Genomic DNA, 68,112 nt, shown 5'->3' on the forward strand with positions numbered 1-68,112 from the left:
ATTCTAGTGGGAATTCAAACTCAATGAGTCAGCAGTGTGCTGTGGCAGCTAAAGTAATCTCAGATTGCATTAAGAGATTCATTGTTTCCAGGAAGATGAAGCTGATGGGAAATTTTCCCATCAGTCCCCTAAAACCTCTCAGGTCCTTTGCATATGAATGAGCTATGCTGGGCTTGCAGATTCGCTTTTAAGGGAGCCTGGTCGCTTTTCCTCTTTGCTAGCCCAGCCGCTAGAACCATCATTTCCTCTTCTCCACAGAACAGGGTCCCACAGCTGTCTTAGCTCAGCATCATCTGTGTCTTCTCCTACATCGCAGGCCACTCCACGGGGCCCAGTAAGTATTTGGATGGGCTCTCACTCCAGAGAGGCCGGTAGCCCAACCAGTGCCATTTCTAGGAATCACAGAAACAAAACCTGGAAATCACAGACAGAGGGGCTGACCTTAGAATCAAGAAGGCCTGAGTTCAAATGACTGGTGACCCAAAGCAAGTCCCTTTACCCCTCCCTGACTGCAGAAATCTCTCCAAAACTGTAACTTGCCAACATGCAATTAGGAATTTCCAAGCCCAGAATCCATTTTGGGCCATGGAGGGAAGGAAGCTTTCCATATTGGAATTTGGTTTCTTTGTCCAAGAGCTCTCCATGGTTCTAACAACAAAAAGGAGACCTTCCAGGAGCCCCTTCTCAGACAACAAGGAGGGACCGAAGTTTGGATGCTGGGCGGTTCTGCCCAGTGACTTGGTGGCTATCATTGGCAATTCTGTTTTGTGGAGAATGCTCCTGTCTGCTAAGATCTCCAATGTTTGCACATTTGTACTCCTCACTAGAGCAGCTAGGGGGCATAAAGAATAGAGCTCTGGGCCTGGACTCAGAAGGATCTGAATTCAAATCTAACCTCAGAAGCTTACTAGCTGTCTGACTCATGTTTGCCTCAGGTCCTTGTCCATAAAATGGGCTGGAGAAGGAAATGGCAAGAAAAACACAAATTTCCATAGAGTCAGACACAAGTGAAACAACAGAACAACTCTACAATTCCACTAGCATTTATTAAGCACCTACTTTATGCAAGGCACAATGTTGGCTGCTGGGAAATTATTAAAACAAAATTAAGGATTGGAGACTCAGTTAATTTTCAGGCAAACTAGTTCTGTTTGACTCCTGGGGAAGGCAACAATGGATGGAAATCAGAGGCAAATAAAATTAGGATCAATGTAAGGGAAAATTTCCCAATCTTTAGAACTCCCCCTGTACACAAAGAGCTTACATTCTGCCATAGGGATATGCCATAAACAAATAGAGAAATACAAAATAATTTGAAGAAGGAGGGAAGGGGGAAAAGAAAGTCAAGAGAAATTTTTGATAGAAAATGGGACTTGAATTGATCCTTGAAGAAAATTAAAGATACTAATGAGGAGTTGGAGGGGAAGAGCCATTCCAGGTTTGGGGTAAAAACTCTCTAAAACAGATACTCTTAACATATTGCATTTGTGTCATGGACCCTTTGGCAGGTTTATGAAGCCTAAGGATCCCTTCCCAGACTGCTGTTTTTAAACGCATAAAAATAAAATAGGATTGAAAATAAACCAAGAAGTAAATTGTTTCACCCAAGGACATGGATTTCCCTGAAATCTATCTACCAGTTCAGCCCCAGGTTAAGAACTCCTGCTCTACACCATCACTCCTACTGTTGGTTTGGTTTATTACCTAGAATCATTCATCCTCTTGAACTCTCCATTACCAAGGACTATCTCACAATGGTTTTCAGCCTCATGAAACAAGAAAGAGAAGCGGACTAGGAAGCCTGGATGTTTGAGGTCAAGACTCAATTGCACCGAGAGATGATGATTTGCAAGTTATTTGACATCCATGTACCTCAGTTTCCTCATCTGTCAAATAAGAGCAATGGAATAGATAATGTCATTGGAGTCAGACAATCTGGGTTCTAAACTTCCTAAGAATTAGATTTTTTTTTTTAAGGATAAACAAATCTGGTACAATAGATAGAGCACTGAACTGGGACTGAGAAAGACTCATCTCCATGAGTTCAAATCTGACTGCAGATACTTAGTAGTTGTGTAAATCTGGGCAATTCACTTCAGTTTGTTTGCTTTGGTTCCTCATTTTTAAAAAAATGAGCTAGAGAAAGAAATGACTAACACTCTATTATGTTTCCCAAGAAAACCCCAAATAGGGTCACCAAGCATCAGACATGACTGAAAAAATGACCTAACAACAAAAAATGGGATGAGTGCCATGAGAAGAGTGGATTTCCCAACATCAGAGGCCTTCAGGAAGACATTGGGTGACTATTTATTGAATATGTTAGAGTAGCTGTTCATTTCAAGGAATAAATTAAACAGGATTGTTGCTAAGGACCCTTTCAGCTCCCAAAGTCTGTGATCCTGAAAATGGTAGCTCTATCACATACTGATTGTGTGACTCTGGGCAAGTCATTTTGCCTCTTTGTAACTCAGTTTCCTTCTCTGTAAAATGAGAAGTTTGGTCTACAATGAGTGGGATCTCATATTGAGTTACAAAATAAAAATTAACATTATCTATGTTGTATTTTTTTAATCTTGTTATTTATTTCCCAATTATATTTAACCTGCTTCAGGCAGGGGCCATGACTTGTCAGCTGTCACTCTAGAAGGCGATCTTTGAGGATACACTCATCTCCAAAGCTATAATCCTGCCATTATGACCTTCTGGAAGAGTGGGAAGGGACCGTAATGGTTCTGGTTACCATAGACATTCTCCTGTTGCATCATTATTTCACCACAAGGTGACAGCATTTGCTCTTAAACACAGACTATAATGGTGGCTACAACACCCTTAAAATGTCCAGATGGAAATCTTTGTTCTGGTTGGAATTGCCTTTTAAAAGCCTTTGCGGATGCTTCCTTGCTCTTCTGAAGGGAACAATGGTTGGCAGCTAAGTGGCAGCATGGCAGCAGGAAGACCAAGGCTCAATTATCCCCTGGGATACCTGTACCAGGTGTGACCAGGACAATGTCAACTAGCTTCTCACCCTCCGCTGGCTCTTTTGTCCAGTGAGCATCTGGGACTTTGACGACCTCTAAGGTCCTTTCATCATGAAATCTATGGCCTACGATCCGTGGTCTGGAGGTGTTCACAGAATCTCAGAATCGGAAGGGACTTCAGAAACCCCTTAATCTGACCAGTACCTGAGCAGAATTTCTCTGTAACTTACCTGACAAGGACGAGGAAGCAACTCATTATTTTCCAAGCTGGCCCAGGCTATAAGGTTTTTGGTGGGCCTATCAATTTATAACTCAGTGGGAAAAAAAGGAAATATTCTCTGATATTTCATCTCTATTAATAGTTTGGGACTCATTTCTTGATCACTTGAAAATGGTTTCATGTGGTCAGCCTTGATTTGTTGGTTTTAATTTTCATTCAAATATATCAACATGGGGGTTTGTTGGAATAGGAAACTCCCAGCATGGGAACCGTCCTCCACCAAACCAGATTACAACCTATCTCACCTAAGTCATAAGACATTGTTAGTAAATAAATAACAAAGGCAGGTACAGTGAGCAAATGGCTATGGAATCAGAAAACGTGAGTTCAGACCTGTCACTGGCATTTATTGCATTGAAGATGTGGGCCAGTCGATGAAAATCTCTGCGCCTCAGTTTCCTTGATTGTCAACAAAGGACCCCTGAGATGCATTACAGGTCTAAGTTGGCGATCCTGAATTACCAAAGGCACTTTGAAACAAATAACTTGCCTTGGGTCACACAGTGTCAAGGTGGCATTTGAACTCAGATCTTCCTAATCTCAAGCTCAGAAGTACTATCCATTGTGCCACTTGGCTTCCTATACATTCAACTCTCCCAGGAGTGTCAGTTTTGAGCTAAGATGCAAGAACCCCAATAGGATGCTGGAGAAGAATCCATCTGTGATTCCTTCTGCTTCCTCTCTCTCTCTCTTTCTCTCTCTGTTTTCTACCCACTAAGGTCCTATTCCTTCAGTAGTAAGGACTGAAATCTTCCTGCAATCCTCCCGGCCAGCTGCGTTCATGGTGGATGGGACTTTCCATTGGCTCACCAATTTCATTATAGGACTGGTGTTTCCATTCATCCAGGTGAGTGAAGTCTCTCCCCAGCCTTTAATCAGTTAGTCTGGAAGCATTTATTCAACACTTACTGTATTCTAGACACTGTGCTAAGTGCTTTCCAAACATTATCTCATTTGATCCATACCACAACTCTGGGAGGCAGATGACATTATTATTATTCCCACTTTACAGTTGAGGAAACTGAGGTAGGAAGCTGTTAAATGACTTACCCAGAGTCACATAGATAATTTGTCTGAGGACAAATTTGAATTTGGATCTTCCTGAATACCAAGTTCAATGAGCTACTTGGCTACCTCTGAAGCACTAGACTTGGAGTTGGGAACCACAGAATTTGAATCTAACCTCAAACACTTACTAGCTGTATGACCCTGACTAAAGGCACTTAATCTCTGTGAGACTGAGTATACCTATCAAGTATAGACATTTAATAATAGAGATGACTAAAAATATCGTGATGATTTTGTTTTTGGTTTTTGGTTCCCTGGCATAACCAAGATAATATTTGTAAAGCACTTTGCAAACCTTAGAAATTAATATTAATGAGAGTTATTATCATCATCATCAACATTTAACTATTTGTCATGGCCAGTCAAGTAGCACAGTAGATACGGTACTACTGGGTTTGGAATCAGCAGATTCATTTTTATGAGTTAAAATCTGACCTTAGACACTTACTAGCTATATGACCCTGGGCAAGTCACTTCACTCTGTTTGCCTCAGTTTCCTCATCTATAAAAGGAAATGGTAAACCAATCCAGCATCTCTGCCAAGAAAACCCCAAATGGGGTCATGGAGAATCAGATATGATTATACAGCAACAACATATATAAATTCTCAAACTCCCCAGAGGAGTCAATTGCCCTACAGGTTGAGAGCCACTAGTCTAATGAGGCAAAAAGGCTTTAACCTCCTAGAAAGAGTTGACTGGAAATATCCTGGTGTTTTGTTTCTTGTTCCCTGGCTTAGGAGGGCATTGGTGCTTACAGCTTCCTCATCTTCGCTGCAGTCTGCCTCCTCACTGCCATCTACATCTATGTGGTTATTCCAGAGACCAAGGGCCAAACATTTGTGGAAATCAACCGGGTTTTTGCCAAAAGAAATAAGGTGGAAATCCCAGAGAAGAAAAAAGACGAAACAACAGATTTAGATTCTTGCCCATACCCAACTTCTGCCAAGGAAACAATTTTTTAATGGCTCCAACCATCTGTGCAAGTCATTGGCAACCTTTTCCTACCCTTCAGAGAAGATCATCGCAATAGTGAGCCGCTCATCTTTTCTCCTCACTGGTAGCCAAAAGGCACTTGGGTCTATGTGCCAAGCACTGTGCAAAGCACTTTTTACAAATATTATCTCATTCGATGCTCACAACTGCCATGTAAGGTGAGCTCTTATTGTCCCTATTTTTCACTTGAAGAAACTGAGGCAGGCATGAAGTGGCTTTCCCAGGGTTACATAGCTAGTAAATATCTGAAATGCTTTCTGACTTCCAGTGCTTTATCTATTGCACAACCAGGAAACTTTCTCTATTGGTAATAATCTTACCCTCTGAACCTCACTTTATTTTGTACCTCTTTAAAGCACTTATAATGTAATACCGTATATTGTCCTCTCTGTATATTAACCCCTTGCTAGACAGTAAACTCCATGTGACCATGTCTTATATAACTTAAATAATATGTCTTATAACCCACAGTCTGATTCCACACTCTGTACAAAGTAGCCATTTAATAAATATTTGAATGAAGGAATAAATATGGAAAGTTTTCACAGAGTTAACTCAAAAACAATCAATTTCCCTTACCTAGCCAATTACCAAGACTGTCAGGCAGATTAAATGAGCTGAAGATGGATGGGTATTTGCACTATTACCTATAGAAAGTAGCAGGCATATCTAGATAGATATATAGATATAGTGTATGCACGTTACGGAATATTATTGTTCCATAAGAAACGATCAGCAGGATCATTTCAGAAAGTTCTGAAGTGATGCTAAATGAAATGAGCAGAACCAGGAGATCATTGTACACAGCAACAGCAAGATTATAAGATGATCAGTTCTGATGAATACAGCTCTTTTCAAAATGAGGTGATTCAAGCCAATTCCAATGGACTTGTGATGGAGAGAGCCTCTGCACCAAGAAAGAGGACTGTGGAGAATGAGTATGGATCACAACATAATTTATGAAACATAATTTTTTCACCTTTTTGTTGTTGTTTGCTTGTTTTTTGTTATTTTTATCCTTTTTTCCCTTTTTTATGTGATTTTTCTTGTGCAGCATGATAAATGTGGAGATTTGTATAGAATTGTACACATTTAACAGATATTTGATTACTTGCTGTCTAGGAAAGGGGATAGAGGAAGAGAGAGAGAAAAATTTGGAACGCAAGATTTTGCAAGGGTGAATATTGAAAACTACCTTTGCATATATTTTGAAAATAAAAACCTATTATTTAAAAAAAATAATTTGGATGCTATGCCATTTGGTACATATATATTTAGTATTGATGTTACTTCATTGTCTATGGTACCTTTTAACAAAATGTAGTTTTTCTGCCAGGAAACTAAGAGGATTAGAACACTAAGTGGTAGCAGGAATTGAGTAAACCATACAGATTGCATCTTGTGACTCAGTTCTGGAGCTAACTCAATTGTCTTTCTATTCAACTATGGGTCTAATCCAATTTCTATCTTATGAGAAAACTTTACTCAATTGTTGGGATTGTGAAAGGACTTGATTGTATTGTTTAAACCTACCCTTGTGTGGCTGCAAAGTAGGACTACCTCCCTCTATTGCTTAGAGACTCTTAATTAAGGAACTAAATTATGCTGACCAGAAACTTTGTCAGATCTGAAGACTGGTGTTGGGACTTTTCTCACAATAACATGTTTCAAGCAACCCGTATTTATCTGAAAATTGGCCCCATATTGATAAACAACTTATTATTTCCATGTTCCTTTGATTGTATATAGAAACCTGGGTAGTAGGACACCTCTTTTTCTGATTTTAGAAAATTGCACCTTTTCATTCTTCCCCTCCCAATTTAGAAAGTGCCTAATCTTTCCTCCAATCCAACTAGAAATCAGATTACCTAATGTTGTAAACTGGTTAATTGTTTTATTTTAATTAGTGGGTCTTATTTAATTAATTGTTTTTACTGTATAAAAATCTGTGTCCCCTTATATTTATATATAAAATGGGACTATTTAAGTAATTTATTTCCTCTTCTGTTAACCTGGGCAATTTATATTTTTGTAGATATTCCTCCATTTCACTCAGATTATTAAATTTATTGGCATACAGTTGAGCAAAATAGCTCTTAAAATTATTGCTCTAATTTCCTCTTCATTGGTGGAAAGTTCACCCTTTTCCTTTTTGATACAAGCAATTGGATTTTCTTCTTATCTTTTTCTAATCAAATTAACTAAAGGTTTATCTATTTTGTTGGGTTTTTCATAAAACCAACAGGTTTCTTACTATCAGTTTTAATAATCTCTCCTTTTATTTTCAGAATTTCAAATTTGGAATTTAATTGGAGGTTTTTAATTTGTTCTTTTTCTAGTTGCATGCCCAATTCATTGATCTTCTCTTTCTCTATTTTATTCAAGTAAGCCTCTAGCGATATAAAATTTCCCCTAAGAACTATTTTGACTGCATCCCATAAATGTTGGTATGTTGTTTCATTATTGTCATTCTCTTGGATAAAATTATTGATTGTTCCTATGATTTGTTGTTTCATTCACTCATTCTTTAGGATTAGATTATTTAATTTCCAATTAATTTTTGGTCTATTTTTTCCTAGCCCTTTATTACATATAATTTTTATTGCATCATAATCTGAAAAAGATGCACTTACTATTTCCACCTTTCTAGATTTGATTTTGAGGTTTTTATGCCTTAATACATGGTCAATTTTTGTGTGGGTTCCATATATTGCTGAGAAAAAAAAAAGTATCTTCCTTTCTGTCCTCATTTAGTTTTCTCCAAAGCTCTATCATACCTAACTTTTCTAAAACTCTATTTACCTCCTTAACTTCTTTCTTATTTATTTTGTGGTTTGATTTATCTAGTTCTGATAGAGTAAGATTGAGATCTCCCACTGGTATAGTTTTGCTGTCTATTTTTTCTTACAACTCTCTTCTCTTTTAGGAACTTGAATGCTATATCACTTGGTGCATATCTGTTTAGTATTGATATTACTTCATTGTTTATGGTACCTTTATTTATTTTTTATTATTATTATTATTTTTGCAAATTGTAGTTTCCTTCCTTACCTTTCTTAATTAGATTTTTGCTTTTGATTGATCTGAAATCAGGATCATTACTTCTGCCCTTTTTTTTTTTTTTTTTTACTCAACTTAAGTACAATAGATTCTGCTTCAGCCTTTTACCTTTACTCTGTATGTATCACTCTGCTTTAAATGTGTTTCTTGTAAACAACATAGTGTAGGATTCTGGATTTTAATCCAGTGTGCTATCCACTTCCATTTTATGGGAGAGTTCATCACATTCACATTCACTATTAAAATTACTAATTCTGTATTTCCTGCCATCTTATTTTCCCTAAGTTATAATTTTCTTTTTCCTTTCCCCCTTTCCTGCCTCCCCCAGTTATGTTTCTAACCACTACCTCCCTCAATCTGCCCTCCTCTTTTACAGTCCCTTCCCCTTTCTTATTCCTGTCCCCTTCTACTTCTTTTCTCCTTTCTTTTAGCCTCCCCTTTTCTTTTCCCCTTTTTCCTCCTACTTCCCTATAGGATGAAACAAGTTTCTATATTAAACTAAATATGTCTGATATGCTCTCTTTGAGTCAAATCCAGTGAAATTAAGGTTCACTGAATACTCATCCTCTCCCTTCTTTTCCTGAATTGTAATAGGTCTTTTTTGCCTCTTCATGTAATGTAATTTACCCCATTTTACCTCCCCTTCCATCTTCTTCCAGTACAATCCCTTTTCCACCCCTACTTTCTTTTTTTATATCATCACCAGTAAACTTGAATTATACTTACACTCTCTAAGTATACCCCTAGCAAAGATACCATTCTCAGGAGTTTATAAACATTTTAACCTTTAAAAAATGTAGTTTTGTTTTTTTCCTTTTTATCTTTTTATGCTTCTCTTGGGTTCTGTATTTGAAGACCAAATTTTCTGTTCAGCTCTGGTCTTTTCATCAAAAATCAATGAAAATCCCCTATTTCATTGAATGTTCATCATTTTCCCAGAAAGATAATGATCAAGCTAGCTGGATAGTTGATTCTTGGCTGCAATCCAAGTTCCTTTGTCTTTTGGGATGTCAGATTCTAGGCCCTTCAGTCTTTTAAGGTGGAAGCTGCTAGGTCCTGGGCAATCCTTATTGTGGCTCCTCAATATGTGAATTGTTTCTTTCTTGCTGTTTATAATATTTTTTCCTTGATTTGATAATTCTGAAATTTAGTTACGCTATTCCTTGGAGTTTTCATTTTGGGATCTCTTTCTGTAGATGGTTGGTGAATTCTTTCAGTGGCTACTTTATCTTCTGGTTCTAGGATATCAGGGCAGTTTTCCTGGATGATTTCCTGAAAAATGTTATCTAGGCTCTTTTTTCAGACAGTCCAATAATTCTTAGATTGTCTCTCCTAGATGTAATTTCCAAGTCAGTTGTTTCTCTGATAAGCTACTTTATATTTTCTTCTATTTTTTCATATTTTTAGTTTGTTTGACTGATTCTTGATATATCTCATTCAGTCATTCACTTTCATTTGTTCAATTCTAATTTTTGGTGAATTCTTTTCATCAGTTATCATTTTTATCTCCCTTTGCATTGGGTTAATTGAACTTTTAAATGAATTGTTTTGTTCATTGTATTTTTTCATTTCATAAATTTTGTTTTTCCAGGAGTTCTTTTCTTTTTCCATGTCACCAAAACTAATTTTTAAGAAGTAGCTTTCTTCAGATAATTTCTGTGCTTCCTTTTCCAGAGTTCTTATTTCCTTTCCCCATTTTTCTTCTCTCTTTTAAGATCCTTTTTGAGTTCTTCCAGGAGAGTCTTGGAAACCAACTTATATCACTCCTTGAGGCTTTATCTGGAGATGTTTTGCCTTTAGTGTCCTCAGGGTTTGAGGTTTGCTCCTCCCTGTCTCCAAAATAGCTATCAATGATCAGAGCTCTTTTTGCTTTTTGCTCATTTTTAAAGGGTGAAATGTGCTCTTAGAGCAAAGGGAGATTATTCCGAGCTTCTTCTATAAGTGACAATAGCTTCACACTGCCCTGAGACGGTTACTGCTGACTTCCTCTGTGCTGGGTGGGCTTGGCTAAATCCCACTTGTTATGCTGGAGTTCAAGGGCTCACTATTTGCCTTCTGTAGTTATGTTGGGGGTCTCACAGCTAGTCTGCTGATTGACTGGCTTCTGAACCAGGAGAAAGTAGCAAAAGCTGCTGTACTTTGGCTACAAGACTCCCACTATATTCCCTCAGCCTGCAAAAGCCTCTCCGCCCTGGGTCTCTCTCTTCACTGTAGTTGTGCTGGGCTTCAATCCCACACTCCCTGACCAATTGAAACAGATCTTTCCTGAAGTTCTTCCAAAATACCTTCTGCTGGAAATTTGTTAAACTCCAAATATTTGTGGGTTCTGTCATTCTAAAACCCATTCAGAGACTTGATCTGGTAATCCTCTGAGGAAAATCAGGAAGAGTTTAGACAAAGACCTTTCTACTCTCTGCCATCTTGGCTCTGCCCCCTTATAAAAGGTTATTATTTTTAAAAAAATAAAGTTGAGCCCTGCTCCTGGGACAGAGGAGGCACTATCCAAAGCTTCTGGCTTTTTGTGCTATTTCAGGAGGTCTGGAAGGTTGGGATCTTTCCATGGTGGTACAATCTAAGGAAAGTTGTGGTCACTGCCCTTTCATCTGCACTCTGATCTATGAGTAACCATAAGCACTCTTCTCCATCCTGTAACTGTGACTGGGTATCCTTTTTATAGAAAAAAAAAAAAACTAATGTTGAGAGGGAGAAAAGATGAAAGCAAATGAAAACTATCAATATGAAAGGAAAGAGGGAATAAATGAAATAGATACAATAGAAGAAATTCAGAAAAAGAAAAAATATCTTCTGATTGAAGCCTCGAATGAACAGGAAAGGATTTGGGGATGCAGTCTGAAGAAAAAGGATCACATGTATATGGTCATAATTGAAATAGACTTTTTGTCCTTGATTAATTCAAGGAGTTATTCAGGCCTTGTTCACATTTAGCGAACAACTGATATGTTCTAACCTGATAAATGTATCAGGACTTAGCATCTTGACACTTATTTTAAATGGAACAGAAGTGATATGATTGATCTATTCAATTGACCTTCACCTCTTACAGAATTATAATAAAGAACTGAACAAAGTTATCCCCATTCCCTTTATGTTTCCTTCAGGATCCTTATCTTTTTATCCTCCCATTATAACACTCACACACACTCTAACTCGGATGCCCATCTCTAGTATCCTTATCTTTCATATCCTTTAGTCTTATTCCCACTGTCTTCTTTTTCTCCTTCCTTTCATCTCTCTGCTGTGTTGTCCCTGAGTATATCTCAAGAAGTAAGATATTTGAGAAAAAGGAAAAAATATAAAAGGACAATTTTTAAGCATCAAATTATTTTATTAATATCTCAATACATAAAAGAAGCACAGATTGGTTGAGAGTTGGTATCCATCAAAGCAGATATTAGCAAAAGAAAACTGATATTCATAAAGTGATTGATTTCAAATTAATTCATCAGTTATGTCTCTATTAAATCCCTACAGGTATAATTTAATTCTATTATCTGCTCATTTCAGCAATAGTAGTTCTACTGAGATATCTAGGAAATATGCAAAATTATCAATCCAAGAAGGAGTTTTATATAGATAAGGAAGAAACTGAGTAAAGAATCAGAGCAAGCAATGTTTTTATGGTGAAGGAAATGGTGGACTGCCATCTAAGCTGATGGCTAATGATGGTTGTCTTCAATGCTTCTTTTTACTTCTGATAAGGATTGTCTCCATTGTGCCATTTTAAAACTGTAGAGTAGTATCTTGGGTGTCTTTTTTTTTTTTCTTTTTTGGTTTTTTGTTTATTTGCTTGTTTTTGATTTGTGTTGGGGGTTCTTATTTGGAGGCTTTTTTCTTTAGAAAAAACATCATTGGTATCTTCAGAACAGTCTAGAAAAAGAGCAGTCATTTATCAGCGGACTTTCAACACACTGAGGACCTTTCTTGGAAGAGACAGAATTTCCGTCCCCCAGAAAATGATCCTAATCACGTTAAAGGTGACATAAGGCTTTAAAGACAGGTCCAGGTCAGAGGATGGAGGTGGTATGACCTCAAAGGACTTTGATAAACCAGTAAGAAGGAGTGGGAAGATGGCTGCAAACCATGATTCTCACAGCAGCAAGGTCAGTGGAAGGACATGTTTTCCTACTTCACCCCTTACTCATTAACTCCCAACACAGGTTCCAATCCTCCCTCTCCCTGAGCTATTCCTGCTCCCGTCCTTTCCCCTTCTGTCCCCCTGTCCAATTATAATTTAACTCCCACCCAGAAACATAGACTATCACTTCCACTGGCACCTTTGGGAACACCCTATCTCACAAGCCATACCCACACCTACCCTTCCCCTCAACCCTGTCACTCACCCAAAATCACCTCTAGGATCTTTGCCTTGAACTGGCTCTATGCCTTTTAAATCGCCTCCAGGACCGTGCCTCGGACCTTGAGCAGTGAACAAATTGACTTCCTTTTCAGCAGGATAAGTATGTTGAGGAAAAAGAACAGGTAGATGTAGATGTAATCTGCACCACAGATCTCATTACATGATGTCTTCCCCTTTCCACCAAATCCTCCCATCTTCTAAATTCCTCTATTATTATCCAGGGCAGCACCATTTTCTCAAGCACCCTGACTTATAACCTTGACATTATCCCCAACTCCTCATCCATCCCACAAATACACTCCAAAGCCAATATTGTCTTTTTTTTTCCCTTTCATAACCCTTATACACACTCTGTCACCATTCAGAGCTCCCACCTTACTTCCAATCTCAGCACTTCTTGCCTTGGACTACTAAAATATCCTATTTAATCTTCCTGTCTCATCTCTACTTTTTTAAATCCCTTTTCCATTCAGCTTTCAAGGTAATTTTCCATAGAGATCTGACATGTCATTATCTGACTCAATAAATAACAGTGACTTCCTAAAAGTTCCAGGACAAAAGCTTGTTTCATCTGTGTCTTTTTCTTTATAATTTCTATTTCTCTAAATTTTATTTATAATGTTTGTTAATTATTAGCATACATGTATATAACTTGCAGATAAGGATTTCCATATTGGGCATTCACTCTCAAAATTGTTTTTGATGATGGGAAGAACAACCAAAAAAGTTTAAATTCTCAGCTAAATCTGACCTTCTTCAAGAAGCATTTGCTAATCCTCTTTAATTTTCTGTCCACAAATCTCAATTTTATCTTGTCTATAGCTTTTTTGTACACAGTTCTTTGCATGTTGCCCTCCCCATTAGACTGTAAAATCCTTGAGAACAGGGACTGTCTTTACCTTTCTTTATGTCCCCATCACTTTGCACAAAGTTTGACAAATTGCAGGAACTTAATAAATATTGACTGACCACTGATATAAGGAATCAGGAAGATGAGTTCAAATATGACCAGAGATACTACTTTTTTGATCCTGGGAAACTCAACCTCAGTCTTAATTTCTTCATCTGTAAAATCAGGATAATAATAGTATCTACCTCATAGTGTTGTTGCTAGAATCAAATGAGATTATTTAAGGCATTTGGAAAATCTTGAAGTACAAGACAAATACTAGCTATGATCATAATTATTGTTACTATTAATATTGTTATTAATTATAAATTATTTTAGTGCCTCCTGCAAAATAATAATAGTATTGCTATTCTTATTTAATTTATTAATTTATATTAATTATTTTAATTTGTTATTAGGTCTTAGGAAGCCATGAAATCTTTTTTCTATATCCCCATTTCAGGATTATTTGGATGCCAGTATCCTTTCCACATTATGCTAATTTCATTAGACACCTATTCATTATGTCTGAACCTGGTGATCAAGGACAGTCAGGATCTGAAAATAAAACCTCTTGCACTGTCAGTGTGATCAGTTGTAGCCAATACTCTAATGTACCTAATGACCAATAAATTCCAAGGAAAAAAACTCCATCTCCAAAGACTGACCCAAAGGCTCCAGCCCTCACTGACCTTCAGCTTCTTCAGGTGGGAAACTGGCCTCCACTATCCTTCCGTTGAGAGGCTGAACATGCCGAAAGTTGTTTTCAAGTGAATGAGAAAAATTATCTTTGAGTGAAAATAGTTTATGCAGCTGTAAAGTAAACAAAAGAGACATACAGGGAACTTGTTACTGACCTAGCCATGAGATTGTTAACAACATAGGAGAAATGAATCCTTATATCTTTAATATAAGCTATTTCTGGGGAGGGCATTTAATAAATTATTTTTTTCCCAATTACCAAACATTTATTTTTCTCTCTTACTCCCCTCCACTGGAAAATAATAAAATAAATTGCTTAAAAAAATTAGGCATAATCAAAAAAAAAAAAATTGGGGGCAGCTAGATGGTACACCGTAGAATTCCAGTCCTGGAGTCAAGAGGACCTGAATTAAAATTCAGCCTCAGACACTTAACATTTACTATAACTGTGTGGCTTGGGTAAGTCACTTAACCCCAATTGCCTCACCAAAAAAAAAAAAAAAAAAAAATCTAGAGTAGCATTTATTAGAAAAAAATTACATCTGGTAATCATTGATCTTAAACAAAGTCAAACTTAAAGATTTAATCAAGAGAGAAATCTATATTATATGTCAGTCATACATACTAATATTGTTTTAGATGCATTTTTACATATGGATAAGTAAATATGTTTATACATGTTTGAGTATATGTAGATATATGCATATAATTCTATGTATGTATATATATAAATGTATGTATATGTGTGCGAGTCTATGTATGTAAATGTATATGTATGTATATATGTACATATATATGTATATATAAATATGTCTGTTTGGGGGAGGTGAAGAGGATGAAAGGAGAAAAGGAAAATAAAATAAAATAAGTGCACAGCAGAGAACAAAAGAACAATCTACAAGGAAACAAAGAAAAGATGAACACTTGTAATTTGTTCTACTTTTATGTATCTTTTTTTGAAATGAAAATTTATTGTCATATAATTTGAATCCTCCCTGATGTTCTACTGGATACATGACAATGTTTTGTTTTGTTTTTATTTTCCTTTTATGTCTTTTTTTTCTTTTTTTTTTTTTATTTTACAAAATAAATAGAATGATTTTTTTTAAAGATCTTTACATTTCCGGCCTAGAGGTCAGAATTTCCTGAATCACATTTGCTGATGATAATGTTTGCTTTAGGTTCCAAAGGGTTACCAGAAAATTAATTCCCAAGAACATAGTTTTAGAAATTTTACCCATTCACCCATTTACTTTGAGGGTCTGGGTTGAGCCATGTCACCATGATGCTTAATAGAGAAAAGAGTTTCAGAAACCTAATGATATACTTAAAGAACCCTAGAGAATGAACTATTAACAACTTTGACAAAATTGTAGTATATAAAATAAAATCTACAAGTGTATGGAGATTTCATGTATCAGTAGGTGAGAGGAATCAGCTTTCAGAAGATTTTGTACATTTTTTTCTGTGTAGAGAGGAATCTCTGCCTGCCCTGGTAATCAGGCCAGGGTTGGGTAAGCAGAAAATTTCTAGCCCCTTCCTCATACATGGAAGTGAGCAATTTGATCCTTAAAAGGCTCCTTAGACCAGGAGTCTGGAGAATCCCACTGCTGCTTCCAGTGACAAAAGGACCCTCTGGCCTGGGCTGCCTGTGTGACTGTAGCTACTAGTGACACACCTGCTGCTCCATCACTCACATATTGCCACAGGGCTTTGAGATAGGTAGAAATGGTAAAATAATATGGTGACGTCTTTTGATTTATGCATAAGTTGAATTTAAGTGAAGCAGAATTGCATGAAGTCATGCCCTTACTCTCTCTTCTAAAGTCACCCCTGTCCAATGCCAAGATAGAGTCAAGATGACTGGTAATGACTCAAGATGCAACAGATGACCTTGGTGTCTTTGATGTTTAACCAGGCTCTAAGCACTCCACAACACCTGCCTCACCTGCTTTCATGGCCATTGGAGCAGTTATTCTCATCTCCAGGGAAGTCTTTATGTGCCTGAGGTAGAATCCCCCTAACTCACCGTAGGGTTTGAAATCCTTTGGTTACCCTCAACCTGGTTTAGCCCATCTACCAAAATGGTTTACTGGGATATGGCTACTGTGCGTGCTACAGCTTCTTGGTGAGCCACAGGTGAGAGTTGGGTGGATCCACACCAAAGGTGGAAAGCAGCCCTGTAAAAGCTCAGCAGCCTTCACCCCAGAGGTACTAGTCTTCCCTGAACACATCTTACACCCCACATAAATCATCAGCATTTCTACATGTTACCAACAAAACAGTAGGAAGAAAAAGAGAAATCCCATTTAAAGTAACTGCATGTAGTATAAAATACTTGAAAGTTTATCTAGAAAGACACATATAGGAACTATATAAACATAACATAGTTATAAAACTCTCTTCATACAAATAAAAGATAGATCTAAACAGTTAAAGAAGTATTAATTGCTCAAGGGCAAGCTGAGTCAACATACTAACAATGACAATTCTACCTAATATAATTTACTTATTCAGTGTCATGACAGTCAAGCTATCAAAGTATTATTTTATAGAGCTGAAAAAATGACATAAAATTCATTTGAAGGTGGGGAAAAGGTCAAGACTATCCAGGGCATCAATTTAAAAAAGGTAAAAGAAAGCGATCTGACCAGATCTCAAGCTACAAATTAAAGAATAGTAATGATCAGAGGGCAGCTAGCTGGTGCAGTGTATAGAATCCCAGACCTGAAGTCAAGAGCATCTGAGTTCAAATGTGACCTCAGACATTTAACACGTCCTAGCTGTGTGACTCTGGGCAAGTCACTTAAATCCAATTGCCTCAGCAAAGAAATAAAAATTTAAAAATAAATAAAAAGTAGTAATTATCAAAACAATCCGATACTAGTTAAGAATAGCAACATTAATCAATGGAATAGGTAAGGTATACAATATAGAGAAGTAAATGGTCACATTAACCTAATCTTTGATAAAACAAAGATACAAAATTTTGGGACAAGAATTCAATATTTGACAAAAAACTGCTGGGAAAGCAGTCTGGCCAAAAACTAAACATAGACCAGAATCTCATACTATATGCCAAGGTAAGTTCAAAATGGGGGCATGGTTTAGATATAAAGGGTAATATCATAAGAAAATAAGGAGAATGTAGAAAAATTACTGTTACATCTATGGATATGGGAAGAGTTCATGACCAGACAAGAGATGAAGGAGATCATGAAAGATAAGATGGTTATTTTGGATTATATTAAATCAAAAAAGGTTTGCACAAACAAAACCAATGCAGCCAAAATTAGAAGGAAAGCTTGAAACCTGGAGGAACATTTTCCAGCAAGTTTATCTGATAAAGATCTTATTTCTCAAATAAATAGGGTACCAATTTAAATTTATAAAGATAAGAGCTATTCTTCAATTAATAGATGATGAAAAGATATAAACAGGCAGTTTTCAGAAGAAATCAAAATTATCACTAGAAATATGAAACAACTCTGAAGTACAACCTCATACTTATTAGATTAACTAACATGATAGAAAAGGAAAATGACAAATCCTGGAAGGGATGTGGAAAAATAGGGACACTAATATACCGTGGGTGGAATTGTAAACTAGCCCAACCATTCTGGAGAACAATTTTGAATTGTACCCAAGGGGCTACAAAAGTATGCATTCTCTTTTATCTATCAGTATTGTACTACGTCTATACTCTCTCTCCTCCACTTTTCTCCTGTAGGTGGCAAGTGATTTGATTTAGATTATGTATGTCCAGTCAAGCAAAACATTCCATCCTAACCATACTACAAAAGAAAATGTATATTTTTTAAAAACCAAAAATAGGGGCATCTAGCTGATGCAGTGAATAGAGCACCAGCCCTGAAATCAGGAGGACCTGAGTTTAAATGTGATCTCAGAAATTTAACACTTCCTAGCTGTGTGACCCAGGGCAAGTCACTTAACCCCAATTTCCTCAGCAAAAAAACGACAACCCAAAAATACTAGAAGAGCAAAAGAAAGTATGCTTCAGTCTTCATTCAGACTCCAACAGTTCTTTAAAGTTAAATAGCATTTTTCAGCATAAGTCTTTCAGAGTCTTTTATATCAACGTATTGCTGAGAACAACTAAACCATTCAGTTGATCACTGTACAATGTTACTGTTGCTGTGTATAATGTATAAGTACATGTAAGTCTTCCCATGTTTTTTTCTGAAAACGTCCTGTTTGTCATTTCTTATAAAACAATAGTATTCCATCACAATCATTTACCACAACTTGCTCAGCCATCCCCCAATGTATGGATATTTTTAAATTTCCAATTCTTTACCACCGTAAACTAAATAAATAAATGCTTTTGTATAAATTGGTATAATTTGTATAAATTATAAGGATTACAGCTGTAAGGGAAATGAAGGAGCCAATTGAAGATAATACATTTCATGCTGTGTAAGCATCTGGATAATCTGAGTATCGTCGAGGTATACCTGAAAGCCCTAGGAAGTGTTGTGGGAAAAAGGTTATATTGACGCCTACGAATATAATAGAAAAATGAATTTTTGCTCATATGTCATTTAGTATATAGCCTGTGAATAGAGGGAATCAGTGGACAAAACCTCCTATGATTGCAAAAATGGCGCCTATAGATAGGACGTAATGGAAGTGGGCTACTACATAGTATGTATCATAAAGAACAATATCTAAGGATAAATTAGCTAATACGATTCCTGTTAAGCCTCCGATTGTAAAGAGAAAGATAAAGCCTAGGGCTCATAATATTGCTGGGGATCATTTAATATTACCTCCATGTAGTGTAGCCAGTCAGCTAAATACTTTTACGCCTGTAGGAATAGCGATAATTATTGTAGCTGATGTGAAATATGCTCGTGTGTCAACATCTAGTCCTATGGTAAATATGTGGTGAGCTCATACAATGAAGCCTAGGAAGCCAATGGATATTATTGCTCAGACCATTCCTATGTAACCAAAAGGTTCTTTTTTTACCTGCGTAGTATGTGACAATATGGGAAATTATTCCAAACCCTGGTAAAATTAGAATATATACTTCAGGGTGACCAAAAAATCAGAATAAGTGCTGGTATAAAATAGAGTCTCCTCCTCCAGCAGGGTCAAAAAATGTTGTATTTAGGTTACAGTCTGTTAGTAGTATTGTGATACCTGCTGCCAGCACTGGGAATGATAGTAGAACTGCTGTAATTATCACTGATCAAACGAATAATGGTGTTTGATATTGAGACATTGCAGGGGGTTTTATATTAATAATTGTTGTGATAAAATTAATAGCACCTAGGATGGATGAAATACCTGCTAGGTGGAGCGAGAAAATAGCTAAATCTACAGAGGCCCCTGCGTGAGCTAGGTTTTCCTTTTTTCTTTTCCTTTGTTGTCTTTAGGATACAGACCAATAGTGATATTTTGGGTCAAAGATTATGCAGTTTTCTAGCATATGTCTTCTCTGTATGTATCTTCTCTGTACCTAGTCATTTACATGTTGTGTTCTCTATTAAACAGGGAGCTCCTTGTTAACAGTCAACAAACCGTTATTATTTGCCAGGAACCCTGTCAAGGATTGATTAAGCTGGGACTGCTTTGCCTTTCTTTTTATTTCCAGCCTTGGCACAGTATTTGGTACATGGTAGGTACTTAAAAAGTACTTTTTGATTGATTGAATGAAATAAACATCACGAAAAATGTGGGGACAGAGTGGAATAAATGAATTCATTCCTTATACTCTCTAAAACCATCAATGGAAATTTTTCAAAAATAACAGCAAGAGAGCAAATGTTTACCTGTCCTGTAGAAATGAAGACGTGTTCTGTCAAAACTGTCCAGATGACATTTTCAGTGCAGGGAGGAGTGGTCAATGAGCCATAATATCGATAGTATCTTTTGAGATTGCAGGGCAACATATGCTGGACATCAATGGAGGGCAGAGTTACATTTTCCCCTATAAGAAAAACAGGAAATGAGAGAAATTGAACCACTCAGTAGATCTGTGACAAGCACAGGTGGCTGGCCAATATGGCCCTGGGGTTGGGGAAACCACACAGAAGAGGTCATGAGGCTGAACTGTGGCTTTGACTGCCCTTCCTTTGTGATATAAAAACTCTATCCCTGATCTGCTTTTTATTCTTCTAGTAAGTTAAATAACAAAGCGCCCCTTGTCCCTTCAAAGGTTATTACTGGGACATTGTAAGGAACCATTGTTACCTTCACATCCTATCCCCAAAAAGGAGAAGGGTCAAGTGCTTTGAGTTCTTTAGAACATCAGTTCTCCAATATAATTCAAATTAAGAAATAAATAAGCTGGAATAAATCCAAAGAAAGCTGCTCAGAATAGTGAAGGACATCCATTTTAGTAAGCCGGTCCATAAATATTTGTTAAATGCCTGGGGAAGCTAGGTGATGCAGTAGATAGAATGCCAGGCCTGGAATTAGCAAGATCTGAGGTCAGACATTAACTAGTTTTGTGATCCTGGACAAGTCACTGTACCCTGTTTGCCTCAGTTTCCTCATTTGTCAAATGAATCAGAGAAGGAAATGGCAAATCATTCCAGTATCTTTGCCAAGAAAACTCCAAATGGGGTCGCAAAGAGTTGAACATGACTAAAATGATCGAATAATAACAATAGAAATGTGCTGGAAATACAAAAGAAAAAAATTAGTTCCTGTCTTCAAGGAACTCACTCTGATGGGGAGACTACATGCAAACAACCATGTACTAACAAGCTATCTACAAAATAACCTGGCAACAACAGAGAAAAGGCTCTAGAATTAAGGGGACTTAGAAAAAGTTCCCTGTAGAAGGTGGGATTTTAGTTCAGACTTTAAGAAAGCAGAGGAAATCAAGGGGAGCAACTGAGAAAATTAGGGATATTTAGCCTAGAGAAGAAGAAACTTTTGAGGGATAGAATAGCTATCATCAAGTATCTGAAAGATTGTAATATGGAAGCATAAATAGACCAATCCTAGTGAATAGAGTACCAGTTCTGAAGTCAGATAGGGAGGCAGAGCCAAGATGATAAAGTAAAGCCAGGAAGATCTGAATTCAAATGCAGCCTCAGTTATTTGCTATGGATCCCTGTTGTTTCAGTTTCCTCATCTATAAAATGAATGGGAGAAGGAAATGGTAAACCCCTTTGCCAAGAAAATCCCAAAGGGAGCCATGAAGAATTGGACATGATTGAAATGACTCAACAACAACTGTTTCAGAAGATATAACTAGGAGCAATGGTTGGGACTAATAAATAAGCTTTATGGCAAGAAAGGTTCAATGAATCAAAGAAAGAAAATAACTCTATTGGGCTGACCTTAAGAATGGAGGGCACTCTAAGCCAGGAGTACCATGTGTGATGATATGTCCCAGGGTAGCTGTTGATCTAGGCTTGAGCCCCAGAAAAATGTGGTAATCTGAGGAAATATTTCTTGGGAAAGGGGAAAACGTTGGCTGTGACTGTATGCTATAAGCGATAAGGTTGGGATAGTGGTTCTATAGTTGTTTTGAGGTACTTCAAAACCTTTTTTAATTTGTTTGGCTCAAAATAGATTCAATTCAATACCAAAAAAAAAAAAAAAAAAACAAAAACAAACCAACCATGTATTAAGAAGCCTACAATGTGCCAGACAGGTTGGAGCTACCAAAAAAAAAAAAGTCCTGCCCTCAAGGAACTTACATTCTACTAGAATTTTACCTCTCTGTTGGTTAGTCATTGTTGACCAGAAAATGACAAAGATACTGGAGAGTAAAAATGAACACTGCTAATAAGAATATGAAGAAAAGAAGGAATGAAGAAATAGACTTAGCAGACTTCATGTCAAGCAGTCTAAGATGATCATTAGACATCACCAAAGTCGCTGTCATTTTATAGCAAAGGAAACCATGGTCTGAAGAAATTAAATAATTTGCCCAGTCTTATATAGGTAGTAAGTGAGGCAGGATTTGAACTCAAATATTCTGACACCAAATTTTGCATTTTTCCCCTGTACAATAATTCCTTTTTATCCCCCATGAATCCCCAAACATAGCTATTCACCATAATGAAAGTTTATGGCCAAATTCTTCCAAGGACTCCATCGGAAGAGCAAATGTGCAATAAGAGATACTTGGCCCCCAAAATGGGTGATACCCCCCCACATGGATCCTTATTTCCAAATTGTCTGCCTTGTGCCCTATTTCTTCTCTCCTCCCTTTGATGTGTCCCTTAAATTAATTTCTTTTTCCCTGGAGCTGAGTTGACTTTAACTTACCTGCATTTTGGATCTTGGATAAATAGGAAAAAAACGGTTCATAATATGTATTCTCTTCATTTTCTTTAGCCTATAAGAAAAATGCAGAATAGTGAGAGAGTTCAGTGGCACTGCAGAATGGTAAAGAATAGGGAATAATTATAATAGGTGACAAGGCAGCACTTCACAAACATCTCATTTGATTCTTATTAACTACCTTATGAGAAGGTGTCCCTGGCACCTTTGCACAGATGGAGAAACTGATGCTTGGAGAGGTTAAAAGACTGGCCCGTGACACTCAGCTAGAAAGTGACAGGGATAGGATTCAAACATAAATCTGTCATGACCCCAAGTTCATCCCTATTTCCAACTCTCTGAGTAGAAGTGAGGAAAAACAGATAAGGAGTTTCTCTTGGAGATGATTTAATTCTTCTTTATTATCAAATGACCACAAAAACCAATCTCTCAATGTTACAGTTTACTCATTGCTAAATGGGGGACAATACTTATAGAATCCTTTGAGATTTTCCAAGGAAAATAATAATTTAAAGAAGGGGGTTGCCAAAGTTAACCCCAAATATTGGGAAAACCATTAAATTTTCAACATGAGCAGAAATTGGCTAATGCTTCATATCAGGGCTAGACTGTTTTGATGATTGCCTAGACTTAAGAAAGTGATAGGAAAAACATTAATAAGCTTAAGTAAGGCTAAACTTAAAAATCCATTCTACTCACATCTCTCCACCTCCCAAGAGGTTAAAACTTTTAACATCACACCACTGGCTTAAAGTTTTAAAGAGATCTAAGTACCTAGACCTATCCAGGGTCACACATCCAATATATGTCAAAGACACTTTTCCCTTCTTCCCTTCCCACTCCCCTCACCCTCCAACCCCAGGCAATCAAACTTGCCCAGGATTTCCTTAAGGAATTCCCTAAAGGGAATTCTTTACATCAATGAAATCAGAGGTGTGAAAAATAAATAAATATTTTTAAAGATTTTACAATGTGTGGTTAATACAGAAAAGCATAAAAGATCCACTGAACTGAAGAAAAATGAAGCCAACAGAACCAAGTAAACTATATCCAACATTGACTGCAACAATGTAAATAGAGCAATGACTTAGCAAAAAATCAAAAGTATAAAGATCAAGCAGAATTCAAATTCAATATGAGAAAACTCCCCCAATCTAGTTCTTCTTGAAGGTGGAAGATCCATATTGCACAGCTTTAGGGACTTTTTCAATGTATTGATCAGTTATACTTTTTATCCCTCTGTGAGAAAGTTACTGTTTGTTATATCGGATAGCTCTCTGGGTAGGGGAGTGACATGTAAGAAACAAAATATGAACAAAAGCTTATTTAAAAAAAAAAAAAAAGTTTTCACAAAGCACTTTCTAGTTACAAAATGATTCGCAGGCATTCCTTACACTTTTCTCACTTTACCTTTGGGATATAAATCACTCAAGAAGTACACTGACTTTCTCAAGATCTTATGGTTTAGTGCTACACCCAGAGAGAGGACTGTGGGAACTGAATGTAAATCACAACATAGCATTTTCACTCTTTTTGTTGCCTGCTTGCATTTTGTTTTCTTTCTCATATTTTTTTCCTTTTTGATCTGATTTTTCTTGGGCAGCAAGATTACTGTATAAATATGTATACATATATTGGATTTAATATATATTTGAACATATTTAACATATATTGGATTACTTGCCATCTAGGAGAGGGAATAGGGGGAAGGGGAAAATTTGGAACACAAGATTTTGTAAGGATCAATGTTGAAAAATTATCCATGCATATGTTTTGAAAATAAAAAGCTTCAATAAAATAAAAAAAGATCTTGTGGCTTTTAAGTAACCAAAACAAGACATGAATTGGACCACAAGGTTCTGGCCATGTCTCCAGATTACCTCTCAGAGGGATGACTTGGGTGGGAGAAAGGGTATTAAATGACCAAAGATTGCCTTCTAGACTTCTTGCCCTAAGGAAAATAGCCATAAATGATTATTAAATGGCAATGATGTGATTTACTCTTTTCCTTGTCCGGAAGGAACTATTATCAGATAATTCCCAGACTATCTAGGAAAGAACTCTTTATCAACCCCCATTGTCTATCCCCCAACCTCTGGGTATTTTCAAACAACCTTTTCAGACATTGATTAGCATATCTTTGGACAGGTCTGGGACCTAGTCTGCCAGGTGCATTCCACCTGTCTCCTGACCCTTCCCCTATAAGTTCCTGCCTGAGAAAAAACTCCAAGGTTTTATTTCCCCTATAAAAGATCTGCTTATGGTGAAGACCTTTGAGAAACCATTTTCAGGTCCCTCCTCATGGTGCCTTCCCTCTAATGACAGCTTTCTCCTTACTCTGGCTAACTCTGGTTAGTCTAACTATATACTCACCCAACTTTATTTCATATTTGCCACTCCTGGTACCTATTTTTATCTCCTAATTTTGTCTGTGACCTGTTTCCCCTAAATAAATCTGCCTTTTGCCAAAGAGAATGGCCCTTGTAAATTTGTCACATGTTTATTTCAAACAAGGTATTGTTATCTCGACCTCATCAGTACTAAGATAGGTTGTTTTAAGCAATATTGGGCTGGACATATTCAGCTCTTTCCCCTAGAAGCAGTTATGGGACACCATAGTGCAGAAGAGTCCTGAGTCGGGAGTCAGAAAGACCTGAATTCAAATTTGTATCAGAACCTTCCTACCTCTATGACCCAGGCAAGTCCCTTCATCTCTGTCTGCCTCAGTTTCTGAAGGACAAAAAAAAATCTGCCTCAAAGAATTATTATGAGGATCAAATGAGATAAGAAAATTTTTGTAAAGCATTTAACAGTGTTTAGTAGATACTAGAAGTTTAATAATTGCTTGTTCCCCCCCCCCCCAAATGATGGAGTTTGTTCTTATTTGCTCCTCTTGCTTCATCCCAGGGCCTTTAGTAGTGTCTTTGTGAGGAAACTGGGAACTGGAGAAATGTCACTAAGGTGTAAAAGAGGCAGTAGTCCCAGTTCCAAAATATTATAGGAGAACTCTGTTGCTGGAGTGGAGGGGATTAAGTAGAGAGAAAATATGAGTGGTCATCAACAGTGTTGAGGAAGCACCCAGTGTCACCTCTACAGCCCTCCACATGTCATACACAGGACTAGAGATAACTAGGCAATATAGTAATAGAGCACTAAACCTACAATCAGGAAAGGAGTTCAAATTCAGCCTTAAGCATTTCCCACTTGTGGTTTTGTGGGCAAGTCCCATTTTCAGGTCCTCTGCCTGTTTTTTGCATTGTGAAATGGAGATAATTAACAACACCTGCCTCTCAAGGTTGTCATGAAAATGAAATGAGATAATATTTGTAAAGTGATTAATTAATACAATGCCTGTCACATAGCAGGTGTTTAATATATGTTTATTACACTTTTCCCATTTATATATACTAGAACATGAGAAAATACCCAATCTTTTTAACAAAGCTTTCATGTTTAACCATTGCCTTTAGACCATGTTGGAATCACCATCATCATGTATAGGACTGGTTAATTTCTGTCCTTCAAAAATGATTCAAAGCTGACCCCAAATTTCAAGGGAGCTTGTGGTTCACTGAAACAGATAATAAGGGGTGAGCTAGTGGTGTTGAGCAGGGACTGGGTAAAGAAATAACCCCAGAGCAGGGTCTGAGCTTCTGGGAATTGTAAATTTAGTCCTATCTCAAAAAGAATAAACAGGGAAAGGGAAATAAAGAGCTCTTTCAGGTCCTAAACTAGCTTGTCAAGCTCAATCAGCCACGATAAAAAATGAACAACTTCAGCTTACCTTAATGAGGACAGCAATCACAGCTAATCCATCAGGCTTGTCTTGGGCTTCTTCAAAGCTTTTATATTTCTCAGAATTGAAGTGTACAACGTGTAACTGTGGTGACAAAGAAAAGGTCAGGATGAAATTTGGATGTTCCTCTAAAAGAAAAATCACAGATACCTGAAACAAAGCTTCTCTCATCTGAGTCCCAGAATCCCCTGCAAGACTCTAATGTAACAATCATTAGATAGAGATCATGGAAGCCTTTTCCTAATATTTCCTGCCCCTTCCCGGTCAGGTAAGATGCTAATTCAATCCAACACATTTAAAAACATGTTAGACAGTGTAGGTACAAAAACAAAACACAGCCAAAAGCAACTTCCAAGAATCAGACTTTGAGAACTGTCCTTCCCACCTTGAACAACTATCTAATTAGTTATCACACGCCTGAGTTGTCTCAGAGTCAAGCTATGGGCCACTTGAGTTCCCAGGGGCTATGCCCTCCACACTTTGGAGATCACTGTCTTGGACAGCCAAAGAACAGAAAGAAAATTATAATAATGAGTAATGAAAAATTTAAAGCAGGAGTTCCCAAATTTGGGGTATTAAGAACCCTTTGGAAGTCTGGTGATACCTATATATACTTTCAGACTAATATTTTCATTAAATGCAAAAATAAAATATGGAAGATTATAAAGGAAACCAATAATAAAAAAAAAGTTCACATATTCAAGATTAAGAACTCCTGCTTTAAAATCACTCAATCAATAAACATGTATTAAGTTCCCATTTAGTGCCAAGGAAAAGTCACATAGAACTGATGCTTCCTACAGTAATTAATACCTTCATAGAGAAATATGACAGTTTGGGTTTCATGTTATTCAATCACGTCTGACTCTTCATTGCTTTCTTGTCAAAAATATTGGGGTGCTTTGCCATTTCCTTCTCCAGTTCATTTTACAGATAAGGAAATGGAGGCAAACAGAGTGAAGTGACTTGCCCAGAGACACACAGCTAATAAGCGTCTGAAACCAGATTTGATTCAGGAAGATGAGTTTTCTTGACTCTAGGCCTAGAACTCTTATCAACTGTCTAATTTCCCATTTGTCAGGAGGACCAATTGAAATAAGATATATAAAGCACTTTGCAAACTTTAAAATGTTATGAAAATGCTGGCTATTACTATCCTCTTTTCCCACCTTTCCAGGCTATTTACATTTTATTCCCTTATGGGTACTATAGAGTTCTGCACTCTTCCCATAATCTTTCTTTTTTTATCCTATTTAAATTTATTTTCAGTTCCAAATACTGTTTCTCCTTCACCTTCCCTACGCACCGAGAAAGCAATATAAAAATAAAACCCCTTAAAAATAAGTATAATTCTGCAAAATAATTCCTGCAATAGCCATGTCTCCTTCCCTCCAAAAAAAAAAAAAAGGAAAAAAGAAAGAAAGAGAGAAAGAAAGAAAAGAAGGAAGGAAGGAAGGAAGGAAGGAAGGAAGGAAGGAAGGAAGGAAGGAAGGAAGGAAGGAAGAAAGGAAGGAAGGAAGGAAGGAAGGAAGGAAGGAAGGAAGGAAGGAAAGAAGGAAGGAAGGAGGAAAGGAAGCAAAGGAGGGAGGGAGGGAGGGAGGAAGGAAGGAAGGAAGGAAGGAAGGAAAAGAAAGAAAAAGTAATATCTGCACTCCAAATCTATCAGTTCTCTGCCTGGAAGTAACTAACATATTTCATCAGGAGTCCTCTGGAATTATAATTGGTTATTGTGTTGATTAGAGTTCTTATGGTTTTCACAGTTGATTATCTTTACAATATTGTTGCTATTATATCAATTGTTCTACTGGTTCTGCTCATTTCACTTTGCATCAGTTCTTGCAAGTCTTTTAGGTTTCTCTGAAAACATTGCCTTTGTCATTTCTTACAGCCCAATAATATTCCACCATATCTATATACCAGAATTTGATTTGCCAAATCTCAAATCATGGACATCCCTTCAATTTCCATTTCTTTGCTAACACAAAAATAGTTGCTATAAATGTTTTTGGATTCTTTCTCTCTTTCTTTGATTTCTTTCAGGTATAGACCTAATGGTGATATAGGCCCATGTTCTTTCCATCATCTTGAGCTCACAAAAACTTGTCTCTCTCTAAAAAAGACCACACTTGCAATCATCCATTCCAGTACTGGGAGCTCTTTCTCTCATGTTTGCTAACATTACTGGGCTAGAAGAAGGGACATCCACACTCCTTACTGCTCCTGGTTATTTCTAAGCCTTCCCTCTGGCACTATTGCTCAAATTCCTCTTTGACTTTCCCAAATATTCATGGGGGCCTATCTAGACCCCTAGGTCCCTCTAGTATGAAGTGTTCATTATGTAGTTTACAGGCTTCTTCTCTAACCATTGCCCTCATATTTGGCAGATTTTAACACCCCAACTGATGTCCCTTCAAATATTCTGCCTTCCTAATGCATAGGATCATAGAGTTAAGGATTGAAGGGACCTTAAAGATCTCTAATCCATCTCATTTTATAGATGAGTCACAGATAGGCCAAGAAATGTACTCAGGGAAACACAGCTACTACAAGTCTAAAGTAGGATTCAAACTCACATCTTCCTGACTCTTCAGCATTCATGACCTATTTCTTCATTTTTCATTAACTATCCACACTGATGATCACAACAAAGACCTTGACATCCACAACTGTGCAATCTCCATGACATAGAATTCTTGAGTTTCCCTCTATTCTTTCACCTCTCCCTTATTCCTTGTAAAATTATTTTTCAGCTTCATTGTGACTTCTAGTTCTTCCACTCCTTCCTGCTTTTCCAATCTGTCACCCCCCTCACTTCATTTTCTTCTGCTCTTTTAAACTTAACCTCATGGTGGTCATCTTGATTGGGCTCTGTCCTCTACCCTTGAGCCCTTTGCCCTTTTATCTACCAATACATGAGCCTTGACATACCCCAATCCAGTCTTACCACATACCACTTTCTCTATTGTTACTGTGTTACTGTCAAATATGAGTAGAGCAAGTCACAGCAGCAAGTTGGCTGGGCTCCCCAGAAATATCTTTATCTAATCTCCACAGGGTCATGATTTATGTATAGCAATCCTTCCATTCTTCCCTAATTATCACATTGTCCAGAACAGTTATTCTAGATCTCCATTTTCCTCCAGCCCTCTGTGCCATTCCGCACTTACTATCCCATTTGCTCTTGGCACAGGGCTTTCTTTCCTACCTACTGAGAAAATCAAGGCTACTTTCAGGGAGCTCCCTGTTCTTCTCTACTCCATATCTTAAAACTATTCTTTATCAAAACCACTCTATATCAATATCACTTTTCATCCAGTCTCTGCTCTTTTGAAAGAATAACCTGTTCTTTGTCAAGGCACATGCCTCTCCCTGTGGTCTTGATTCCTTGTTCTTCTGTCTCCTTTCTTATCTTCCTGACTCTTTTCCTGCTACCTACAAAGATCTCCTCCACCCTTAAACTTCACATGAACAAAACCAGGAGAAAACACTATATGCAGTAACAGCAATATCGTGCACTGATCAACTACAATAGATTTAATTCTTCTCAGCAATCTGATGATTTAAGATAATTCCAAAAATCTCATGATGGAAAATGCTGACCACATCCAGAGAAAGAACTATGGAGTCTGAATGAAAATTGAAGCATACTATGTTCATTTTTTGTTTGTTTTTTGCTTTAGTTTTTCATGTTTTTTTTTCTTTTGTTCTGTTTCTTTCACAATATGACTAATGTAGAAATATGTTCAGTGTGATTAGACATGTATAACCTATATCAGATTGCTCACTGTCTTGAAGATAGGGGAGAGAAGAGATGGAGGGAGAAAAATTTAGAACTCAAAATCTTATTTAAAAAATGAATGTTGAAGAGTGTGGAACACAATATAACATTTTCACTCTCTCTGTTGTTATTTGCTTGCATTTTGTTTTCTTTCTGTTTTTCTTTTCCTTCCTTCTTGATCTGATTTTTCTTGTGCAGCAAGATAAATGTATAAATATGTATACATATATTGGATTTAACATGTATTTCAACATATTTAACATATATTGGACTACCTGCCAGCTAGGGGAGGGGGTTGGAAGAAGGTGGGGAAAATTTGGAACAAAAGGTTTTGCAAGGATCAGTGTTGGAAAAATTACCCATGCATATGCTTTGTAAATAAATAAATAAATAAATAATTTTTTTTAAAGATTAATGTTGAAAACTATCTTTACAAGTAATTAGAAAAAATAAAATATTAAAACAAAAAAAAAAAACCACCACACAACATTTTTCACTTGACCCTGCTATCTCCACAAGCTATCATCCTATATCTCTCCTCCCTTTCACAATCAACCTCAAAGGGAAAGTAATTTATACTTGAAAACTTTCCATCTTCATCTATCACTCACTTCTCTAAAGCCCCTTGCAATCTAGCTTCCAACCTCACTACTTAACTGAAATTCCACTTTCCAAGATTACCAATGACCTCTTAATTGGTCAATCCAATGATCTTTTCTCAATCCTCATTTTCCTTGAGTTCTAAAAAGCTTTCAAAATTCTCTCCTCTCTCAGCTTCCATGAAACTAATCAATCATTCATTATCTCTTTTTGTAAAGCCATTTGACCTCCATCTTCTGCCCCCTACTCAGGGGAGTCCCTCAAGACACTGCTCTCTTCTCATCTCTTTCTATACTCTCTACATTAATGCACTTACTGCAATCATCTTCATGTGAATTTTGTTCCCACTCATCATGAGCATGGCAAGCCAAGATTTCATCCCACAAATCATGTGCTATTGGTCACCAACAAAGCCTACTCTACCAGCTCCTTATATTGCCTCTTTAAACAGAATTTGTCAGTTGTACTCCCATTTAGCAGCAGCTTTTAAAATATTATCTGGTTTTACTTGAATATTCATATAGACGTGATTTTGTTTTTCTAATAGTATATAAACTCCTGGTTAAAGGACAAAGGATTCATATTTGAATACCAGCAGATCAGTTAAAATTTATGGGTGAAAACTGTAGCTCTAAGTACCACCAACCCCCTTTTCTTTTCTTTCTTTCTTTCTTTTTTTTGCTGAGGCAATTGGGATTAAGTGACTTGACCAGGGTCACATAGCTAGGAAGTATTAAGTGTCTAAGATCACATTTGAACTCAGGTCTTCCTGACTTCAGGGTTGGTGCTCTAGCCATTGGGCCACCTAGCTGCCCAAGATTTTTTTTTTTTTGCGCTAAGGCAATTGGGATTAAGTGACTTGACCAGGGTCACCCAGCTAGGAAGTGTTAAGTGTCTGAGACCAGATTTGAACTCAGGTCCTCCTGATTTCAGGGCTGGTGCTCTATCCACTGCACTATCTAGCTTCCCCCCAACCCCCTTTTCTACACTGACATTGTTACTGTGAAAATTGAAAGAAGAAAGTCAAGCTTGAGTGCCGTTTTAGATTTTTACAAATATAGGTCCTCTTCCCTCAGTTATTTATCTTTCCCTCTGACTTGTTGTTAAAACCTTCCTTTCTGTGTTATCTCACTTATCAGAATGTGAGCTCCCCACACCCAATTGAGGAGAAGGAAGGAAACAAACATTTATTAAGCATTTACTGTAAGCATCCTAAGGGTTTATCAATATTACCTGATTTGAGGGGGTAGGCAAGCAAACAAATGCATCCTGAAGGAGAGGCAGGAGGCAACATGTGACAAGGGACCACCACCACTTCAATCACCTACTCTACTCAGACTCCAATGCAGATAGCCCAAGACCCTGAGAATTGAGGTATCCCCCTCCCCAGACAACTGATCTGCTTCCATTCTGGTCCTCACAAGCATCACTGAAGGCGACAACTCCAGTGGAGAAGGAGCCCACCACCCCCAACATCACCAGAACCATTATCTGACCGATTGCCTCTGACAAATGGGTAAGTCCAAGAACAGCAGTGTCCCTGTTCTCTAAAGCACTAACCCCGTCACCAGCCTGACCTCTATAACCATCATCCAGGGGAGCGAGCCTTGTGGATGTGCCATCTGTCAGCTGTCTCTGCAGATCGCTCCTCATCTCCATAGCTACATGAGTCACTCAAGTCTTCCTCACTCCAGATCCTGCAGCCACTCTATCCACTGCAATCACTCTAACTCTGAGATTGTGGTAATAAAGAGTTGTAGTAAGCGTCTAATACTAGATTTGAACTCCCATCTCTGAGCACTGAGCCATCTATTTTGCCTCGAGTAAGACATTATAGTCAAATTGTAACTCACAAAGATTCCCATGTGGTCAGGGTTTGCTAAAGCTAAACCCAAACCCAGGAAAATGTGAATAAAAGCCTATTAGTTTAAACATTTACTTTGCTTTAACTTGCCCGACTTCCAAAGTTTCCAGTATTTACTCCATCATCAGATCTCTTTCTAATGAGAAGAAATATTCTTAAACTAAATTGTAGTTGTATACCTCACAGTCAGATGGCTCTCCATTTATGGTGTGCTCCGAACCATGGGGTTGTGTAGTACTTCTCCAGTGAAAGTGCAACTGGACAGCTGTGAATTTATAGGGTAGCCCTTCAATGATATGCATGTCAGCTGGCAAAGTCAACTGGACTGGAAGAGAACAGAGAGCACCCAAGGGATTGCTGGGTTAGGATACAGTACAACCAGTCCTTATAGGCTCAGCGGCCTTACCAAGAGCCACCCACCCACCTATTTGCCAACAATGAGCCAATAGTTTAAAGCAATAGTTTAAAGGCTCTCACAAATCAGTCAGGAATGCAAATTTCCCTATCTGTGAACTTACAATCTTAATCAATTAAGAGAATTTGGTAATGAGTCTATGATCTGACTCATTCTGCTCCAATACCATCATCCCATCATCTTTGCCAATTTTCAGAACTTGTCTGAAGTAGGAAAAAAAACCCAAACCAATGACAGCTCCAGTGATCATTTTTCATTGTACCTTCTGAGAGTAGTAAAGGGTTTGGATTTACTGTTTAAGTTTAAGATGCTACCCTAATACACAGTGAGTTGACATAATGGTTCATGTAACCTTGTACAAAAGGGGTTGATAAATGATGATCTGCCCAGTGGCAAATTCATTGGGCCTGGATACAGTTCATAAGCAAATGATTTTTTACTAATAAGGATTTTTAATAGTAAAATTATATTTAAAAACCAGTGATGAAATATTATATTATAAGAAATGATGAAAGAGATGATTTCAGAAAAACCTGAGAAAGTTATATGAACTAATGGAAAGTGAAATGAATAGAACCAGGAAAACAACTTATACAATAAAAATGATCAACTGTGAAAGACTTATTAATTTGATTAACACAACGATTCATTCCACTTCCAAAGAACTAACGATGACATTTCATCTACCTCCAGATAGAGAACTAATAGACCCAGAGTGTAGCATATTGAAGCATATTTTTAAAACTTCCTTTCTTTTTTTTCAATTAATTTTTTTCAAGACATGACTAATGCAGAAATTTGTTTTCCATGAATTTCTATTTATATAGCGTTTAGTATTTTTTACTTTCTCAATTGGTGAGGAAGGTTTTGGGAAGGGGGATAGAAGAGACTCTGGAACTGAAAATTAAATAAAAATTGAATGAAAATAAACATGAAACCCTTTCTGTATATACTTATTTTGAAAACTCTTCTTAAAACTTCACTGAGAAAAATGATTATTAATAACCAATATCTTGGGGTGATTCAGAGACTTTTCCCTTCTCCTAAATTTCTCATTTTAAAAAGTTCAGAATCCTATAGGACATTACTGATAATTAGATTATTTTTATTCTCCCCATCTTGGTCAGATCCTACCCAAGGTAGGGAATTTAATCCAAGGTAGGGAAGCCCATTGTTTTCTACTCAATTTTGGTGGGAGACACATCTTTGGTCTAGGTAGCCCAAGATTGGCAGTGGCCTGATTTAGAAATATTTTTCTCTGTCCAAGAGTGACATGATGATGGGAAACATCAGCCCCTCATTGGAAGGGTGTATAAACTCTGAGTTGATTATGATTTTTACATTTGTAAATAGTTGAGAAGACTTCAAAAGAAGAGTATTCCGTGATGTGAAAATTATATGAATTCCTAATTTCAGTGTCCCTAAATTGAACAGCTAAGCTTATTTGTTTATATATTGTTAGTGACTGGTTTTCTGCTGCAATGGAGAAGTTGAGTAATTGAGACATACCAGATGGGGCCCACATTCCTGCACTAACAAATCGCCAATCTTTTTGAGCTCAACAATGTTTCATTTGTCCATGTATATCCTGTAGGTTAGCATTTCTCCTTATTACTGGTGCATACCCATCATGTCAAAACAAGAAAAGAAAAATAAAAAGGGCTTTGAATGAGGCACTTTTGAGGCACAGTGAAGTGTAAATTAATTTTTTATCCCATTAGATGGCAAAACATTGTGCTTATTATGCAATAATGCTAAAGTTGTGCAAAAAGAATATAGCATATATTGATATTACTGGACATCACAATATTCCCAACTCACAGGAAAACAATAGTCAGAAAAATTGAAAAATTTGTTATGTAATATCTCATGGCTAGAGAATTCCTTGAAATAAAAAAAAAAAATTTTAATTAAAGTAAAAGTAAAAATAAAGTTACAATCAAAGTTTCCTGGCAGCTTTTGGATTCAAAATTAGTGTTCTTTGTCATCAAAATTGATTGGAAATATTGATTTGTTAATGATGATCTGGAATGAAATTTTATGTATTTCATCTTGGAAAATGTCTTCATATAGATAGGACTGCCAAATGCTAATGTCAGTCCACAAGTATATGATTTTAATTGAGCTGAAAAGCTAATAGTCTTGATCAAATCTACTTTCTCTGGACCATAATTAGAAGCTAATTAATTAGCTCTTCATCAGTAAATAGCTTTCCTTGCTTAGCTAAGAAATAACCCAAATCAAGTGAAATGTTGTCCCATCTACATACACAAAAAGAATCCTATTCCTCTCATTATTACCACTACCCCCTCCCAATAACTTTATTATTATTATATTTTGAATTTCATCAATAAAAATTTGTGGAAATTTGTTTCCTCTTCTGTTACATAAGCATTTACAATATATCTTCAATTTTGTCTCTTATCCCATAAATCCTAAATTGAGATCTGGTCCTTTACAGAAAGTTCACCAACCTTTAGTCTAATCATAAGTGATTAAAAAAAAAAAAGGGAAAAAGACCTACATGTGCAAAAATGTTTGTACCAAACCTTTTTATACTGTCAAGGAACTGTAAATTGAATGGATGCCCCTCATTTGAAGAATAGCTAAAAAAAGTTATGGTATATGAATGTAATGGAATATTAATGTCCTATAAGATATGATGAACAGGCTGAATTCAGAAAAGCCTGGAAAGACTAACATGAACTGATACTGAGTGAAGTGAGCAGGACTAAGAAAACGTTAAACACAGTAACAAGAAGATTATGTGATGATCAACTGTGATAGAGTTGGCTCTTTTCAACAATGAGTGATTCAAAGCAATTCCAAAAGACTTGTGATGGAAAGTGCTATCCTTATCCAGAGAGAGAACTATCAAGAGTAAATGTGGAACAAAGCACATTTTTACATTTTTGTTGTTGTTATTGTTTGTTTGCTAGTTTTTTTTCCCTCTTGTGCTTTTTCCTCTTTTGATGTAATTTTTCTAGATCAGCATAATGAATATGGAAATATGTTTTAGAAGAATTGCACATATTTAACCTATATTTGATTGCTTGCTCTCTAGGGGAGGGGAAAGGGAGGAGAGAGAGAAAAAAATTTAGAACACAAGGTTTTGCAAGGGTGAAAGCTTAAATCTATCTTTGCATGTATTTTGGAAAAATAAAATACTATTAAAATTATAGTAGTTATTAGAAAAAAGAAAGTAACAGAGAAAATGATAACAAATATTTGAATAATGCAGATTAAATTTAAAAGAATGTTCTTCATAAATTTTTTTTCTGGAGAGTCAGTTGTCAGACATTTACCAGCATACCTCTATTTACATTATTGATTTGCTAGGCTGTGAGGTATAAAAATTGATCTAGACCTATCACCAAAGGATTAAAGCCTTGGAGCTTGGAACACAGTATTTTCCCCTCTATTGTTGTTGTTTGGTTGTTTCTTTGTTTCTTTTTTCCTTCTCATGTTTTTCCCCCTTTTTGATCTGATTTTTCTTGTGCAGCATGATGAATATGGAAATATGTTTAGAAGAATTGCATATATTTAACCTATATCAGGTTGCTTCCTATCTTGGGGAGGAGGAAGGAAGAAAAATTTGGAACATAAAATTTTGCAAAAGTGAATGTTGAAAACTACTTTTGCATGTATTTAGAAAAAGAAAATATTATTTTGAAAAAAGATTGCATTTCTTTGCCACTTCAAAAAGAACATTTCTTAAGTTTATGTGGAATCTTTATCCTAACTCAGCCCCTAAGAGACACATTAGGTCAAGATCAGTAACTGGTTAGACTTTGAAGAAAAAAAAAAAAAAGTATGAGCTTTGCTTTCTAAAAAAAAAATAATAATAATAATTATAAATAACTAGTATTTACTTAAGGTTTGCAAAACACTTTAGAGGTATTACCTCATTTGATCCTCAAAATAACCCTGGTTAGTATGTGTTATATCCCATTTTATAGATGAAGAAACTGAGATAAAGATTAAATGACTTGTCCAAGGTCACATAGCTAATAAGTGTCTAAGGCCAAATTTGAACTCATTTCTTTCTTCTTTGATCATAGTCTTTCTCTAAACGTAACTAAAAATCTGTATTTGATTGTTACTGCCCTTTGTTCTCCTGAGTACATTCAGATTATTCTGAGTGTTAGCCCTTCTTATAGGTTTGGTTTGGGTTTTGTTTTTTGGAGAGTTGTATTAATAGAAGCAGTAGAATTTAATTGTATAAAAGCAATTTGAGAGCAAATGGCCTATATATGTGGCAAAAACAAAACAAAACATTGATGTTCACCTTTAAAAAGGCTAAGAACAAGTCATAAAATGGTCTAGAATTCATGGTTTTTTAGTCAGAATTGTAAAAATTTGACCTCAAAGGTGGCTAAGAAAACCTACCTGGCCCTTAGGCCAAATATCAGAGGAATAATATAGGGAGCTAGCAAACCAGTTTTTTGAGTTCTAAATGTTATGCTCCATAAGGTACATAGTGAATTTAACTGAGTGTGTATAATTCTATACTGTTGCGAATGAGAAAATTGAGAAAAGTCCTTCTAGCATACTCCCTAACTTTTATAGCCTGAAAAAAAAATGAAACTACTTCCCTAAGACACCATTTAGGTTTTTTGCCAACATCTGCATCTTTAAGAGTCAACTTATAACTATAAGCTAGTTAGGTGGTCCAGTGGGTAAAGCACTAATCCTAGAGTCAGGAAGACCTGAGTTCAAATTCAGCTTTAGAAGCTGAATGTTCCTAGGAAAATCACTTTATCCTGTTTGTCTCAGTTCCTTTATCTATAAAATGAGTTAGAGAAGGAAATGACAAATCACTCTTAAGATCTTTGATGAAAAAATCACAGTCAAACATGACTGAAAAACAGAAGCCCAAAAACAAAGCTGAAAAGGAAACAGGCAGAGATTGACTTTCAGCTATTAAACAAAAATGTCTGTACAGGAGCAGATGTGTATATAATGATATGTGGAATATATTATTGTATTATGTGTTCTCCATGTTCCCACAATGTTTGGATCCAAGAGAGAGCCCCTCGTGGTGATCATAGGAATGTCCAAGCTCCCCTAACATGGCAGCATCACCTAATGCATTCTCTCTTGGTGCAAGTACAATGGAAGCTTAAAAAGACATTAAAAAGAAAATCACAATGCAGTGATCCAAGGCAATCCCAATAGACTTTGGACAGAAAATGCTATCTGCTTCCAGAAAAACAACTATGGAGATTGAATGTAAATCAGCACATGCTATGTTCACTTCTTTTTTCTGTTTTTTTTTTCCCTTTTGTCCTGGTTTTTCTCTCCTAACATGATTTATAAAGCAATATGTATTAAAAATAAAGAAAAAAGAAACTCACGATATATATATCAAAACACAGGGTTATACGGCTCAGGTGAGCACAGGGGAGAGATGTGAAAAAGAAAGAGAGGTGACAATATTAGGGAGAAGCAAGGAAAAAAAAAAAGAGTGGATGACTTTGATGTTAAGAACCTAGAAGACTGCAGGGATGATGGAACCTTTGATAAAGATAGAGGAGTCCCAAAATAGTTTGAGGAAAATATATTGAGTTATGTTTAAGACATACTGAGTTTGAGATGCCTAAAAAAATGTCAAGTAGGAAGCATCCAATAATCAGCTGGAAATGTAGGACTAGGATTTGGGGAAGAGGCAAGGGCTAGATATAGAAAGTTGAAAATTTTTTACAGAGGTGATGATCAAATCCATGGGAGCTGACCAGAGTACCAAGAAAGGGAGTGTTGAGAGAGAAGAGTAGTAGGTCCAGGGAAGAGCCTTGGAAGATACCTATAGTTAGCAGGCACAATATAGATTGTGGTTTAGGAAAAGACACTAAAAAGAAAAATCATAAAAGAAGAGAATAACAACAGCCTAGAGAAAAGCAACACTTAGGAGGAGAAAGTGGTCAATAATGGTGAATACTTTGTAGGATTCAAAGTCAAGAAGCCAAGGTGAAGTGAAGGCCAAAAGTGGATCAAGAAGGATGAGTGCTGAGAAAAAGCCATCAAATTTGTCAAGGAAGAGATCATGGGCAAAATGACCGGCAAGATGAATCAGCAGCATGATGCAGCAGATGGACTGAGGAGTGAGAGAAGTAAAGGGGGAAGGTATAGGTAGTTTTCTAGGAGTTTGGCTGTAAAAGGAAGAAAAGGTATAGGATTACAGCTTAAGGAAATGGTTAAATGAAAGTTTTGTTGATCTTTTTTTAAATAGGAATGGGAGAAGCAGTGGTGTTTTCAGGTAGCAGAGAAGGAAGGAACTGGCAAAAAGAAAAGAATAAAGATTAAAAGGAAGGAACTCCAAGGCAATCCCAATAAACGTTGAATAGAAAATGCTATCTGCATCAAGAAAAGAACTATGGAGATTGAATGTAAATCAACACATGCTGAGAGAGAGAAAGAGAAGAGACAGAGACAGAGAGAGAGACAGAGAGACAGAGAATGATTGTGGGAGCAGTTCCCCCTGATAAAAATGGAAGAAAATGAGATTAAGTATGCATGTAAACTGATCTTGACAAGGAGGAAGGAAACTCTATAAAGCATAAAAAAAGACTTTAAAAAGAAAGAAAGAAAGAAAGAAATTTCAGAATTCTTGATCATAGAAGTCAAATCCTGGGGCAGCTAGGTGACACAGTAGTTAGAGTATCAGCCCTGAAGTCAGGAGGACCTGAGTTCAAATCTGGTCTCAGACATTTATCACTTCGAAGAAGAAGAAGAAGAAGAAGAAGAAGAAGAAGAAGAAGAAGAAGAAGAAGAAGAAGAAGAAGAGGAGGAGGAGGAGGAGGAGGAAGAGGAGGAAGAAGAAGAGGAGGAGGAAGAGGAGGAAGAGGAAGAGGAAGAAGAGGAAGAGGAAGAAGAGGAAGAAGAGGAAGAAGAGGAAGAAGAGGAAGAGGAAGAAGAGGAAGAAGAAAAGTCCTTTGAATCTCAGTTTCCTTATCTACAAAATGGAGATAATGATACTTACAGTGCCTACCTTATAAGATTATTGTGAAGCATTATGAAACTTTGATGTGACATGGAAAGCAAATTTTAAAATATTCATTCAATAGATTCAATAAACATTTATTAAGCACCTACTATGTGCCACGTATTGTGCTAAGCAACAGAGATACAAAAAGAGGCAAATGAATTCCTGCCCTTATGGAGTTTACAATCTAATCTATAAAGTAATCATTTAGCAATAATATGTTACCACTACCAATCAATGAAGCCAGAAGAAAACAAAATTTAAAATAAATGGAAGGAGGGTCAATGGGTCTCCTTAGAGCAAATAAATGAGGAGCTGAAGTTAGTATATTATGTGCCCAAAGGCAACATTTCATGGAAACACTTGATCATCTTAATACTGAAATGCACAGTGAACTTGCAAAAGGACCAGAAAGAATGTGATTAAAGTTGACCTATTTAAATAAGCTGTTGACAGCAAAAAAAAAAAAAAAGGGAAAGGATTAAAAAGGAGATATGACACAGACCATTTCCCAAAGAATTTTAACTGATATAAATCAATTGCCACAAAGAAAAGATCAAGCAGTGTAGAAAGAACATTATTCCACAAACACTTGATCTCTTTGCCAAGTGGAAACATTACGGTGATGAAGAGCAGCACTGATAAGAGATATAAACTCATTTGTAAAATCTTATAGAAGATGATAGTGGAAGATTAGGAGCATTACTGCCTCATAAAATAGCAAGAAGCAGTGAAGGGAGAAATAAGTTTACAGAAAGCTTATTGAGAAGCCCAGCTTAAACCAGAGCATCCTGAAAGCATTAAAGGATAAAATGGAAGGGGGGGGACATCTTAAAAATAGAAAAGCTTTGTAAAGATTTTTGTAACATTTTTCTCCATCATATATGGCATCATATGCGAACTAATATCATAATCACCAATGAGGAGGTAGAAATGGAAATAAAGAAAATAAACGAGAACCGTAGACATAGCTCAATTATGTCTATTACAGATGGAGGATGTGCTAGGGGTGACACAATTTAAAAGGCATTAAAGGATCAATTCTCAAAATATCTGACAGGAGAGGATACCAAAGACTTAGAAATAATCTCAGACCTTGTTGTTACAAAACAAAAAGGTGACCAAAAGTGTTGGTTGTTCACAGGGAAATGGGGGACTTGGTCATAGTAACAGGGCCAAGAGGAGTACTAGCACTAGCAACTGGAGGAGGAGAGGCTCCCTTCCCTCTACACATCAGGGTGTAGAGCAGGAGAGCAGTGACCACACTTCTAACATCACCACACCTGTCCCTCTGCTTCTGTCTCTATCTCTGTTTTTATCTCTCTGAGTCTTTCTGTCTGTCTTTCTCTCTATGTCTCTATCTCTGTCTGTCTCTCTTTAGCTTGGTGAGGATGGAGGCAGAGGAATCACATATTCACTTCTGGGGAGAAATTGTCAGTGTCTTTGAAGTAACAGAGAAAATTATAAACCATACAAAGAGATTGTTTTAGTCAATTTTATTAGTGTTAAGAGAAGAAAGAACAAAAAAATAAAAAATATTATGAGAAGAAAGGAGCAAGAAAGCAAAGGATCTTACTATTTTGTACAACTCAAGTACATAAGAAGAGAATAAAAACCTTATTGGTCATCTCATCATCCTCCCTGTTATCTGAATCACATCAAAGAGTTACACATATATTCATAAATATAAAATTCTGAGTAGAAATACATTGAATTCAACAAGGAAATAAACAGGATAGGGAAAGCAAAGAAGGATATTTAAGAAAGAAGACAAATCTTGAAAGGGAATAGTCAAAAATAAAGCAACCACTTAACTCTTTCACATTACTCAATAAAACTCCAATCGCTCTCTCTCACCTCTAGGATCAAATTCAAATTCTGTTTGTCATTCAATGCCCTTCATATCCTAGCCTTCTCCTACCTTTCCAGTCCTCTTCTTGGGTCTTCAGTCATCACTCCCTAATATGCACTCTTAGATCCAATGACACTAGTATCATGGCCATCTTGCTAACAAGACATTCTGCCTCTGGGCTCTGAACATTTTATTTTCTCTGACTGTCCTCCTTGTGTGGAATGCTGTTCTTCCTCAACTCTGCTCTACTGACCTACCTGGCTTCTTTTGTCCCATTTTCTACAGAAAGCCTTTCCAATTCCTCTTAATTCTAGTAACTTCCCTGTTAGTTGTTTCCTATGGATCCTCTATATTGCTCGCTTTGTATATATTTGCTTGCATGTTGTCTCCCCCATTAGATTGTAATTTTTCCTCTTATTCTATCTCCAGTGCTTAGTATGTGCTCCAGGCACATAGTAAGTGTGTCAGTATTCAATGCTTGATTAATTATTTATTTATTGCTTTCAGACCAAAAAGGAAGGATCTAAAAAAGTAAAAGAAGATCTAAAACTAGATTTTAGAGTCTGGGCTTGGTAAAGAGAAGAGAGGCTTTCAAATAGGTCAAGATTATTACTTCAAATGCAAAAGATCAGATTTTATCTTTTCTCCACTTTCTTCTTGACAAAGTAGGAGAGGGAAGGATATTGAAAGAGAAAAAAAAATAAAGAGATTAATGAAAGATAACACAAAACAGTCATAACTGTGAATGTGAGTGAAAAAAAATCCATAAAATGAAGGACAACAAAAAGAAATTAGAAAATAAAATTTAACAATATTGTTGAGAAGAAACACACTTGAAACATAAGAATTTGGGGAGAGTTAAAATAAGGTGCTAGAGCATAATTCATTATATTTAAACAAGTTTTTTAAAAGTAAGGTTAAAAATCATAATCTCAGATGATGCACCAGTAAAGAACAGAAATGGTTAAAAGAGATAAGCAAGTTTATATGTAAAGATCATGAAATAAGGCCAATATATCTGTACATATATATAATAAATATACAGCTATAATACACATGTGTATGAACTATATGCCATAGAATCTAAGTACTTAAAGAAAAGGTTAACTGGATTACAAGTAGAAATTGACAGCAAAACTATAACTTAGAAAATCAACCTATCACTTTCAGAACTAGACAAATCTAACACTAGATAGATACTAAGAAAGAGGCAGAGAGAAAGAGAGAGAGAGAGAGATGGATACATAGATAGAAGGATAGATATATATACATACACAAAGAATAAGTGAAGAAGCTGAATAGAATTTTAGAGAAATTACATATGACAATGAATAAGACAAAGAACAAATTTCTCATCCATGAATGGTACCTTGACAAAAATTGATCATGTGTTAAAGCATAAAAATCTCAAACACAAACAGAAAAGCAAAAATAATAAGTACAAATTTGCTGATAGAAAAAGGGATAAATATTAATCCTGTAATCTTAATGACATGGACAAATCCCAAATGAAGAAATTCTCTCTACCAATACAGGTCAGCTTCTTCCTGCAATTTGGAAAGTCTTAGTCTTAGACAGCTGCATAGAGCACAGTTGGATCAATTTGCCCAAGAGTCAAATAGCCAATATTTCTAAAGGAAGGGTTTGAATTGATGTCTTCCTGGCATCAAAGTCAGCCCTCTATCCAGTATACTATACTGTCTCTCATAAGGACTGACCACAATGAATTAAAAAATATAATCAATAAAGGAAAATTCAAGAAAAAAATAAAACTTAAGAGGAAAGTATGTAACTTAATTCAAAATAAAGTGATAGATAAAAGAATAAATTGCAGAAATTAAAAATAACCTAAATAAGTGGAGAGAGATCAATTGTTCCTGCCAACATATACAAATGTTGTTACTACCTAAATTAATTTACTGATAAAAGTACCATACCAATTGGTATGTTCCATATACTAAAGGTAGTTCTTTAAAGAGCTAAAAAATAATAATAATAAAATTCATCTAAAGGTCTCAAACTTTCTGGTCTTTAGAACTCCTTTATAATCTTAAAAATTATTGAGGGACCCCCCAGAAAACCATTGATCTTTGCCATACTAGAAAATAAAACATTTTAGTATTATTATGAAAATCATTTTGACTTCATAAACCTCCTCAAGGGATCTCAGGAATTTCCAGGGAAGTATACAAACACACTTTGAGAACTATTGACCTAGAGGAAGAAAAAAATCAAAGATTCCAAAGGGTCAACTTAGCATATCCCTTCACTTAGGCACGTCACAATATACAACATGGAAGCTAACTTCCATATCCTGATTAGACAAGCCCAGTCCTGGGCTTGGAGTGGCTTTTCTTCAATTTTTCTTAGCATTTGGGTGAATAGGTATTGATCCCAAGATGCACATGTCCTGGCTTAGGAGACCCACCTTGTGAATTGAGAGTTTCTGGGGCCCTGGGTCCTTTGACTGACATTGATTGCCAACAAGAGAAATCCCCAGAAACTACTCTAATATTCAAAAATGACTATCAGCAGTTTGATGAACCCAATCCCTGACCTAGTTTATCACAGTGATGGGTCCCCAGTCCTTGTACCCAAAATTTCCCCAAAAAGACAGAAAGTGGGGAGATGCTGGGTCAGACCCGAGGGTCTACTCAAAATTGCATATCTGGCTAAGGAATTTGAAGCCATAAAACTTCTTATCTGCTGCTCCTTATTTGTTCTCTGCCAAAAAAAAAAAAACAAAAAAAACAAACAAAAAAAAAAAAACCATCTTGTCTGATTGACCTTGCTAAAAGACATTTGTCTCCTTACCTGGAATAAAAAACATACTGGCTCTTTTCTTATCTCTCTTTTACACTTTCCAGTCTTGTAAATTGTTAGCCTATTAAGCCCCAAATTTTCAGTCTCTTTCATACTCTTTCTAATGGCTTGACTCCCTTTAGAGACTAGTCTGTCAACTATGACATAAATAAATTCTTTTGTGACTTTAAGAGAATCTCTTTGAATTCTTTCAAACTGTGAGCCATGATTCTCACACACTTCAATAGGACCTCTTTTATGAAGGAGATATTGCAGAGCTGAAGTGAAATGTGGAATGCTTATGTAGTAAATCCATAATTTGCTGCTGCTTCTTTTTTTTTTTTTTTTTTTTTTGATGAGCTGTCAATGTCAACTTTCAAGGAGAGTATAACAGAAGTTGTTATTACAACTTAATAAATTTTTCTGTCAGCACAAGCTATGAGGATTTTTATATTTTGATTTTGATTTCTTTTGTAACTAAAAAATAAATATCTACCGGTTTCATGTTGTTCATGGAGTACTTTTCTATTGCTACATCCCTTTGGGGAGACACTAGATAACAACCAATCTAATCTTTAGGCAAATTTCCCCTGGGGCATCAGAATTGGAGGAAGGCTTATGAACCAAAATATGAGAAAAGAGAAACTAACCCCTCTCATTAGAGGCCAGACTGAACCTGGTCTGAAACACATGCTTTTATTTGGAGATGGAGCCCCCAGTGGATAGGGAATAAAAATATGCCCCTAATTCATTGCATGTACTGGGTCCATCCATGATTATTATTGTCCCATGTGTATTTTACTACTTCTTTATCCTTGCTACCTACTATTTGTCCATTTCACCACTTGGAAGATAAGGGGAAGAAAAGAAAGTGAAATTCCAATTTCTAGAGGATTTCTAGATGCCATGAAATTTGTACATTATTATTGAGTTTGAGTTTCTCATCCTTTTTAACTCACAGGCAGCTGAGAATTGATTGTACTTCTACAATTGTGATTTCCATTTTTATTAGTACATTTGGACAAGCGTATAATGTGAAATAAGCATGAAAAAGTTTAAAAGTTGGGCCAGCTAAATGGTGCTAAATAGAGCTAAATAGAGCTGAATAGAGCACTGGCCCTAGAGTCAAGAGGACCTGAATTCAAATCCAGCCTTAAACACAACACTTTTTAGCTGTGTGACTCTGGGCAAGCCACTTAACCCCAACTGCCTCTCAAAAGGGAAAAAAAAAACTAAATGTTAAAAGTCACGGAAAGACCATACTTTCTGTCAGTATAGCCACCAAAAGTGCAATATAAGATTTGCAAAGTCTCACCCATCCATCATTTCATTTGATCCTCATCCAATAATAGCCCTAAAAGGTAAATAAATACTATTATCATTTTACAGATGAAAAAACTGAGACTTGACAGGGGCCCCAACTAGCAATGTCAGAGGTGACATTCAAATTCATATTTTTCTTTACAAAGGCCTTTTCCATTGGACCATTCTGTCTCCCTCTTCTGATGCAACTTATAGAATAATGCTCTTAAGTAGATCCTAGGAGGAACGTCTGAGATATTGTTTACTTTATTTGATCTCTACCCAGACAAGAAACGAGAAATTTTTTTGGCTCTAGGAAAATATTAGATCTCTTTTTAAAGGATTCTGAGCTTCTCAATAGCTGTACAAATATAAGATATCATTAATGTCAACATATATTCTGTCAACAGCATTTCCTACTGATATCCAGAAAGAAGTAAGATCAGAAGATGGATTGGAGTGAAATGTTAAAGGAGGAGTTAAAATGTGAGGAAGGGATGGCATAATAAGGAGGCAACAGCTATAATAAATAATCAGCAGGTTGATTTCAGAAAGGCTTGGAGAAACTTAAAGGAACTGATGCTAAATGAAGTGAGTAGGACCAAGAGAACATGTACACAGCAACAAGAAGATTATGTGATGATCAATTCTTATGGATATGGTGGCTCTTTTCAGCAATGAGGTGATTCAAATCAAGTATAGTATTTTCACCTTTTTGTTTGTTTCTTTGTTTGCTTACTTGTTCTTTTTTCCTCTCTTTCTTTTCCTTTTTGATCTGATTTTTTTATGCAGCATGATAAATGTGGAAATGTTTAGAATTATGTATGTTTAACCCACATTGGATTATTTGCTATCTAGGGGAGAGGGTTGGGGAAAGGGAGGGAGAAAAATTTGGAACACAGGGTTTTGCAATGATGAATGTTGAAAATTATCTTTGCAAAAACAAAAAGCTATTATAATTTTTTTAAATTAAGGAGGAGCAAGAGTGAAATGGCGTAAGGACTAGGCTTGGAGTAGGAAAGCTTAGATGTTTCTTCTCGTACTCCTTAGCCATATGATCCTGAATAGATCACTTTACCACTCTATGTCTTATCCTCCTAATCTGAAAATTGAGGATTGTACCAATCATTGCATCAGGGTTGTTGTGAGTATTTAATGAAATAATTTAATTGTCATGGAGAGAATTAATACTCCCCTCCAACTTGTTGATGTAATCCCAGAGGCTAAAAGAGAAATAAGGTAATTGTGCATTAAAGGATATGCAAAACACATATATTGTATCTAGGATATACTGTAATTTATTTAACATATATAGGACTGCTTGCCATCTAGGGGAGGGGATGGAGGGTGGGAGGGAAAAATCGGAACAGAAGTGAGTGCAAGGGATAATGTTGTAAAAAAAATTACCCTGGCATGGATTCGGTCAATAAAAAGTTACTATAATAATAAAAAAAAAAAAGGATATGCAAAGATAAAACTAAGCAACTCCACAAAATGTGTGTTCTCCCCGATGTAATTAGAGGGACAACTTGCCATTATACTTACATGTCCTGGTAACCCTTAAAAAGAAAGCTTGACAGCTCTGAGACACTGAAGAATGCTTAGAAATAAGTCTATTGAGTGCAAGGTCTTGTGCTAAGCACTTTACAAATATTATCTTATTTCATTCTCTTAAAAATCTTGGGAGGTAGGTGCTGTCATTATCCATTTTACAGTTGGGAAACTGAGGTAGATAGCAGGAAAATAACTTGCACATGGTCACACAGTTAATATATTCCTGAAACTAAATTTGAACTCAGACTTTCCTGACACAAGGTCAAATATTTTCTATCTACTACATCACCTGGTAGACTCTAAGGAAGCACCTTTGTAGAATATACCTGCCAGAGGGTACTATTGGAGGGGTAGCTATTTCTCGCCTACCTACCATAGGATTCAGTATTGGTGCTACCCTCCTGGCAAGAGACCCCATATCTAGCTGTTAAAGAGAAAAAGACAGACAACCTCAAGAAGTGAAACCTCTGGCAGCAGAGAAAAGATGTGTCTTTAAGATAGAATTATCTGAACTGAACCAGCTACACCCAGCAAAAGAACTCAGGGAGATGACTAAGAACCATTACATAGAATTCCCAATCCCTATATTTTTGCCCACCTGCATTTTTGATTTCCTTCAGAGGCTAATTGGACAATATTTCAGAGTCCGATTCTTTTTGTACAGCAAAATAACGGTTTGTATATGTATACTTATTTTGTATTTAATTTATACTTTAGCATATTTAACATAAATTGGTTATCCTGTCATCTAGGAGAGGAGGTGGGGGGAAGGAGGGGAAAAATTGGAACAAGAGATCTGGCAATTGTCAATGCTGTAAAATTACCCATGTATATAACTGGTAAATAAAAAGCTATTAAAATTTTTTTTAAAAAGAGAGATAGAATTATCTCCAACAGCTGGCACTTCAGCTACCGAGAGTAGCAAGCCCAAAAGAATTACCTGCCCAACAGAAGAGCTGTGCCCAAGGACTAAGCAGTGGAAGGACACAATAGGAAAATAAAAAAATATCGGGGCCTGAAGTACCAGAGACATGAGCTGCCCTGGCCACATGTGTCCTTACTCACCATATTTCATTCCTAAGAAAAATGAATGAACATCTCTTAGCTATTCTTTTATGAGTTTCAGGGGTGGTGAATGTTTTTGCCCGTATAGAAGAATATTTTTTTTCATATTTCCCATTTCATTTTTTCCCTCCAATAAGCTTCTGTGATTATGTATTATATGTCAAGATTTATGACTTCTGGAGATGAGGTACCCCAAGGTGTGTGTGGAAGGGGGGAAGGGCAGAATAGAGACAAAAAAGGTAAATGTAAATTCCATATTCTAAAATTGCACTAATACCTCATTTCTAATGAAGGCAGTACAGCAAGTGGTTAAAAACAGCTGTTGAACCAATAACTAAAGGGGATCCGGGAACTGCTCAGGTGTTTTCAGACTTGAGTGCCTTTTAGTGGCCAGTATTGGCATTGCCCCCAACAGCCACAGCGGGGCAGTCACTCAATCCTCTTTTGTTGGCTCAGATATTGCACTGAGTTCATCCAAATACTAAGGTAGTATATACTACCTTAATATATTTTTTAGTTTATGATACTATATATATATTATATAATTATAATTCATAAAACATATAATTATATAATTATAATATATAATATAATAATGATTTATAATGTAATATATTGCATAAGTATGTAATATAAATATATAAAAATATCAAATATAGTCATTATATAATATAGCATATAATATTAAGCTAGATTTTTAAAGTAAATTTTTAAAAAGTAAATAGTATTTTATTTTTTCCAATTAGACATTAAGATCATTTTCAACACTCATTTTTAATAATATTTTGAATTCCAAATTTCTCCCTGCCCTAATCTCCCCGTCCCTCTCCTCAAGAAATTAGATATAAGTTATATGTGTCTGTAATTAGATTTTAACTTTTGTGCTAGCACCTAGGAGCCAAGATTCCAAACAAGTATCTCATGGATATTTCCTACCCCATGTGTTATTGCTAATTGACACATGTAATTTTCAGAGTCTATACTCTGTCTAGAGCAGGCTAGTATTTTCGTATAATCTTCAGTCCACTTGGGGGCCATTGCATCACCATATTTTTCTCTTACCTGAGTGGCCATTGTTGATCATCGGGAAATGTCCCTCCTGAGCTTTGTAGCCTGACAGTACTAGAGGCTCCAGTAATTTGTTCTCCAATAATTTGTTTGTCTGGATGTCAATGGGGGACTGTTTCTTTCCTGCACAATTTGGAAAGTTATTGGACCACGCCCCATTTCCTGTACCGTCTGTTAAGTGGGGAAAAAAGAGAAAAAAATGAAACTGAAGGTGTGGGGGGGAGTTTCCCAACTCCATGTTGGAAGAATACTAAGAGAACGCTTTATGTTGCCCCTTTTATTATTGCTGTTGTTTTTTCAGTCATGTCAAACTCTTTCTGACCCCATCTGAAGTTTTCTTTGCAATGATACTAGAGTGATTTGCCATTTCCTTCTCCAGCTCATTTTACAGATGAGGAAACTGAGGCAAACAGGGTTAAGTGACTTGTCCAGGGTCACCAACTATTAAATGTCTGAATTCAGATTTGAACTCAGGAAAATGAATCTTCCTTATTCTGAGCCCAGCACTGTATGCACTATGGCACTCCCTAGCTGCCCCTACCCTATCAAACTAATGGCATCTATCTATACACCATCTAGGTGGCTCAGTGATTAGAGTGCTGGTCCTAGAGTTAGGAAGCTATGAGTTCAGCTTAAGATGCAGGAACTTTTTACATATGTGGCAAGTCCACCCCATTTGCTTCAGCTTCCACATTTGGAAAATGATCTGGAAAAGGAAATGGCAAGTCACACCAGTGTCTTTGCCAAGAAAATCCCAAATGAGGTCATGAAGAGTTGGATGTGACTGAAAAAAATGATTCAATAGCAACAATAAAAGGGGCAACATAAAAGAAGGGAGCAGACACCCTCTCCTGCCCACCACTCCCCTCTCTGCATTATCTCTATTAGAATATAAGCTTTTTGAAGACAACTGACTTTCTATATCACTATGACTTCATACATAATAAACTACTAATAAGTGCTTTTTATTTGTTTATTAAGCACCTACTATATGCCAAGCACTGTACTAGCCACTAGATATGAGACACAGAGACAAAAACCTAAGTCTGGACCCTTGAGAAACCTACATTCAATTAGGTTGAACTGAACCTGAAGAACAGTCTTTGGCCAGACCTGAAAATAACTAAGATCTGAATAAATAAATTGCCTGAACTAATGAACCATCTATGGAGGGGACATATCACCCCCCCCCAATCTACCCCAAATCAATGAGAACCAAAAGCTTCCTATATTACCTGTAACATAAATTCTATTAAAATGTATGTAGTTTTGCATAATTTAGCTCCTTCCTGTCTCTGTCTCTGTCTCTGTCTGTCTCTCTCTTTCTCTGTCTCTCTTTCTCTGTCTCTCTCTCTCTGTCTCTCTCTCTCTCTCTTTCTCTCTCTCTCTCTCTGTTTGTCTCTGTCTCTCTCTGTCTCTCTCTGTCTCTTTCTCTCCGTCTCTTGCTCTTTCTCTGTCTCTTTCTCTCCATCTCTTGCTCTTTCTCTGTCTCTTTCTCTCCGTCTCTTGCTCTTTCTCTGTCTCTCTGTGTGTGTCTCTCTCACTCTCTCTGTCTCTGTCTGTCCCTATCTCTCTCTTACACACACACACACATACACACACACACACACACACGCAGCTGGAAAGTGTCTGAGGCTGAATTTGAACTCAGGAAGATGAGTCTTTCTGACTGCAGACTTGGCATTCTGTACACTATGGCACTACCTACCTTTTAATTTTCCAGCTTACTTTAAGACTCAGTTCAAATCCTACACCCTACCGGGGCCTTTCCAGGTCCTGAACAGCTACTAATGCCTTCCCCTTTCATACTGCCTGCATCTGCTCTGTGTGTATCTTGTCTGATCCTGTTAGTTATCGACTGTCTCCCTCTTTAAAAAGTAAGCTCCTTGAGGACAAGAAATGTTTTTGTCTTTCTTGGTATCCCCAGTGCTTGGCCAGTAGTAAGTACTTAATAAAATGCTGGTTGATTAACTGACTGGTGCTAAAGCCAAAACCCATGGGCTTTTCAGCCTGAAAGAGTCTCCAATCATTTGGCCCCCATGAGGAGGAGACAAAAGTTTGGACTGGTTATTACCTGGGTATTTCCAGCTGTGTCCACTTGAATTTCCCTCAGTGTGGACAGTGAGAAGCAGAGAAAGCAGAGCAACTAATGTCCTCATGGTGCAGCCGAGTCTGAAATCAGAAGCAGAACCAGTGGCAGCTATTTTCAGGACTGGCTGAAGGACAGTTTCTGAAGACCCCATTTGTCAGATGCAAGGATGCAGAAAATGCCATTGTTTTGGAAGGTCTCCACGTCCTGGTTCTCTTTGCCTCAGGTGCTTTCCTTGTCCTAAGGATGCCCCAATTACAAAGCCTTCACTGTGTGACTTTTCAAGGGAGTTTTGATAATGTTAGGATATTCGGCAACCACCCTGATGACTAATCAAAATGAAGATGGCTCCAGAGCAGACACCCATCTCAGCCTCCCCAAGACAGATCAGATGAGAAGGGTCCATTGTTGTGATGGTGTTATTGTTTGAAGTGAAACGTTGCAAAGGGTAAGACAGGACAGTCTGGGTAAATGGTTATTTATACTTTGTGGCCTTTTAAAATAAAAGCTTTTGCTATTTTAAGAGATTACTAATTGGTGCAGTGGATAGAGCACCAGCCCTGAAGTCAGGAGAACCTGAGTTCAAATCTGGTCTCAGGACACTAAACACTTCCTAGCTGTGTGACATTGGGCAAGTCACTTAACGCCATTTGCCTCAGGGGAAAAAAAGATTACTAGTTTATTATTTCACTCCTTTTTTTAACAATTATTTTTATTTATTCCATTAAATTTTTCCCAATTACATTTTAAAATTTTAACATTCATTTTTTTTAACTTTGGAATTCCTCATCCCCTCTCTTTGAAAAGGTAATTTGATACAAATCATACATGCACAGTCACGCAAAACACATTTCCATATTAACCATGTCGCAAAATTAAACACACACACACACACACACACACTAAAGTAAAAATAGTAAAAATTAAAAACGGAAAAAATGATGTTTGACCATCATTAGAATTCAGGCTTGATCAATTTTCTCTCCATAAAGGGACAGCATTTTTCCTCATAGGTCCTTCAGAATTATCGGATCATTGTCTTGATCACAGTGACTAAGTCTTTCACTGTTGAGCAGCATTACAATATTCCTGTTATGCCGTCCTACTGATTCTGCTCACTTCACTCTGCATCAGTTCATATACGTCCAGGTTTTTTCTGAAACCATCCTGCCCTTCATTTCTTATAGTGCAATAGTATTCCATTACATTCATATACCACAATGTGTCCAGTCACTCCCCAATTTATAGACACCCCTCAATGTCCAATTCTTGGCTACCACAAAGAGAGATACTCTGACTATTTTTCCACAAACCAGTCCTTTTCCCTTTTCTTCCAACAGACCTATTAGTGCTATGGCTGAGTCAAAGGCTTACACAGTTTTATAGCCCTTTGGGCATAATTCCAAATTGTTCTCCAGGATGGACCAATTCACAGCTCTACCAAGAATTCATTCATATCCCAATTTTTCTGTATACCCTCCAGTATTTGTCATTTTTCTTTTCTGTCATGTTAGCTAATGTAATAGGTGTGAGGTGGTATCTCAGAGATGTTTTAATTTGCATTTCTCTAACAAAACCCTTTTTTTTAAGTCCAAAAAGTATAAACAACCATTTACCCAGACCGTCGTCTTGTACTGTTTACATCATCTCACTTAAAGCAATAGCACCATCACTATGATCTCTTCTCATCTGTTCTGGGGAGGCTGAAATGGGAGTTTGACTTGTCTTTTCAGGAGGCATCTTCATTTTAATTCTCCATCAGGGTGGTTGCTGAACATCCTAATATTATCAAAATTCCCTTGAAAAGCCACACAGTGAAGGCTTTGTAATTGGGGCATCCACAAGATCAAGAAAAGCACCTAAAGCAAAGAGAGCCAGGATGTGGAGACCTTCCAAAACAATGGCATTTTCTGCATCCTTGGAGCTGGCAAATGGGGTTTTCAGAAACTGAGAGAGCCCTTCAGTGATGCCCCAAAAACAACTGCCATACTCACATCTGACTGCATCTGTTTTGGCCATAGAGAATATGACTCAAAATACAATTTCCTCCTTTGTGAAATTTAAGGTTTGGACTAGGTGATCCTGATCTGCTCGGCCACCGCAGGAAGAACAATGGCCAAATGGGGTCTTGGTATCAGGAAAAATTCCCTCTTAATTAGAACCATGTCAAAATGGAATGAGCTGCCTTGGGAGGGCATTGGAGATCTTCAAGAAGAGGATGGATGATCATTCCTTAGATATGATATAATGGGGATTCCTTCTGATATGGTTTTAGCTAGAATGCCCCTGAGCTCCTTTCAAGCTCTTTAGTCTATGATTCTATGATTTCTTTCAGCTCTAAATCTTTGGTATGATACTTGTCAGTAATTGTCAACAGTGACCCACCTAGAGCCTCAACTATACAGATGGCAGGGGCCATGATTATCTCCTTTTCAGTTCCCACTTTCTAGAATTAATTACAAGCTAAAAAATACCAAATGGAATAAATTAGGTTCTCTTATACCACTACACACCTGTCAGATTGGCTAAGAGGACAGGAAAAGACGATGATGATTGTTGGAGGGGATGCAGGAAAACTGGGACACTGGTGCATTGTTGGTGGAGTTGTGAATGGATCCAACCATTCTGGAGAGCAATTTGGAACTATGCTCAAAGAATTATCAGACTGTGCATACCCTTTGATCCAGCAGTATTACTACTGGGCTTATATCCCAAAGAGATCTTAAAGAAGAGAAAGGGACCCACATGTGCAAAATGTTTGTGGCAGCCCTCTTTGTAGTTACTAGAAACTGGAAACTGAGTGGATGCCCCTTAATTGGAGAATGGCTGAACAAGTTATGGTACATGAATGTTATGGAATATTTTTGTTCTATAAGAAACTTCTTTCAGAAGAAAGAGAGCAGGATGATTTCAGAAAGGCCTGGAGAGACTTATATGAACTGATACTGAGTGAAATGAGCAGCACCAGGAGATCATTACATACTTCAACAACAATACTATATGAGGATCAATTTTGATAGAAGTGGCTATCTTCAGCAATGAGAGGATCCAAATCAGTTTCCAATTGATCAATGAAGAACAGAACCAACTATACCCAGCGAAAGAACACTGGGAAATGAATATGGACCACAACATAGCATTTCCACTCTTTCTGTTATTGTTTGCTTGCCTTTTTGTTTTTCTTCCCAGGTTATTTTTACCTTTCTAAATCCGATTTTTCTTGTGCAACAAGAGAACTATATAAAAATGTATACATATATTGTATTTAAGATATACTTTAACATGTTTAACATGCATGAGACTGCCTGCCATCTAGGGGAGAGGGTGGAGGGAAGGAAGGGAAAAGTTGGAACAGAAGTGATTGCAAGGGTCAATATTGAAAAATTACCCATGCATATGTTCTGTCAATAAAAAGCTATAATAATAATAATAATAATTAGGTTCTCTCCTTCTCTGAAACCAGCAATTAACTATAATACCAATGTAGAGCCTATGGCAGGTGAGCAGAATCACTATTCATCCCTATATTCAATTCAGTTAAAAAAAAATGTGTCAGTGATATAATGGATCAGAGTCAAAAAGATGAGTTCCCACTCTTGACATGTACTAGTGGGATGATGCTGGCTAAACCATATGTGACCTCTTTATGCTGGAGCTAACCCTATAAGACTGTGGGTTGTAGAGAAAATATCAACTTGCTCTGGTTGGCAGGAAGTTTTCTAGCTCTGGGAGGAACTTGAAAACACCTTCTACAATGCATTCACAGGTCTAGTCCCTCTCCTATCCCTAAATGCAAAGCACTATCTTAGATGCTAGGAATACAGAAATGAAATTTTGCGTAGCCTACTAGGAACTTATTTTCTGGAAGGATAAGGGTACGGGAAGAACAACATGAATACAGGTAATGTGGCAAAGTGGATAGGGCACTGGATTGGAAGTCAAAAAGAGTTGGTTCAAATCCCTGCCTTAGATACTTACTATCTATCCATCCTTGAAAAACAATGTAACCACTCTGTACCTCAGTTTCCCCATCTGTAAAATGAAGGAGTTGGATTCAGTGGTCTCTAAGATCCTTTCAAGCTGTAATCCTATGATATTGTGATTATATAGGGAGTTGATAGGGCAAAGGAAAAGAAAAAAATCAAATAAAAAGCTTTATAAAAACATGAAGTGGCAGAACTGAATGGAATGGAATAAGGATTAAGGAAAGCTTCATAAAGGAATAGGTGGAAAGCTGAGCCTTAAAGGAAAAGATACATTCTGAAAAGTCAGAGAGGAAAAAGGACTACACTCCAGGCACGGGCCACGGCTTGTGCAAATATAGGAAGGTTAAGAAATGGTCTATCATATTCAAATGACAGCAAGTAGCACAGTTTGACTTATTGATGAATTAATACAGTAAAGCAAAATAAGATGTAAGGGACAGTCTGGAGCTCGAATGAAGAGAGCTATAAAATCCAGAGTGAGGGACTTGTCATTTATCTGCAGGGAAACAGATGAAAGATGTTTGAGCAGAGAAGTGAGGTAGCCAAACCTGCACCTTAGGGAGACTATTTTGACAGGTGTATGAAGGATGGATTCAAAGAAAGGTGAGGATGATGGAAGGAAAATCAATTAGGAGGTAATTTCAAAATTGTCTATGTGGGAGGTAATGAGAGTACAAACTTGGGTGGTGACTGTGAAAAGAGAAAAGAGAACCGTTGTGAAAAATGTGTGTGTACATGTACATATGTGTGTGGGAAGAGGGGGGAAGAAAGACAGGAAGAAGAAGGAGAGAAGAAGAAGAAGAAGAAGAAGAAGAAGAAGAAGAAGAAGAAGAAGAAGAAGAAGAAGAAGAAGAAGAAGAAGAAGAAGAAAAGAGGAAAAGAGTTGGGAGAGAGGGGAAGAGAGAGAGGGGAAAAGAAAGAGATAGAGAAAAAGAGAAAGAAGAGAAGAGAAGAGAAGAGAAGAGAGAGAACCATGTTATTGGACAGAATACTGATCTCAAAGTCAGGAAGACCTGGGTTCAAATCATGCCTCTTACATCTACTGGACAAATGACCTGGGCTCAACCTCTTGGTGCTCTAGATCAAATGGTTCTCAAATATTTGTCTCAGTATCTTTATACTATTAAAAATTATTGAGGAACTGTCCAAAAATTATTTATGTGGGTTATATTTATAAACATTTACCATATTAGAAATAAAAACTAATTTTTAGTTTGTAGACCCACTGAAAGAGTTTCAGAAACTCCAGGATTTTCTGGACCACATTTTGAGAACCACGAGACTAGGCAACTCTCCATAAGTTATGGAGAAGATGCCAATTTCCTCTGATGACCTTTCTCCACTGGGAATTCCCTCTAGCAAAACAATCACAGGTATAATGCTTATCCTCTTTATATTTGAAGTACCCAGAAGACTTCTTTCCTTCCTCATACAGACATGTTCTAGATATTGTTCTAGATACTGAGAATCTAAAAACAAAAATGAAAAGTGATAAGTGGTGATCAAGTTATCTAATAGCTTTGCATTCTGGATAAATGAGCTGTTACTTAGGATCCTCTTCAATGGACACTGGCAGCTGGGTGGTGCAATAGGGTATAGAACACAGGCTTCAGACACTAGAGTGTGACCCTGAGCAAGCCACTTAAACTTCGACTCAATTTCCTCAACTTTAATATAATAATAGCATATTCCCCCCAGAGTAGTTGTGAGGTTAAAATGAGATAATATTTGTAAGACATTTAGCATAGGACTTGGCACATAGTAGGTATTATATAAATGCTTATTTCCTTTTCCTTTATTTATAAACCACTTAGCACAGTACCTGACACATAGTAGGTACTATATAAATGCTTATTTCCTGACCCCTCATTTATAAACCATCACAGTGCTTAGCACATAGTAGGTACTATATAAATTCTAGATTATTACTATAAGAAGGTGTTTTACATATCCATTATCAGTTCTAGAGACGTGATAGATCCAAGATTCTTTAAGCTTAACAACATAACACAAAAACCACAAACCAGAAAGGTTTCCAATCATTCAATAGTAGAACCACGGAAGGTATATAAAATGCTTGCATATTCTCCTTTATTTCTTCCAAGTTCTATTACCTCGACTTTCTTTGCTTTGATTTTTTCTAAGTTTACTTGTTTGGGCTCCCTCCATGTTCTGAAAACTTTGGGGTTATCTCATTAACGTTTGGGTTCAATATCTGCTTCTGATTCATCCTAGCTGTGTGGCCTTCCCATTAATTTAGGCAACTTTCTAAGATCATGAGTTGCACTGAACTGCACTAAAGGAAGAGCTTTCCTCACCTGGGAGTTCCCTATACCATTAAAATCACAGATCAAGTGCCTATTCTTTTTTATCTTTACTAAGGAATATCCTGGTCCTTATTTTTTCCTTCTCCATTTGGTTGTTTACTTTGCTTCAGCTGGTTGCCTAAAAATAAGCTAAAAAGATTTTCTCTTCTTATTTGTGAGATCATAAATAGATTCTTAAGATGAGATTGTTTCTTTCAAATTGAACCAGAGATGATCTATTAAGTAGATACTTCCTTGTCTCTGAACCTGGACTATATAAAATGTGCTGCTTCCTCTTCCCTAATTCTTGCTTTTCCCCCACTAAGTCATTCTAATTTTCCAACTCTTTTCCAACCCTCCTTCAATTATGTAGCAGCATACTGACTTCATTGACAAGCCTACTTTGCTTTCTTATTCCCAAATGAAATATCCCTGTAGTTTCCCAAGTTAAAAATAATGATCCATCCTGTGGAGGAGCCCAATTCTTCCACCTCCTTCTTCTAAGAGTTTCTTTGGCCCCTGAAAGTTGAAGTCTTCCATCCTTCCCAGGCTTTCCCCTAAGGCATAATACATACCTGTCTTTTAGAGGTGTAAACCAGCAGGAATTGCTTCTTCCTATTAATCCTCTTTGTCTAGATCCACCTCAAAAACAACAACAACAACAACAACAACAAAAAAAAAAAAAAAAACACTTTTCCTCTCCTAAAATCTATATGGACCCAGACATGAACAAAACAGGAAAGGCTTTTTAGCCAATCAGGATATTGATAGACCACTGATACTCTGTAGCCCTCTTCCACTGCAGACTCACCAAAGGAACTTCTGTTGCAATTGGATGTCCTGTTTCCATCTCCTGTCTCTGGGAACATCTGTTGTAAAGCATTCTGGAGTCCTGTTTATATCATGTGAATACACTTCTGTCTACCATCGCCCAATTCATTTTAATAGAGCCTTTAATAGAAGCCCTGCCTTGGTCAATGGACAATGGATAATCCTAAGTCAAAACAAGTCTCAAATTGTCACCTGGTTTTTCCTCCAAGATCCAGGTGTGCAGGGAACAGGGTAAAATGGGCAAGCTAAGCCAAAGCAGGTTCTTGTCCAGAATAAGGAAAAGGGTTGAGAACATAAATTTGGACTTGGAAGAACTCAGAAAATTTAGCATCGTCATGACCTCACCAACAGGAGAATTGACTTATTTCATCTGTATGTATATACTTGTCATTGGGGCTCACCCAAGACAGAACACCTCAAGAATCTTTGTTGATCAATGTGGAAGATGAAACAATTGACACAAAATGGAACATCTCCATAGCAACCTATTCACATTCACAATAAAAATAGGGCCACCCTCTGAGGACTTTACCACTCAAATTTTGATCGCTTCCATGGAAGTACTATTATTATCCCCATTTCACCTCTAATAAAGTGAGGCATCAGAGGTTAAATGGCACAGCTAGTAAGTGTCTGAGATTGATTTTGAGGTTAGGTCCCCTAGATCCAATAATCTCTCTACTGAACCATGTCCAGAAGCCAAGAGCACATCAGGAAGTACCAATCCATATGGCTACTTTCTAGCACAATAGAGGAATTCCCATGCAGCATGTGCTCTGTCTCCATGGAAAAGGACATCTATATTGATCTCTTGTTGAAGGATGAAGGTTTCATTTTGCTAAGATGTCTCAAAATCTCTTTATGGTCCCTCATGACTGGAGGATATATTAGTGAGGATTGGTCATTGTGTGTCATGGATGGACACAACATAGAACTGGACATGACTAAAACAACTGAACAACAAAAGAGAAGACATAAATGGGATAGGATTCACAATAAGGTCAGAAATATCTGAACTAGTGGGATCATAAATCTCCTCAATTAGTGAGGAATATATTTCTACCCTTGAGACTCAGTTATTATTCAGTAAGTGCAAAATACAATGAAGAGAAAATCTTTATTCCCCATATTCATTTCCAAAGGTCATCCCCCCAAAATATATTTTCCTTTTGTTTTCTCAGTGCTCAGTTATAAAACTTTCTCTCTTTCTTTAAAATAATCTTTTATTTTTTACAATTAAATATAAAGACAATTTTTAATATTCACTTTTTAAAATTTTCAGTTCCTTGAAATTAAGTGGATGCCCACCAATATTGGTTGAATAATGTCTGATAGATGAATGTAATATCTGAATAAGTTATGATATATGAAGATAATAGAATGTTATTGTTCTCTAAGAATGATGAGCAGACTGATTTCAGAAAAGCCCGGAAAGACCTACATAAACTGATGCCGAGCAAAGCAAGCAGAACCAGGAGAACATCGTATACAGTCACAGCAAGATAATGTGATGGTAACTGTGATAGACTTGGCTCTTCTCAATAATGTGATGAATCAAGGTAATTCCATTAGACTTGGAATGGAAAATGCTCTTCATATCCAGAGAGAGAACTATGGAGATGATTCCTTGTGGATTGAAGCGTAGTATTTTTACCTTTTTATTTGTCTTTTTCTTTCTCAGGTTTTTCCCCTTTTTCTTGCACAACATGACAGATATGAAAATATGTTTAAAAGAATTCCATATATTTAACCTATATCAGATTGCTTGCTATCTTGGAGGAGAGAAGTAAGGGAGAGAAAGAGAAAAATTTAAAACAAAGTTTGATCAAAATGAATGTTGAAAACTATTTTTACATGTATTTGAAAAAATAAAATACTATTGAAAAAAAATAATGCAAAATAAATAAATTTTGAGTTGCAAATCTGCTCTTTCCTTCCCTTACCTCCCCCTGCCCTGAGTTATAAGCAATTTGATATGAGGTATACATGTTCAGTCTTAGAAAAGATGTTATCATATTAGTCATGTTGTGGAAGTCATCTCTTTATTTTAACTTCAGTTTCCATCTTCAAGATGATATTTTCAGACTCTGACATCAGGATTCCTTTATACTCTTAATTAAAAATTATTGAGGAGCCCTACCCAAAAACTTTTTGTTTATATGGCTCATAACTATCAGTATTTACCACATTAGAGATTAAAATATCTTAGTATTATCATGAAAATAGTTTTAACCTTGAGAATCTCATGAAAGGTGAAGGAAAATAAGAGAATAAATTTTTATTAAACACCTATTATATGCCAGGAATTTTACAAAAATTATCTCATTTGATCCTCATAACAACTGTGGGAGATAAATGCTATTATTATTCCCATTTTACAGATAAGGAAACCAAGGCAAACAGACTTGCCCAAAGTCACATTGAATTAACTTGCCCAAAATCACATAGCTAAGTAAATGTCTGAAACCAGTTTTGAAATCAGGTCTTCCCAGCCCAATATTCTATTCACTGCATCCAATCTATCTACACCTAAAAGTAATTCAGGGATGCCTAGGGGTGACCAGACACACTTTGAAAACTTCTGTTCTAGAAAAACCATCAACTTCCACTTTTATATTGAGCTCAACTACTTCTCTAATCAATCCAGAGCTCACTTGTTTAAGGCACTGCCTTCATTAGTGAATGCTGTATGATGAAGACGATCAGAAAGGGGGAATGAGAGAAAAAAGCTGGAGAAAGAAAAAGCAGATTTTTGTTGATTAAAAAACATAAAATTAATTTTAAAAAGAAGCTAATGTTTGACCCCAAAGAAGCAATATATGAAAACCTCTCTGACACCCCCATCCTTTGCAAGGTGGAGACGTACGCAGACATCATGGTTGTTTGCTTTTGTTTTGCTTTGCTTTTTACTGATGTATTAATCAACTTAGCTGTATTTTTTCTTCTTATTATTTATTTTCTTAAAAATATTTGTTGTAAAAGATGATTCTCTGAGGAAAAGGGCAAGGAAACAGGAGAAAACCTTTGATATGTAAAAACAAAAGATATCACTATAAATCTATTGCTTTCAAAGTGAGTGTTGCTTTCTTTCCTCCTTTTCTAAGATCTACAATACAATCAATTCAAATACTGCCCCAGAAAAAATCAATTTATATATCCCTGGTGTTTTTATGCTCTTAACAATTAGTCAATACTTACTGTTCACTATAGATTCAGTGAAGTGTGTTATAAGAAGAGTATATATAAGACTCATGTCCCTGAAGATTTCAACCTCAGTGCTTTTTTATAGAAAGGAACAAAGATGACTCAGCAGCCCAAGTTATTCTGGAATAAAGGAAGTATGTGGAACAAGGACAAAGAGAAAAGCCACTTTACAGGTTCCATTAGTGACAGGCAGGGCAATCAGCTGCTCTCCATCCCCATCCCTTAACTTTCCAAATATAGACAGCATACCTAACTTTATTACCAGTCTGACAAGAATAGCTCAAAGCATTGAGTATGTGACTAATTCCAGACCTGGGCTCAAAGGCAGAACTAGGTGGGTTTTAAACAATGCATCAAAAATCCCAAGAGGCCACCAAAATTTAAAGTACAGTGGATGAACAAGAACCATTGGAGTAAAAAGGGAGAATGAAGACTAGTGGAAAAGATAAATACATTGTTTTAAAGAAAGATCAGAAATTAAAACCTCAGCTCAATTTGAAGCTTGAAGAAACAAAAGGAAAATTGCCCCAGGTTTTGGAAAGATAAGTGCCCCAACACATAAAAGGGACTTACACTATCTGCTAAATCCCCATATTTGATGTTTTTGCTGGAGAAATTCATCCTATGTGAAGCCTTATTCAGAGTTTGAGGATTCCCATATTCTATTCCTAGTACAACATGTAAATAAATGTTCATCCATAGTGATGGTGATGGTGGTGGTGATAGTAATAATAGTAGAAGTAGTGTAGTAGTAGTGGTAGTAGTAGCAATAATAGTAGTAGTAGTAGTAGCAGCAGCAGCAGTAGTAGTAGTTGTTGGTGTAGTTGTAGTAGTAGTAATTGGTGCAGGTGTAGGAGTTGTTGCAATAGCAGCAGCTAACATTCATTTAGTGCTTTGAGGTTTGCAAAACACTTTATACATATTTGATTTTATTTGATCTTCATAATAAACTTATGAGGTAGGCACTAGTATTATTCTCATTTTACAGATGAGATCACTGAAACGGATCAAGCTTCTGTGTGTTCCTTGTCCAGGATTCCACAGCCTGTGTCTAAAGCAAAATTTGAACTCAGGATTTACTGACTCCAATCCAGTATAAAACTTCAGTGAAGTTACTATTGAATTACTAACAGCAATTGTATAAATGGCAGTGATTCTGCAGAATGAGACAGATAAACACACATGTCAATTGCTAGCTAATCATTTCTCTTCTATCTCATTCTTGTAATGTTGACTTTTTAATCCAAATGTATGACTTTATACATTTATTTTGACTGACTTTCATTGTATTCAACTCAGCTTAACCTTCTAGACTATCAAGAAGAGCTTTTTCGAACCTGATTATATCTCCCGTTGCATTGTGTCTTGTACAAAATATATTGAGCACACCATCTATATCTCTAACTTAATGATTTTTTTAACTGAACAACCAGGAGCCAATTATCAATGTCTGGAGCACTTCATTGGATATCTTCTTCCAAATTCACAGCAAATAACTAATAATTATTTTTGGGTCTAGCCAATCAACCACTTCAGATGTGTACTATCAGCTAGTCTATATCTCAATCTCTTCGACAAGAAAAACACAAAAAACTTTGTCAAATACTTTGCTAAAATATATTCTACAGCTTTTCCTTGATCTATATCATTTAGAAAAGCTATTAATATGGAAATAAGATTGGTCTGGCATAAGTTTTCTTGATAAAAACTAAATGAATTCTTGGGAAGAGTTTTATATGTTCACTGGTCATCTCTTTAATATTTTCTATATTATAAGTAAAATCAAGTTCATCAGTCAGTAGTCTTCAAAGTTTATTCTCTTCCCTTCCTCAAAAAAAAAAAAAAAAAAAATCTTTTGCTCTTTTCTAGTCTCCTCTGGTCCTGTTGCCTAGTCTTTTAAAGATCACTGAAAGTGACTCAATAATCCCCTCCTCCAGTTCATTGAATACCCTGTATTGAGTATGTCATTTTTCTTGACCAAATAATTTGAATTCATCAAGGACAACTAGATGTTCTTCTACTATCTCCTTCATTTTTTTGGTTCCCCTATTAATTTTTTTATTCCATACAACTCAAGCAACAATCCATTTTCTTTTTTTGATGCCCCTTTGCTCAATATAACTTTTTTTTTAACAAAGAAAAAAAAACAGCTTTCTGTTATTAGGTTTCCTTAGCAGCCTCTGTTTATTCTGAGCTTTAGCATTCCTGATACTATTTTTACTGGACTGAACCATACTTATTCATCTCCTTCACCTGTTCTTGCTGCCATCTTTCCTTATGACCTTTTGAAATCTGTTGACTTATGACTTCTCTACATGTATACTTTAGGTACGTAATATATTCTCTTTACCTCAATGAAATTGTTTGTCTTTGTGATAGCAGAATGTCATTCTTCATAATTTCCTATCTTTCTTGAACTGACTTTCTCTATAGAATTTTAAGTCATATGAGTTCTTATCTGCCCTTTTACTGAATTTTTTGAAATCTGCTCTCCCCAAATCTAAGATTTTACCTGGTTTCCTCCTGCTTCTCAATTAGAAATTCTAAGATGGAGTGGTCAATCAATTCCTATCAATGTTGACAGGAAGTCCACTTAAGCAACCATTTTCTTCTTGTTACTGAAAATCAAGTTCCAAACAAATTTTTCTCCCTGTTATCTGTCTCTTGAAGAATGAAATTAACATTAAGGCAAGTGAAGCTTGCTTTATATATGTATGTATTATTATAATTATAATATTATATTTTATATTATGATTATTATATTATATGTATTATTATCTACAATATATTGTATTAATTTATTATATAATAATAAATATTAATATTATTATATGTATTATATATAAATTATATAATATATGATTATGTAAATAATATATTATATATATGTAGTAATATAAATCCTTCTTTTGACAGAAAGAGTATTCCACTGAATGACTGGATAATTGAATTTCCCCATTACTACTAGATCATGCCATTATGTTTGTGATCTATTGCTAAATGCACCAAATATCCTGGTAGTATACAATATACCATAGCAGCCATACAATTTCTTTTTGTGCCTTTGATTTATCCAAATATTCTCCACTCTGCTTAATTGATATAATACCTAATGCAGAATTTGGGGTATGCATAGGTAGTATATGACTGTTTCCAGTTCACTTTACCCTGTGGTGAAGAAAGATTTTTATATTAACTTCTGAGCTATAACTGTTCTTCCCTGGCTGCCATGACAAAAAAGAAGGACTGTTGGAAGCCTCTGGGTAGGAAGAAAGGAGGTAGTGGTGATGATAGTAGTTGAAGTTACAATAGTAGTAATAGTAGTAGTAGCAGTGGTGGTGGTGGTGGTGGTATTACTAGTAGTAATAGTAATGGGGGTGGGATAATAATAGTAGTAGTAGTGATAGTGATAGTAATAGTAGTGGTTGCTGTTGTATTAATTGTAGTCGTAGTAGTAGCAACAGCAACAGTAGCAACAATGACCTCTAGTAGCCTGACCTGTAACTTGAACACAGTCTTCTGTTTCTTTCCCTTTTTATAATTGTTCTTTCTTTCTCTTGGGTCAACAATATTGGAAACAGAAGAAACTAAGCTGTGATTTTGTGAGCCTCAAAATATCAAAAAAAAATAAATAAATAAAAGGAGCAGCTAAATGGTGCAGTGGACAGAACACTAGCTCTGGAGTCAGGAGGACCCAAGTTCAAATCCTCAGACACTTAACATTTACCAGCTGTGTGACCTTAGACAAATCACTTGCTTCATCAAAAAAAAAAAAAAAATAGAAATGTCAGAAGAGCGTTAAAGATCTAGAAATCAGTGTCCATCCTAGAGTTTTCAGGCACTTAAACCCAGTGATGATTGAAGCCCCAAGGACCTGCTTGGCCAAGTGGATCAACAACAAGATGCTGGCTTCTATAAACAAGGGAGCCACTTCATCCATCTGTTATAACACATTTAGGAGTGATCTGAGTAGATCAAATGTCTTGTTGCAACCACTTTAAATTAATCCCACTCTTCTTATACCACTCTGGTATGGTATGAGGTAAAGTACACCCGCCAGTTATTATGGGAAAATGCTTTGTGATGTTGTTTTTGCTGTATCTTCTCAGTAAATATTCCTCTGTAATAGTTAATTAATATTGCGCACTTGATGGTGAAACAATGATATAGAGTATAGTAAGTAATTATTGATATTGAGAAAATATGCCATAGGCTTGAGTCAACAGCAGTAGAAAGTTACTTCCTTATCAAAACCCCCATCATCAGCACCTCTAGAATTCTGAGGGTTATATAGTTAGCCAGATTTATTCAGGGGACCCTATTCATCAGTGAAAGTAAGAGCTGGGAGAAAGATCCCTCATAGTTTATATGAAGGTTACAATTAGACCTTCTTACTATACAATGATTATTTTAATCACATTTCTTTTAAATAAGGTATAATGATACAAGGCATATAGATTCATGAATTTTATCCCACTAAATGTCTATGATACCCATGAGACCAAATTCTGCTTCTTGCATTCTGATCTCTAGTTTGTCTGTACCTAGCTATATTTTCCCATCTGTAAATAGATATCTGAAGCCTTGGGTTTCCCTAATTGTTCTTTTCTTGAATTTTTCTCCTATAAATTTCCAGACTACTCTTCCTAAGTTATAGCTGCCCTCTATGGTATCTAGCTTAATGAATATTCAAAGATTATCTTCTCCCTTCACTTTTCTTTTCTGACCTAAATTTAATCTTACAAATTCAAAATGGGAGGAGATATGGCCAGACAGCAATTTTCTCTGTTACCCATTAACCAAAAACTCTGGGCTCACGTAGACTGGCTCAGATCTTGGGAATCCATTCTATCTTTGGCTCCTATGAAGTTTTACTCCAGAGAAATCTCCAAAATAAAGCTTAGCCAGGGTTCGTGTCTAGGATTCCCCAATGCAGATAACAGGATCCCCAACTTTCACAGAATCACTCATGGTATAATATAGTTAAATATGGGCCAGATTTTATTTATTATAACTATCACAGAAGATGCTCAAAATGCAAAGGATTCACTGGAGTTCACAAATAAATACTGGAATATAAAGTATTCAAATAGGTCCCTAGACTCCCCATAGAAGGTAAATACACTTTGAGATCCTGCTGAAGAAACAATTCAATTTCACATTAAGCCTTCACTAACTGTTCATCTTTTGCAGAGTTGGCAAGATCCAGATCTCTTATCCCACTGTGGCATGGCTTCCATTCTTCAGCTGCAGGGCAAACCTCTGTTGGTAGTTGTCTTCCTTCTCCTAGAAGCTACTGAGGGTATCCTTTCTCCCTCTAGCAGAAAACCAGGCTGGTGCCCAAATCATTTAATTCAAAAAACTCTCATTCTCTTGGAAACACTCAAAGTTCAGAATTTCCAATGTTGTGAGGGTTGCCAGAGTCATCAATCTCCCAAAAAAGCTGAATGACTCTGTCTCAGAATTTACCAGTTTGGTCACAATTTGAACTTCTGGGTTCTAGAGACTTCTGAGTATGAAAAAAAGAAAAGAATCCATCTTGAAGACCATACAGAAGCAGCACAGACTTTTTTTATAGAGGGAAAAGAGGGCTTTCCCTCTTAGTCTTCACTGTATCCTATCTCCTCAGTCCATTAGAACTCTTGAGGGTTTCTGTCTGTCATGGAAAGGAGGTAATAAGAACTAATGGAACATCCAGAAATTATTGAGACATGACTGGTGTATTGGTGAGGTTTGAACTGCCAGGGAGAGTGCTTCTCTCTATCTAGGAAACAGGTTAGTTCAAAGCTAGGAGAAAATAATTTAATTCATAGGAATTAGTGAGATCATGAGGTGAAAGTATAGAGGGAGAACAGAGCTCAGGACAGAGCTGTGGGAGACACCCATACTTAGTGAACATGACCTATAGGAAAATCCAGCAAAGGGGACTGAAAGGGAGAAGTCAAACTGATAGGCGTAGAACCGAGAAATAGGGCTGTCAGCAAAACCAAGAGG

At 36.6% G+C, this 68,112-nt stretch overlaps 2 protein-coding genes across 3 annotated transcripts in view; one reads left to right on the plus strand and one right to left on the minus strand.

The window, feature by feature from the left end:
• Positions 1-5,518, plus strand: part of LOC100925963 (solute carrier family 2, facilitated glucose transporter member 7-like) — an 11,457-nt gene extending 5,939 nt beyond the window's left edge. The window contains 3 exon segments of the mRNA XM_031957296.1: positions 259-334; positions 3,981-4,108; positions 5,069-5,518. Coding sequence (XP_031813156.1) covers positions 259-334; positions 3,981-4,108; positions 5,069-5,293 — 429 coding nt within the window. The 3' untranslated portion in view covers positions 5,294-5,518.
• Positions 5,519-11,709: 6,191 nt separating this feature from the next.
• CA6 (carbonic anhydrase 6) lies at positions 11,710-59,312 on the minus strand. 2 transcript variants are annotated; one of them, XM_031962920.1, is made up of 10 exons: positions 58,895-59,312; positions 51,777-51,874; positions 49,697-49,873; positions 32,842-32,987; positions 26,409-26,504; positions 22,610-22,679; positions 20,152-20,309; positions 14,344-14,464; positions 12,756-12,846; positions 11,710-12,272 (listed from the first exon to the last, which is right to left on the minus strand). In XM_031962920.1, exons 2-9 carry the CDS (start codon positions 51,859-51,861, stop codon positions 12,758-12,760), a joined length of 942 nt encoding a protein of 313 aa, XP_031818780.1. In that variant the 5' UTR covers positions 51,862-51,874; positions 58,895-59,312; the 3' UTR covers positions 11,710-12,272; positions 12,756-12,757. The 2 variants fall into 2 exon arrangements, with proteins under 2 accessions (XP_031818780.1, XP_031818779.1); XM_031962919.1 differs by having other exon boundaries at positions 12,746-12,846; positions 58,895-59,309.
• Between the last annotated feature and the right edge of the window lie 8,800 nt (positions 59,313-68,112).

This window comes from Sarcophilus harrisii, chromosome 3 (genome assembly GCF_902635505.1).
Source record: "Sarcophilus harrisii chromosome 3, mSarHar1.11, whole genome shotgun sequence".
NCBI classification, from domain to species: Eukaryota; Metazoa; Chordata; class Mammalia; order Dasyuromorphia; family Dasyuridae; genus Sarcophilus; species Sarcophilus harrisii.

Excerpts from the sequence above, each read along its gene's own strand:
- CA6 (XM_031962920.1), bottom strand. The coding sequence starts at position 51,861 with ATGAGGACATTAGTTGCTCTGCTTTCTCTGCTTCTCACTGTCCACACT. Across the intron at positions 32,988-49,696 it reads GATCAACAATGGCCACTCAG|TCCAGTTGACTTTGCCAGCT; the intron begins GTAAGAGAAAAA and ends GTTCTCTTCCAG. Across the intron at positions 12,847-14,343 it reads CCCACCTGAAGAAGCTGAAG|GAAGTCAATTTGTTCACTGC; the intron begins GTCAGTGAGGGC and ends CCTGCTGAAAAG.